The 69,600-nt window shown below is 33.2% G+C and overlaps 2 protein-coding genes and 4 pseudogenes across 3 annotated transcripts; 4 read left to right on the top strand and 2 right to left on the bottom strand.

The window, feature by feature from the left end:
* The first annotated feature begins 13,651 nt into the window (after positions 1-13,651).
* LOC120129332 lies at positions 13,652-16,053 on the top strand (annotated as a pseudogene).
* Positions 16,054-17,448: 1,395 nt separating this feature from the next.
* LOC120129336 lies at positions 17,449-20,831 on the bottom strand (annotated as a pseudogene).
* Positions 20,832-22,293: 1,462 nt separating this feature from the next.
* Positions 22,294-24,445, bottom strand: LOC120129331 (annotated as a pseudogene).
* A 15,551-nt stretch (positions 24,446-39,996) lies between these two features.
* Positions 39,997-50,311, top strand: LOC120129360 (serine/threonine-protein kinase STY46-like). Of its 2 annotated transcripts, none has more exons than XM_039146879.1 (16): positions 39,997-40,208; positions 40,678-40,792; positions 42,098-42,198; positions 42,279-42,398; positions 42,807-42,861; positions 43,622-43,732; positions 44,076-44,126; positions 45,155-45,336; positions 45,492-45,599; positions 45,724-45,797; positions 45,942-46,117; positions 46,529-46,624; positions 47,742-47,822; positions 47,921-47,974; positions 48,245-48,379; positions 50,078-50,311. In XM_039146879.1, exons 1-16 carry the CDS (start codon positions 40,012-40,014, stop codon positions 50,168-50,170), a joined length of 1,749 nt encoding a protein of 582 aa, XP_039002810.1. In that variant the 5' UTR covers positions 39,997-40,011; the 3' UTR covers positions 50,171-50,311. The 2 variants fall into 2 exon arrangements, with proteins under 2 accessions (XP_039002810.1, XP_039002809.1); XM_039146878.1 differs by having other exon boundaries at positions 50,075-50,311.
* Positions 50,312-55,928: 5,617 nt separating this feature from the next.
* On the top strand, positions 55,929-59,795 carry LOC120129362 (DDB1- and CUL4-associated factor 8-like). The gene is made up of 5 exons (XM_039146880.1): positions 55,929-56,124; positions 56,856-57,107; positions 57,511-57,651; positions 58,028-58,762; positions 59,489-59,795. Exons 1-5 carry the CDS (start codon positions 56,008-56,010, stop codon positions 59,714-59,716), a joined length of 1,473 nt encoding a protein of 490 aa, XP_039002811.1. The 5' UTR covers positions 55,929-56,007; the 3' UTR covers positions 59,717-59,795.
* Positions 59,796-61,560: 1,765 nt separating this feature from the next.
* On the top strand, positions 61,561-67,797 carry LOC120129359 (annotated as a pseudogene).
* The last annotated feature ends 1,803 nt before the right edge of the window (positions 67,798-69,600 follow it).

The raw sequence follows: 69,600 nt of genomic DNA, 5'->3' as shown, positions 1-69,600 counted from the left end.
TAGCGGGGAAGGAATCGAGTGGATCCATATAAAGCAACTAATGAAAAACCACCCTGATGAGTGGAAGACTATAGACCTGTTTGCACTGGGTCTGTACGGTTTGATCATATTTTCGAAGGCTTTGGGGTGCATTGACGCTGCCGTGGTGGAACTATTTGAGCAACTTTCTAAACGAGTTAACCCAGCACCAGCCATCTTGGCTGAGACCTTTCGATCGCTCAATCATTGCCGAAGAACTGGCGGAGGAAGATTCACCGGGTGCATTCAGCTCCTTCAGGTCTGGATTCACAGCCACTTCTGGAAGACTGACGGGGTTGCCTACCGCCGTTTCAGCACCACCTATTCACCTCTAGGTGAATTTATTACCTTAAAATGGCATGAAGGCGCTTCAAAAGAAAAATGGATGAAGGTCTTTACGCATCTTCAAGACCGAGATATTGTCTGGAGAGCCCCTTGGTTATTCCTCAGTGATGTTCTTTTTCGATGTGGTGACTCCGACACTGTGACCTTACTTGGACTTTGGGGAGCAGTCGGGTATGCTCCGCTATTAGCACTTAGACAATATGGAGCACGTCAGTTTGTCCCAGCAACATGCGGGTTGGCTAGGTCAGAGTTTGAGTATCACGGCGACAGCTATAAAAAGATGATCAAAGAAGCAGCCGATTCGTGGAGGAAAGTATTCCGGATGGATGTTGTAGCTGCCAGAAGCATGCTCACTCCGGATTATGTGGAGTGGCGAAGATTAAGAAAGAATGACAACATCCCTGTGCCAGACTGTGATGACACCCGGACCATGGAAGAACATCTCAGGCATGTCCCTTCTGAACTCGAGATAGCCAAGACCGAGTTTGAAGCAGTGAATAATGAGCTGAAGCAAAGGATAAAGGAACTTGAAGCTGAACGTTATCAGTGGAAGCTTGATGCTGACTCTCAGAAAGATCGGGCAGAAAAATTGGAAAAAGAACAAAAAGAGTCCGTTTTGAGCTCGAAGACTTGAGAAAGGGGTATCAAGATAAGGTCAAGGATAACTCCAAGTTGAAGGTAACCTCTGAATACTGGAAAGACGAAGCTCATAGCCTGAAAAGGAAGTTTGAGGGGCCTGATGAGAAAGCTTGGAAAGAACAAATGAAGACTGCCCAAAGACGCTTGGCAGATAGTCAATATCAGAACCAGCGCTTGAGAGTTCGGATAGCTGACTTAGAAAAAAGACAGGAGAAAGATGACAAGACAATAGCTGAGTTAGAAGCTATTGTAGATGGGTTCAAGAGGCAAGCAAACGAGCTTCAGATAGTGCCTTTCGACGGAGGATTACAATGGCGTTTCCGTTGGGAACAAGCACAGCGAAGAGTGAGGGCCCGAGACGCAACCATCCGAGATTTCCTGGATCGAGTGCAAAAAGCAGCCCGTCATCTTCACGGCCTAGCAAGGGAAGCTGGTGTGGTTCGACAAGGCATCCTACCAGTGACAGAGGAAGGCAGAAGACTTGTCAACCTACTGGAAGCTGTTCGGGGTCTAGAGGACTTAGTCCGAATGTACCTTTAATCTGTTTTTATGTCTCTTAAAAGATAAGACATTTTTGTCTGAACAAGGGTTATTTATAATAATGAACACTTTTCTGGATCAATGTCTCCAATTGCATACATCATGCATTGCATTTCTTGCATTTTATATTTCATGTCTGTTTATTTTATGTTTTTCCATGTTTTTACATTCGTATTAACTAACAGAACATGTCTCAGACACCGAGCTTACCACCACAAGCATCAGATACACATCACCCGCACAATACTCGAGCAAAAAAGAGACAAATGGAAGCCAGAATGGAGAAGATCGAAGAGCACATGGCAAGACTTCAAAAGGAACTAGAAGATAAGATGGCTCAGAACAGTGAAAGTACTCTTGAGTCCATCAAGAAAAATCAAGAGTCCTTGGTCGACCAAATCGTAGCCAAGTTGTCGGGTTTACAGCAAGCTAGTGCATCATGGGGCATTTCTTCCGAGGGAGTGGCCATACCACCAACCCCGCAAGTGGTTATCTCACCTGGAATACTACCTGGGGACTCATTCGTTACTAAAGCGAAAGTTACACCTGCTGCGAAGATGCAAACTTCTACAATCGTCCCTGATGATCATCCGGATGATTATCATGTCCCAGACTTTGACGAGGAAGATAAAGCTAAAAAAATGGAAGAAAAGATAAAAATATTAGAAGATCAAATAAAGATGGTCCAGGGAGACCATGATTATTATGGAGTGGATGCAATAGAGCTGAGCCTAGTTCCAGACTTGGTGCTTCCACCAAAGTTTAAAGTTCCTGAGTTTGAGAAGTTCGACGGGAACAGTTGCCCTTCAGCCCATATTACTATGTTCTGTCGAAAGATGACAGGATATGGCGGGAATGACCAACTCCTGATCCATTGTTTTCAAGAGAGCCTGTCCGGTTCAGCTATTCGGTGGTACAACCAGCTTAGTCGAACTCATATCAAGACGTGGAAAGACTTAGCCAAGTCTTTCTTGGAGCAGTATAAGCATATCAACGATATGAGACCAGACCGGGTCATGCTACAAAGCCTAGAGAAGAAACACAATGAGAGTTTCCGACAGTACGCACAAAGATGGAGGGATTTATCTGTGCAAGTTCATCCACCCTTGGATGAAAAGGAAACAAGAAAGCTATTTGTACAGACCTTGAAGGCACCTTACTTCGGGCATTTGGTAGCAATCACGTCAGGGAGTTTTTCAGATTTAGTCATGGCCGGTGAAATGATCGAGTTGGCCATTAAACAAGGGAAGATTGAGGGAGGAGACTCCAGTAAAAAGCCTCCCATGAAAAACAAGGAGCGAGAGATCAACAATGTGAACGCCTACAATGTCAGCAAAGGGGTTACGATCTCAAGCTCAAATTCCACAGCAGCTGTACCATCCGGTACTTCTAGACAGAACCAGAGAGAACCAAGAAGAGAAAGGGAAAGGGAACAGTTTGACCCCATTCCCATGACGTATAAAGAATTATACCAACAGCTCTTCGACACTCATGCAGTGTCGCCTTATCCTATGAATCCAATAAATCCCCCTTACCCGAAATGGTATGACGAGAGCGCCCACTGCGAATACCATGGCGGTGTGCAGGGGCATTCGATTGAAAGTTGTCTCGCATTCAAGAGACTTGTGCAACGAATGCGTAACAAGAATTGGATCACTTTTAACTCCGGAGCACCAAACGTCACCCAGAATCCCTTGCCCAATCATCAGGAGACAGGAATCAATGCTGTTACTACCGAAGGGGGCAAGAAGGTTAAATCGAGTGTTTCAGAGATCAAATCTCCTTTGGCTTGGGTATGGAGCCAAATGGTGAAGGCAGGGCTTCTTGCACCATATCCAGATACGACAGAAAATGAAGATGGTAACCATTGTTGTTACCACAACAAAGAAGGGCATAAAGTGCAAGATTGCCCGGAGTTCAGATTGTTAGTCCAGCTCATGATGGATCGAAAGGAGCTGGAGTTTTACGAAGAAATTCAAGATTCTTTGGAAGCAGATGTTTGTGCCACCGGAGAATCATCAGATAGAAAATTTGGTAGGGGTAGTCCTTTGATAATTACCCCTAAGGCAAGCATGACAGTGACAACACCAGCCAAGGTGGTAATCTCCGCACCGCGGCCTTTTCAATATAAGGACAATCGGCAAGTGCCATGGAAGTACGAATGTCAGGTGAGTACTTCCGGAGGAGGTAATAGTAAAGTGGGGCAAAGACCACTGGAGCCATTCAAAGAAGATGTGCTAGTCGTCAATGAACCTATAAAGGAGGAAGAAGCTAAAGAGTTCCTCAAGATCTTGAAGCACAGCGAGTACAACATTGTAGAACAGCTCCACAACTTACCTACACGTACTTCAATGCTAGCACTATTTTTAAGCTCGGAAGCACACCGAGAAGCGTTGTTGAATGTCCTTAATCAAACGTTCGTGCCACAAGACATACCAGTCAACAAGATGGATCGACTGGTGAACAATATTCAAGCTGATAATCTCATCTCGTTTTCAGATGATGAGATTCCATCCGGAGGAAGAGGCCGAAAAAAGGCGTTACATATTACTACCTACTGTAAGGGGCACGCTTTACCAAGTGTCTTAATCGATAATGGTTCAGCCCTGAACGTGATGCATTCGATTACATTGAAGAGGCTACCGATCGATACCTCTCATATGAGAGCTTGTCAGAATGTGGTCCGAGCATTTGATGGGACCAAAAGAGAGGTAATCGGAAAGATCGAGATATCATTGACCATTGGACCAGCCACCTATGATGTTGAGTTCCTTGTGATGGATATCATGCCGTCCTATAGCTGTCTTTTGGGAAGGCCGTGGATTCATCAAGCAGGTGCAATACCCTCCACGTTGCACCAGAAAGTTAAATTTGTCATTGATGGGGCCTTAGTAATTGTCAACGCTGAGGAAGATATCGTGGCAAGCGTGACCACGGAGGCTCCATACATCGAAGTAGACGAGGAAGCGGTAGAATGTTCGTTCCGCTCCTTGGAATTTGTGAATGCCACATTTGTGGCGGAAGGAAAGAGAATCCCAAGACCTCGACTCTCCAAATGTACAAGGATGGAGGTCAAGCAAACCCTAGGCCGAGGTGCCAGAACGGGAGAGGTTTTGGGAAATATTTGCAAGGAATGATCAATCATGCCCTTCCTATCTCAAAATTAGACCAATTTGGGCTCGGTTTTCAGCCCAGTTATCATGAAAAGAGAAAGGAGATCCAAAAGAACCGGGAGAGAAGATTGGCCAGATTGACTGGAAACGAATTTCAATGGAAGCCCATGACATTCCCGCCGCTTTTCAGAACATTCAAGTCAGGTGGTTATGTGTTTGAGACCACCATATCCAAGTTAGAAACGGCTCTGGAAGATCTGAACGTTAATGCCGTGACCACAGAAGATGTTGACAACGGAGATAGATCCGGGATATGCCTTCTGCCACATGGGTTCGTGCCTAGCAGTTGGTCGGTGGAAGAACTACTTGTGGTTTACAAGAATCTTTCAGAGTAATATTCGAACTATCCCTATTTGCCTATACCCGGGGCAATAGGTTATCTTTTGTAAGGGTGAATAAATGTTTTGTTTAAGTTTAATAAAGGATGCATTTTTCTTTTCCATGGCAAACAAATTTTTCTTTTATTCATTATCTATCTCCTTCATTCCAGTACTTCATTTCCAGTTACTCTCAAAGTTAGTTCTTGACCATTCCGTGTGGGATATTATCCTCTCACACATACACATCTTCCTCCTTTCAGGTTCCCAGATAACGATAATGTGGGCACTAATGACCCTGATCCGGAGGTGGATTTTGAATCAACCATTTGTCTTGGGGAATTTGAAGAATGCGATAATGAAGAAGAGTACAACTTGCCTACCGAATTGTTGAGAATGATAGAAAAAGAAGAAAAGCAAATATTGCCACATGAGGAGGCGATCGAAATCTTAAATTTGGGCACTGAGGAAGATCGAAAGGAGGTTAAAATCGGCACAACTCTTTCGACTGAAGCAAGAAAAAACCTGATAGCCTTACTTCAGGAGTATGAAGATGTGTTTGCTTGGTCGTATCAAGACATGCCGGGACTAGACACAGATATGGTAGTTCACAAACTACCAATCAAACCAGAATTCAAGCTGTGCAGCAAAAACTGAGAAGAATGCGACCAGAAATGCTCCTTAAGATCAAGGAAGAAGTCAAGAAGCAATTTGATGCCGGTTTTCTCCAAGTGGCCAAATACCCTAAGTGGGTGGCCAACATAGTGCCTGTGCCGAAGAAGGACGGGAAAGTACGCATGTGTGTCGATTACCGGGACCTTAATAAGGCCAGTCCCAAGGACAACTTTCCTCTGCCACACATAGACACTCTGGTGGACAATACGGCCGGGAACGCCTACTTTTCATTCATGGATGGATTTCGGGGTACAATCAGATCAAGATGCATCCCGAAGACATGGAAAAGACCACTTTCGTCACAATGTGGGGAACTTTCTGTTACAAAGTGATGCCTTTCGGATTAAAGAATGCTGGGGCAATATATCAGAGAGCTATGGTGACCCTGTTCCACGATATGATGCACAAAGAAATCGAGGTTTATGTCGACGACATGATTGTCAAGGCACAGACCGAGAGTGAACATGTCAAGAATCTAAGGAAGCTCTTCCAGAGATTGAGAAAGTTCCAACTGAGACTAAACCCTAGCAAGTGTACCTTCGGGGTAACATCTGGAAAACTACTAGGCTTTATAGTCAGCAGGAGAGGCATACAGGTCGATCCTGATAAGGTTAAGGCTATCCAGAATCTACCTCCACCACGAACCCAAAAAGAAGTCCGAGGTTTTCTGGGCAGACTAAACTACATAGCTCGGTTCATCTCTCAGTTAACCGACAAATGTGACCCCATCTTTCGTCTCCTCCGAAAGAATAGCCCTGGAGCATGGGATAAAAACTGTCAGATTGCATTTGAGAAGGTAAAAGAGTACTTGTCTCACACTCCTGTCCTGATGTCCCCTATCCCAGGAAAACCTCTGTTTTGTATCTCTCCATATTCGAGAACTCCATGGGGTGTGTTCTGGGTCAACACGACGAGTCTGGGAAGAAGGAAAGAGCCATCTACTACTTAAGCAAGAAGTTCACCGATTGCGAGGTCCGATATCCTCCTATTGAGAAGGTTTGTTGTGCCCTGGTATGGGCTACAAAAAGACTTCGACAATACATGTTGTATCACACCACTTGGCTGATTTCCAAGTTAGACCCACTAAAATACATGATGGGTGTACCTGCTCTATCCGGAAGGTTAGCTCGATGGCAGATGCTTTTGTCTGAATTTGACATCGAATACGTGAGCCAAAAAGCCGTAAAAGGCAGTGCCATATCCGATTTTTTGGCAAGCAGAACTGATGAGAGCTATGAGCCGCTGGACTTTGATTTCTCAGACGAAGACTTAATGGCCATATCTTTAGAAGAAGCAAGCATTTCAGCGAACAGTTTCTGGAGAATGCACTTCGATGGAGCATCAAATGCACTAGGACATGGCATCGGGGCAATCCTAGTCTCCCCAGAAGGGAATCACTACCCATTTACCAGCAGACTGAACTTTGATTGCACCAATAACATGGCAGAATATGAAGCCTGTGTCTTGGGAATTCGGGCTGCACTGGGGCAAAATATAAAGACTTTGCGGGTATATGGAGACTCGGCCTTAGTAATCTATCAGCTCCGAGGAGAGTGGGAAACCAAGGATATAAAGTTGTTAGAATACCGAAAACTAGTGTTGGATCTGCTCGAAGAGTTCGACGAAGTCACCTTCCACTACGTGCCTAGAGAAGAAAATCAAATGGCTGACGCTTTAGCTACCTTGGCAGCCACATTCAAGGCTGGCGGGGAGTCTGAAATGATGCCAATTAACATGCAGTCGTATGAGTACCCAGCTCATTGTTACCAAATTGAAGGAGTGAAAGACACTAAGCCTTGGTACTACGACATTCTGCAGTATATCAAGCATCGGAGTTATCCAGAAAAAACCACTGAAATCGAGAAGAGAACCCTTAGAAGGTTGGCAGCTAGATACGTCCTTGACAGAGAGGTTTTATACAAAAAAAGCCATAACCAAGTTCTGCTAAGGTGCGTCGATGCTGAAGAGGCAAAAATGATAGTGGAAGAAGTACATGATGGAGTTTGTGGAGCACATGCAAATGGGCATATGATGTCAAGACAAATAATGAGATGCGGATATTTTTGGTCCACACTGGAAAGCGATTGCATCAACTATGCTAGGAGATGTCATAAATGTCAGATTTATGGAGACAAGATAAATGTTCCACCCCATCCGCTTCATGTAATGACGTCACCATGGCCTTTCTCTGTGTGGGGCATGGACGTTATCGGGCAAATCCATCCGAAGGCTTCGAATGGTCACCGTTTCATTCTCGTAGCAATTGACTATTTCACGAAATGGGTAGAGGATGCGTCGTACGCCAGTGTCACTCAATCCACTATTTGCAAGTTTCTGAAGAAAGAAATTATATGTCGGTATGGTCTACCTGAAAGGATTATCACCGATAACGCAACAAACTTGAACAACAAGATGATGAGTGCTGCTTGCGAACAGTTCAACATAAAACATCACAATTCCACTGCTTACAGACCAAAGATGAACGGAGCAGTAGAAGCAGCAAACAAAAATATTAAGAAGATAGTGGAGAAAACAACTGAAACTTACAAAGACTGACATGAGAAGTTGCCTTTTGCTTTGTTCGCTTATCGAACCTCGGTACGAACTTCGACTGGGGCAACTCCATTTTCACTAGCCTATGGAATGGAAGCAGTGCTACCCATTGAAGTCGAGATTCCGTCTCTCAGGGTCTTGTCAGAAGTCAAACTGGATGATGCAGAGTGGGCACAATCCAGATATGATCAGCTTAATCTGATAGATGAAAAAAGACTGAAAGTCATTCATCATGGTCAAATCTATCAGAAACGAATGATCCGAGCACATGACAAAAAGGTGCGCCCGAGAATATTCCGCGAAGGGGATCTAGTGCTAAAAAGAATTTGGCCAGTCCAGAAAGATTTCCGAGGAAAATGGACGCCAAATTGGGAAGGACCTTATGTCGTGAAAAAGGCTTTCTCCGGAGGAGCCCTCGTCCTGGCTGAAATGGACGGACCTGAACTGCACATCCATCAACTCGGACGCAGTCAAGAAATACTTTGCTTAGGATGAAAACCCGAGAGGGCGTCCTAAGTTAAAAAAAAACAAAAAAACAAAAAAAAACAAAAAAAAACAAAAAAAAACAAAAAGAGAAGAACGTTTAGGGTGAAAACCCGAAAGGGCGCCCTAAATTGAGAAAAGAAAAAAGAAAAAGAGGAAAAGAGAATAAAAGAATAGAAAATAAGGTGGGTTCAAGATGAAAACCCGCAAAGGGCGTCTTGCAACCAAGGATGGATACAAGTTGAAAACCCGGAAAGGGCGATTTGGATATTAACAGTGGAAACATCCCGGCACATGAATCTTCTACGAACTCAACAAATCAGAGAAATGTTGCACTCTCCCAAACGTTATCGCATTCTCAAAGATCTTTTGGCAAAGGCGGCATTCAAAGTCATCAAATGGCTTTTCAGCTCAGAAGTGCCCACATTATCGAGATCTAAGACATTCATTTACACATCACCGTGTATTCATTTTCTAAGAATGTTTGCCATGTATTGTTTGTTCTTCTCCTCCCTTATGAATAAAGACCATATTTCCTCTAATTCCTTTTGAGTATCTTGAATTAGATTTAAACCTAATGATTTATTTATTTTTTATGAAAGATAATCGCATATTACTGTACAAAGATTCATTGAAAAGTACAGGTACCCAAAAGCCGATCAAGGCTCATGCGCATGCTTGAGATAGTTGAGAAGCATCTTCAAAAAAAAAATCATCAAACATTTGAAGAATTCAAGATCAGAGATCGGAACTTCAAGCTCAAGAGTCAACAACGACAGGCCACCGGAGATCGAGATTACTCTCCAGAGCTCAGAATAACATATGTTGCATATGCATTTTAGGCATACCTAAGAGCATGACATCCATAACATCACATATATGCATATCTTTGCAGGTTTTACCCAGAGCCAATTTCAACTTCACAACGAAGGATATTGGACTCCAGACAACGCAAGTTCAACTTCACGATGAAGGGACCGCTGGTTGTCAACGAACATTTCTCAAATTCAGAGCCAATTTCAACTTCACGACGAAGGATATTGGACTCCAGACAACGCAAGTTCAACTTCACGACGAAGGGACCGCTGGTTGTCAACAAACACTTCTCAAATTCAGAGCCAATTTCAACTTCACAACGAAGGATATTGGACTCCCGACAACGCAAGTTCAACTTCACGACGAAGGGACCGCTGGTTGTCAACGAACATTTCTCAAATTCAGAGCCAATTTCAACTTAACGACGAAGGATATTGGACTCCAGACAACGCAAGTTCAACTTCACGACGAAGGGACCGCTGGTTGTCAACAAACACTTCTCAAATTCAGAGCCAATTTCAACTTCACAACGAAGGATATTGGACTCCCGACAACGCAAGTTCAACTTCACGACGAAGGGACCGCTGGTTGTCAACAAACACTTCTCAAATTCAGAGCCAATTTCAACTTCACAACGAAGGATATTGGACTCCCGACAACGCAAGTTCAACTTCACGACGAAGGGACCGCTGGTTGTCAACAAAACACTTCTCAAATTCAGAGCCAATTTCAACTTCACAACGAAGGATATTGGACTCCAGACAATGCAAGTTCAACTTCACGACGAAGGGACCGCTGGTTGTCAACGAACATTTCTCAAATTCAGAGCCAATTTCAACTTCACGACGAAGGATATTGGACTCCAGACAATGCAAGTTCAACTTCACGACGAAGGGACCGCTGGTTGTCAACAAATAACTTCTCAATTTCAGAGCCAATTTCAACTTCACAGCGAAGGATATTGGACTCCAGACAACGTATGTTCAACTTCACGACGAAGGGACCGCTGGTTGTCAACAAACAAATTCTCAATTTCAGAGCCAATTTCAACTTCACAGCGAAAGATATTGGACTCCAGACAACGCAAGTTCAACTTCACGACGAAGGGACCGCTGGTTGTCAATAAATAACTTCCCAACTTCAGAGCCAATTTCAACTTCACAACGAAGAATATTGGACTCAAGACAGTATAAGTTCAACTTCACGACGAATGAGCTATATACAATACCAACTTCACAAATAGATTGATCCAACTGCGCGACGAAGGAGTCATCTGTAAACACCACAACGCCATAGTCTTCAGATCAAGGGCACTTGTCTTCAACTTCGCAACGAAGGATTTCGTGCTCAGAATCTTCCAGTTTTGACTCAACCCCACGACAAGGGAGTCATTTCTTGATCAAATTTCAACTCTGTGACAGAGGATAGTTGATATGGACGAAATTTGTGTCTTTTAATCTTTGCTCTATTGTCGTTACACGATAATGAGCAAAGAGGGGCAGCTGAAGACACTGAATTTCGATCGATTAATATTATATTTTATAATATTGTTTTTATTATTATAAATTTATATTTTCATTCATTCATTATTTATGCTACATTTTACAGGTGGCCCAAAAACCCAGATGGTCCAACAGAAGACTCGTTTGGTAATCAAACCAAACCCTAACGCCGCATCCCTTATTTCCAGCCGCGCAAAGACCCCATGCCTCACGAGTCTTCACTATTCACGCCTCTCCCCCGTACTTCTCGGCAGTAAACCACCTTCGTGGATATATGGGACTCCAACCCCGAAACGTGCGACGAACGATACAATCATCATCAACAAACAACAACGCATTAGAGTTATATTTTAAATAGGAGTCTAAAAAATAGTTAGTTTTTCAGTATAAATAGATCCATTTGTAACACTACGGAGGAGGTTTTTTTTTTCCCAGAAGATAATACCAGAGAGCCTTAGACACAAAATACTCAAAAATCCACGAAGCAAACCAGAGTTCTTGTAATCGTTTCGAAAGGAAATAAAAAGGTAGCAGTGTTTTTTTACCTTTGTCCATCCGTTTTTGTTGCCTTTGCATGTTGATTTCTAGGCCTTGTACTGCGTTTTGATTCGAAAGACGACCCAGAAAAAAGAAAAAAAACGTTTTCAGCCGATGAACGAGGAGAGAGTTTCAAAACTTTGAAGCTAGATCTACTCCCTGAGGCTCGTTATTTGTTGGATTTTTTTTATTTTGAGAAGTGTGGGTAAAGGGCTTTCGAACTGTAAAAAAATAAATTTTTTTTGCCGCGATGAACGGCGGCGGCGAGGCGGCGCTCAGAGGCCAAAGGCGGATTCTGGAAAACTTGGCCCATGTTCTTCATGGCTGAAGAACAATGGCGATAGAGAAATGAGAGAAGGAGACGAGGGCTTTTTGATTTCTGAAGGAAGGAATGAAACTAAAATTGTTTGTTGAGTCATATATTAAGCCCATTCGACCCACGTGGACCGTGACCGGATTCACGTTTTTTCACGCAAAATAGGAGCAATCTCAGTTTAGTCCTTTTATTTTAACTCCTTCCATTTCATCCCCAAATGAATTAAACCATCAGCGTGTTTCTATCTAAATAGGGTAAACTACCCTTTTGATCCATGTTACCTCGAAAAGAGCCGTTTTCCCCCTCAAATCGAAATTAACCTTAATATTGCTTTGGAATTTTGACCTCTAGCCTGCAGTTCTTTCATTTAATCCTTTCTCTGGATTTTAATTTAATTATCTTTTTATTACATTATAATTATATATTTATATTTATTAGTTTTTTTTATACACTCGTATATATTATTAGTAGTATTTTATATGTTTATATATATATATATGTGTATACATTTGTATTTATCTTATTATTTCTTACTTTTTTTTCTATTATATTATCTTCATATTTAGTTTTTCTATTACTATATATAGATTTTTTCCTCTCATATTTAGTTATTATATATATATGGTATTAATATTATATGTTTATTAACTTATTATTTACCTTATACGCTATATTTACATTTTTTATATACATATGGACATTTTATTAATTCTTATCACTTTACATTTGTATGTTATTTATTTCACCATTGTTTTATTTATTTATTTATTCCTTTTTTATTTTATTTGTACATATTTGATTATAGTTATTTATTTATTTAGTTTTTTAGTTTTTTTATTTATTACTATTATATATATCTTTTTATTTTTTTTATATCTTTTTATTTTACCATCATTTATATTCTATATTTTCTCATCTTATTGTTTTCCATTTTACTTAGGTGTTTTATTGCATTCCTTATCTATATGTCTTGATCTTTTAAGGGTACATTTAAGCAATCTAAGGTAAGTAATTTGGATCGTCATTTTACATTTTAATTTAAATTTACAACTTTCTTAATTAAAGACAACTGGAAATTACATAGTACCGAAAGGGCAGTTCAAGGGTGCTAATCCTTCCTTAGCTGTAACCGACTCCCGAATCCGACATATCTTTGGTAAGACGCAGATCAGGTAAGATATAAGGTATCCGATTAATCTATTTATTTTTAAATAAATAATCGGTGGCGACTTCAATCCATTTTTCAAGTCGAAGCCCAATTCCGGGGCCCAAACCGAAAGACGGTTACGACAGTACTAAAAATAATCAAAACTAATAGTTTAGTTACTAAACACTTTAAGTTTTTAATAGTGGAATACTAAAATGAAATGAAAACTAAATATTAGGTATGAATTTGAAAAATATAAAAGTTTAGATACTAAAACATATTAAAACTAATAGTTTAAGTACTAAATATGTATTCTACCCTAAATTTAAAGTACTAAAAATTTATTTTTTATGGACTTTTGTGATGTGGAAAGATTAATTATTTATTTTTTATTCATTCTTTGATAAAGAAATCATTTTAATTTTGTTGTTGACAGTAAATTTTAAAGGGTAAACTACTTCAAATGTCATTGATCTTTAAGTGGACTAAAAGATGTCACTAATATTTTAATTTAATTAAAGTTAGTATTAACGTTTATGTTTAAATCCAATTAAATTATTTTACCGTTAATCTATTAACGGAAAACTGACATGACATCTGTTTCGCTCTCGTTGCCGGCCACCAAGATTCGCCGTCTCGACGTCTATTTGCCCCTGATTATCGAGGAGGACTCCTTCCCTCAAAATCACGAAAAAGCCATCGTTCTCTTTAACCCGAACCCACTCCTTGATCCTAATGAACCGCCCTTGTGTTATTCTCCTCCTTCTACCCTCTTTTTCTCTCTCCATTCGACTTCATCTCCGGCTTCAAGAGTACATTTCCTCATCATTTCGTTTCCCTTTTTTAGCTGTTTACGGTTTTTTTCCTGATTTGATTTGGGCTTAGAATTGTCGCAGACCAATTCCTATGGGCAGCCGTCACGAAATCAACTAAAATCGAAGAGAGCAAGAAGGAAAACGAAGGATGTTTAACTATGGTTCCACGGGTTCCTTCACAGATTCCTTCAGTGGAAAGCAGAGATTTGGAGCAGGTCGATGGAAACGGATGAAATGGGTAGGAGAGAATTGTAGTGACAAAGAAAGCATGCAAGAAGTTCAGGGATACAATTCGAAGGGTTGAAGCCAAGAGAGGCGTTCCAGCACTAGACGCAACTGCAACAATTTTGTTCGTCTGAAGAGTTTTGCAGATTCATTCACAAAAAAATTTTGGTCGCAGAATTTTTCTTCCATATTGTTTTTGCAGTGAAAATCAAATGCAGGAGATTTTTAGTCAAGTAAGATTCATTCACAAAGAAATTTACGTTTGTCGTCTGAAAGAGTTTTGGGGTTTGAGCGGGAAGGGTTTAATTTGTTTTGGGAATAATGATAGATTAATGAATTACTTGATTGATTTTGGGAATAATAAAATTCGTTTACAAAACTATGCCGTTTTGAGTCTTTATAAAACTGTATTTTTAAATAAGTCATCCATGCACACTTATATACAGGTCAGCTGATTATCTTCCATGGGGGATTTTCACTTGCAGACAAATATCTCAGTCGATTTTCGGAACTCATGGTTCATAAGCCTGGTGAAGGGTTTCTCCTTGGTCTCTTGGCTACAACTCTTGCACAGCTGGTGAGCTACTCGTATCCGATCCGACACTTACACTCTAATCCGAATAACATCGATTTCTGTAAAGGGTGTTTCTTTTTTGACAGAGGTAGCAAATTCGAAATTTGAGAGTGACAAAAAGGAAATTCGTTGGCAAAACATGGCATGGTCCCAACGCATAGCTTCCTCAATGAAATCAGTTCATGCTTGATCTCGACTGTTCCGGCGGAATTCTACGACAAAGTCGAAGAGGGAGAACTCAAATTGAAAAAGGCCCCGAGCTTCAGTTTCTGCGACAACGGAGTTTTGGTTGAAGGTGACAATGTACCAATTGAAGCTGACCTAGTCATCTTGGCCACCGGATTCAAAAGTGAACAAAAGCTCGAAGACATTTTCATTTCCCAAATCTTCAAAGACTACATTACCGGATCCCCTGATGCAGCCCTTCCACTCTACAGGTCAGTTGGCCACAATAACATGTTGATACAGGCTACAATTAAGAGTAAGCAAAATTCGAGCCGAAAGAATTTCAAATAAAATTTGAGTGACAAATTCGACTGAAAAAATTTCAAATAAATTTTGAATCATAAAATTCGATGTCAACTCGAATAACTTGTATTTTAGACTCGACTCGATCGAATGTTCTTCCCTAACTGCAATATAAAACACTTTAAACACACGATTATAAAAGATTATATGACGTGGTGTTGTTTGATCAGGGAGTGCATTCAGCAAGGATACCACATCTAGCCGTACTGGGATTCTCGGAGAGTATTTCGAATATACTTTCGTAGGAGATGAGATGCAGATGGATAGCAGAACTTCTGGACGGGACATTCAAGCTATCAAGCATTAAAGAGATGGAGAAAGATATAAACTATGGGATGAATACTTGAAACAATACTCGGTGGATACTGTCGTAGAAAGTGCATTGATGCTTTGATATGGTATAATGATCAACTCTGCAAAGATATGGGGTGGAAACCAAGGAGAAAGAAAGGGTTTTTTGCTGAACTTTTTGAACCCTAGGCCTCCTGGATTATGCCTCTAAACTGGCTTTTACCCATCCTTTTTTTTCAATGAATTTCGTTTTTGTTTGTCACTTAATTTTTAATAAAGTTTTGGGTTTTGCTTAAATATAAATATAAATGTATTGTTGCATAATAAAAATATAAATATCATATGAACCCATCAAATAACTTTAATGGTTAAAATAATTTTATTTTCTAAATCCTAAATTTGAGTAACTATGTTTGTAAAGTGTGTGAATTGTCAATAACTATCTTGTAATCAACTCACTATTCAAATATATATATATCAGCATGAGTTGACTCGTTTTTATCAATCACAGTTTCACTTGCTTTTTATTTTTTCAAACTAATATTTTTTTCAGGATTAGTGCATTCTTCATCCTTACTGACTAATGTTTATTTTGTGATATATTTTATGCTTAAATGTTTATTGTTTATTCATATTTATTGTTGATTTGGGCGTTTTTACATAATTTGAGCGTTTTTACATGATTTATGTGTGCATGGCAATGACTTTTGAAAAATATGCTTAAAAGAATTGGAAATTACACTTTTTGTTCTGGAATCAAGGCTAAGACAATGTACATGAATTTGAGCATGAAATGTTGATGTGGCAGTGAGTCAACAGCTTCCAAAAGGTTCAGTCAGCAGTTTTTAGAAGGTTCAGTCAGTAGTTTCTAGAAGGTTCAGTCAGCAGCGTCCAATCAACAAATTCTAGAAGATGGATGGACGACTAAAACATTTCAAGCATTTTAAATTCAAGTTTAGGAATTATCTTTTTAAGATTTATCTTTTTCTATTTTCTTAGGATTACTTTTAACATTTATAGGGTTTTTTAAGGCTATAAATATCCTCCTAAGGTGAGCCTAAACAATCATCATTGGAATCTTGAAGTTCTTCATTTATGTTTTTATAGAACTTCTTCCTTTTTCTTTTGCTCGCATTTTTTAATTTTTACTTTAAAGCTATTATTTTAATGTTAAGTACTCAAATATTTTTACTTTTGTCATGCTTAACTAATTTTCTTTTAAACCGAGGGCTAAAACGATGATTCAATTCTAATGTGATAATTGAAAAAGCACCCAAATGTCTTTATAAATCTCTCTCAATTTTGTTTGTGCTTATTTTCAAAATCAAAATAATTTTTCAAAATCAAATATTGATTATGGTCAGGATGTTGTTGCGATTAACCGTGTGGGACGAAGGATTAGCTTATTGAAAGCACATTCGACTTCCTGGGAACACAACTAGCAAATCGATTGCTAAAAAAGAATTGAGATCGAAATTAATAGTTATTGAAACAATAATCTGAGTCGGTCTTCATAAACTTAATCAGCATGATCTACAACAATTGTTGTTGATTAGATCAATTTTCGAAACCAAAATCAAAGGTTGTACTTCGATATTCGATATACAAAGCATAGTCATAAGGATTGATCCGTTTACACAATTAACCAATGTTAGTCCTGAAAAGTAGATTTATTTCGATGATCCAAGAAAATTGAATCAAAACGAAAACCTAAGACTGACTTCTAGAATCCTCTTTTAAACCTTCTTTTAATTTTCTTCTCTTTATTTCCTTACTTTTATTTTACTCGTTTCATCTACAAACCCTCCCACCATTACTCAATTTACTTCATCTACTTCCTGGCTCAGATATTAAATCAAGCATGAATTATTTTGACGCGAAAAAAAGCGACACTAACAGGGAAAGAGCAAGATCTGTAATAACTTTGATTAATCATCGTTTTATTTGTGCCATCAACAATTTAAACCAAAAATGGAGGGAAAAAAAGCCACAACTACAAAGGACCAACAAGATGTTCTGAACCAGAGACCAGAAGTTATCCGTACATAAACTGGAAAAAATGTACATTACGGTATCACTTTTCTTCCAGTTGCCGAAGAACGGATTCGGCAAAGGTTTGTTGTCTGCAAAGTGCAACAATAACCCATTTAGAAAAACATTCATAGGATCTACAGACGTAAAAGTAAATAATGAACAGCATGCCACATGCAGAAAATATGTCGAGAATTTTTGGTATAGAATAATGACAACTAATAACCAATTGACTAGTGTGTTTTAAGTTGTCTGCAAAGTGCAACAATAACCCATTTAGAAAAACACATTCATAGGATCTACAGACGTAAAAGTAAATAATGAACAGCATGCCACATGCAGAAAATATGTCGAGAATTTTGGTATAGAATAATTGACAACTAATAAATTTGACTAGTGTTTTAAGGTTAGATTAATGGGGACAAGGATTTGAGTTTCAAGCAAGCGGATGAATTGTTACATGGTCATTTGTTGATGCATTGAAAAATAAACTACGGAGAATGAACGCATAGTTGCAGCTATTATTTAAGATCTCGAAAGATATAAGATTTATGGCGACCAGGAAAGAAGGGAAGGAATAAAAGAGGTTTCGTCTTACTTTCGCTCTCTATGCTTGGGGCTTGGGCGGATACTCAGATATCCATCCCATGGAACCTTTTTAAGACCGGCACGAACGTATTATGTCTCTGACCCTGTATAGAAAGGACATCAGCTGACTCGAAGGTATTGCAACTTAGGGAAGAATTGAATCGTGTTTATCAGTGACCTCAATTCCCGATTTCCATTAATAAAGAATAGAACTAACCTTTCCGCAAACTCGATCGGTGTTTCTCCGGGCCTTAGATTCTGGGGCTCTAGGTACCAAACATCACAAACAACAGCCCAGGATGTCATAAGCTGCAACAGATGCATTGTGAAGGACTGCCTGTAGGAAATGGAATATTGGTATGATTTCAAGGGTATCATAAACTACAAAATGTAAAAAGACATTTTGTATGTGTGCGGGACAGTTGAAGACTCAGGGATCGATTCCTTACTTTCGGCTATTCCAGAAAGCGTCAACAAAAATTTTATGTACTTAATTGCGATCGGGCAAATTGTGCAACAAGTTCAAACGCCCCCTAAACATCATAAAAAAAACCAAGATGTCAAAGAATATAGGAAGCACGGGAAAGGGACAACTTAAGCAGTTCTCCCCATAATCAAACAGCTATACCTTCTTGAACATAACGCTGTATTGATTGTTTACACACGTCCCTTCGGGAAATATGAGAGGGGGTTTATTGTCAACCCCCTGACTATGATCCCTTAACCTGAAATTCATAAATTTATACACCATGAGACGAAAATAATATTGTTTATAAACATTTTCCCTACTCTGATTGTACTTACTTCTTTGCTACAATTTCACGATCTTTGGCCTCTGAACGGTTAACCAAATACAACCGACACTCTCTAAAATAGTGCTTTGTAGCAGTCCTACAAATGGAAATAATATTAAAGGTTTATAAGATATCAATAGGAAATCTTGAGGCTTGTATCAAACAAAAACAACAGAAAAGGGAGAATTTCGCAGACACATAAGTATATTTCATAATATATACTCAGAAGAGCCTGCGACAAAAGTAATCAACAAACTAAATAATCCCCTCCAACATTAAAATCCATATGCAACAGAATAATCAGCTAATTAACAATCGCCTACACATTAAAATCTCTATGCTACAGACGTAATCAGCTAACGAATAATCACAACATTAAGATATATATGCATCATTCCCAAGTATGTAAGTTCTCACTACTACTTACCAACCCATCCAGGATGCTTCTGCATAATGACAGCAAATGCAGTCATCTGTTCTAATATGATGAAATCGATCATAGAAGTATGATTGGCGACAAACACCTGTTAAATCCACGGAGAAAGCTCAAATAATCTAAATTCCAGAGAGAGGCAGCATAAAGGGTACTAACGATAAAAAGGCAGACAGATAACCTTGATGAAACTAAATCAAAAAACAAAACCTTAGTTATATAAAGGGTAGAATGAAGAGTAAGATAAACCTGCTTGGGTCGCATGCTAGGCCGTGGTCCATGGTACTTAACCACTCCAGTCCAGGAAGCAACAAAAAAGCTGCAGATTAGCTCCACTAAAACCCTCTGAAAAGCAAATATGGCAAACTAAGTTTGACTATAATAATTTTAATGGAAAGCGCTAGGATAAAGGTAAGTAGGTAACTAACAAGTTTGCTAGAAAAGTACAGGAAATCTCCAAAGAGAGAACGATAAAAGCTCCCAGTTCAGAACTTTAAACCTTTTCTTCCACACCAGCACACATGCAAACAATATACCTAGATACAAAGAGAAATAAAGCTGGACGAACTAGAAATGAATAAAAGTTCACACCTCCAACTTTTTCCGCAACGCATCATTCCCTTTGAGAAGAAAGTGCACAGGAATGAAGCATGAAAGAAATATTATCCATCCTATTGTCAAAACTAGAGCCCTGTGGATCAAACGGCATAACGGAAACTCAGATACAAACCAAGCATTTCAACATACCATACACTGAAACTAAGACAAGCAAACTTCAGTCAACAAATACCATCATGCATTAAACAATTCGAAGATGTAAAAGGCTAACCTCACAGGGAACAAAATCAAGTTCCGAAATACCACACCAAAACACCAGAAGGAAAAATCACATTCCAGTTCCACGGTTCCGAGAATTCGACTTAAAACACCGCTAAATGAATCCTGCACGTTGACAACACAGCTATAATCAGTTAAATCTTGAGAAGAAGAAAAACCACCATACTTCTCAGTTATCAAGATCAAACTTTACGAAAACCCATATAAATAACCATTAAGTACTTGAATTTGCTATCATTCCGGAGAAACATGCAGAACTCTTACAAGGAACTAGGGATAGAGAAGAGCTTACATCAACAATGCACCAGTAGCTTCAGTTAAAATGGGAGAAATGTCGAGCAAATCACATCTGAAGCAATTTCAATAAATTTATAACGAACGAACCAATAATCAAATAATTACTGATTTTCAAGAGAAAAGAGGGGAAGTGAAAATTACAGGCGAAGCTTGCCGTGGGGTTCCTGAATGGAGGCTCCAGAAGGGAGATAATCTTCGATGTTGGGTCGATACAAGTCCAATTCGGAGCTTGATGGGTTTTAGCTTCCTTGACTGCTGCTCATGCTTCTCCCTCTTGTTTTGCTGCCGATGCGGTCTGGATTTTTTGGCTGTTGATTATTTCGGCTCCCCTTTCACTGTGATTTTTTTATTCTTTCCTCTATGTTACGCTATGGATTTAGTCATCCACTTATTCCAGTTTTAATTTAATCATCAAACTATTTTTTTAAATTATGCTTAATTCTACATTTGATCACATAATGTTAAAAAATAAATAAAATTATGATATAGTATTTTTTAATTCGTTATCACTTTATATTATATAATTACTCAAGCGATATTATTGTGAGCAAAATCAACTATCATGATAATCCTGCATTGATGACCAACCGCTTACTACAACCAAATTTATTTGGACTTTATTGGTGTTTGTTACTAAAAATAACCCCTTTTAGAGGTGTTGTGGAAGAGGCGGAGAACATGTTCGTTGAAATCAAGAATTGTTTTTTTTTTGAATTTGAGTATCTCATCGAATTTGATTATTTTATTTCGAAATCTTTGTACTTTCAGAATTCGTATTAAGGTGAAGAATTTGACTCAAATTCAAAGTAGCACAAATTAATATTTAAATTTGAGAAAGTAAGAATCCTAGTTCAATCAAAATAGAGAACCAATAAATTAGATTTTACTCTATTTAGATACTAATGATACTAAGGTAAGGGTTGGATATCAAGTTTTTCTTTCACAAATCCTCTTGTATTTTCTTTATTCATATTAGTAAAATTTTGGTGTTGTTTGTTTTTGTTTTTCGATTGTGTTTATTTATTTGTCGATAACCGTTTCAATACTATAACACTACATATAGCATGTTAAGATATGTTGACGGAGTTACTTTCATGGTGCTCCAATCAGTTCTTTCCTATATAACCGCGTCAATGCTTGAATCATAATCGATCAGCTGGTCTTCGATGTCAAAGTCGATGCAGTCGAAGCGCGTAACATGCGAGGGACGAGCTTTGGTGACCAACGAATTCTCGAGAGTGAATACAATTTTATGCAGTTTTATTGGATCTAAGACCGAGACTGAGAATCCACAGAATGAGTTGCAAAAACTGGAGTCAAGCATCGAAGATGCGTAAGAAGTAGTAAGCAGGAAGGAGTAGAATGCCTGATTTGGGTTTTGATTAAAACTAGAGTTTCTATTCTCAACATCCTCGGCAATTAACTGCTTGATTTTATAGCAGATGGCAACTCAAAAGGGGGAAAAACCCCCACAATTTTGATGTAAATTCCTTGTATATGGTTCAAAAGTACATGTATACTTCATGTGGTCCTAAATGAATTCAATTTTGTTGAGCATATCTATATCTTTCTTGTTTTAATTTGGGTTTGGGTTGTGTTATTTGCGGACAAAACTAGCAGTTTAAAACTAGATCGACTGTTGCCCATCCAACTCGGTTTATATAGGCATCGACAAGGTTAAACTCAATTGATCCAACCGAAGGTCTGGCATCACCTTGATAGAAAATGTTGCTTGCATTTGAATCAAACCGAGATATCTGAAGTTTATTGAAATGAAAAAAGGGAAGAGAGGAAAGAAATGGAATCAGAAGCAAGTTGATTATCCCACGTCCATGCTGGAATAAGTTACTAAAGGTTCCTCGTAGCCAAAAGATAGAGATGGTAAAGATACATGATATATAGGAATAGGCATCTTGACCGGAAGATTGGGCAATGGTGACTCCAAATGAAAAACTTGAATTGCTTGCCTGATTGATGGTCTCGAATTAAAATCTGGGCGAGCACACCACAGTCATTAAACATTCCACTGGCTTTTCATCAAAATCCTTGCCCAACATGCCGTCAACAGCCAAAAGTAGCTCCCCTTTACCATAAAGACCCCAAATCCACTCAACCAATCCCATATCAGATTTGCCTCTAGGATCAACAGATTTCCTTCCTGTTGCAATCTCTAAGAGGACCACTCCAAAGCTATAAACATCCGACTCCTTACAAGCTCTGCCTGTACTTATGTACTCTGGAGCCAAGTAGCCTATGGTTCCAGCCAATCCAGTTGTTTTGAGACCTAGCTCATGGTTCATGAGTTTAGCCAACCCCAAGTCACCAAGCTTGACATTGAAACTGGAATCGAGCATTGTATTGCTCGAATTTATGTCTAGATGCACCACATACTGCTCCCACTCTTCCTGTAGGTAGAGAAGTGCAGATGCCAATCCAAGCGATATATGGTACCTTACCGGCCAAGTAAGTGGACTTCTTCTATCTTTCAAAAAAGAAAATGCGGAATTCCTCTACCAAAAAGGTGGAAATCAAGGCTACCATTTGGCATGAATTCATAGACGAGTATGAAATCATTTCGATCGTGGCAGCAACCGATTAGTTGCACCAGATTCCTGTGTCTCAACTGGCTAATCACCTTCACTTCAGTTACATACTCCTTTTCCCCTTGTCTGGATCCACTTGAAATGCTTTTAACAGTAACCTTCATATACAAATCATTCAGTTAAGGTAACCCCTGTAAACTGCACCAAATCCTCCTTCACCCAACTTTCGATGTTATGAGAAGTTATCCATAGCTGAGGCGAGATCAGTATAAGAAAATCTTCTTGGTCCAGCTCCTCTTTGAAGATCAACATTCATTGATGTCAAGTTTGTCGTCTCTAGAATTCTTCTTTTCACATGCTTCTTCCTCCTCCAAAATAAAGCTATAACAGTCCCTGCTATCACAACACCCACAGGAACCACGATACCAATAAGTATTCTGACATTTCTTGCTGTATTGCCGCTTGTTTCCTCTTCCACCGTTAAACTTGAATTGAATTCCCAAGAATGGAGTGTATGCGACTCTACATATTGACCTGTAGCAACTGAAAGTCCAACCATGATCCACTCACGCAAAACCTTAATCAGATCAAATAGGTACGAAAGACTACAATTTTCTCGAGGATTATTGGTCGTCTGATAGCTCCAAGAGACAACTAAGTTGTTAGTAGTAGCGTTGTAGTCGATGACTACATCTGCCTTATCTCCATTATGAAAGCTAGCATTCCATCAAGTGTAATTTGCTGACCAAATCGAGTTCTCGTTGATCCCGACATGGCTACCAACACCAGCTGGATCCCATTCAGGATTTTCAAACTTGTCGAACTCACCAGCTGAGTTCAGTGGGCCTTGAAAGCCAACAGGGGCAAGAAAGAAGGTAATACCATGACCATAAGATGAACTTTGCATGGAAATATCAAAGGAGAAGCAGGTTTGAAATCGGCGAGCCGTATTGTTCTTGATTCCCATAGTGGCATCTTGTCGAAATATGTTGCCCATCCAACTCGGTTTATATAGTTATCAAGGTTGAACTCAATGGCTCTAACCGCTGGTTTCTCTTTCGCATTACCTTGATAGAAAATGTCGCTTGCATTTGAATCAAACCGTGATATCTGGAAGTTTATTGAAATGGCAAAGGGGAGAGTAGAAAGAAATGGAATCAGAAGCAAGTTGATTATCGCAATGTCCATGGAAAAGGAGAGATATTGCAGCCAGGCAGCTGATAAAAGACTAGTCCTACCAATAAAATCAGAAAATGAAGCAATTAATAGTTAACTTGAGCATCAAGTTATATATAGAAAAAGTTGAATTTGTGAACCTATTAGAAACAATGGCATATAAATAAACCAATTATCGACAGTTCTCTCTTCCAAAGGAAAAGAATAAAGAATGGAGATTTCAGCACGAGGGGCACTGGAATCTTGTCCCATATATCTCCTACCTGCCTACATACATGCAAGTGAAATTAATAAAAGTTCAGCACGAGGGGCACTGGAATCTTGTCCCATAAGACGTGTTTCTTAGGTGTCCTGCCACCTTAGAAAATGCGATCTCTTAGGACGCGTTTTCTCGCTAAATGTGCGAAGCGCGTTACCCAAATGTATTTTTTTATCTCAATTTTAGAAAAGTTGTTAGTTTAATTCATATTGAAAAATGATGTTAGAATAGTATTGGTATTTTTTTAAGGTGATATTTAGATAAAATTACCATACATGAACACTATTTTTATCATCTTTGTTAGATGGATTGGCTAAACTGTGAAATAATTAATTTGATGTTGATTTCAAAAAGTATAATAAAATATTATTTTGAAAATACTTTTTAATAATTAAGAATATTAAAAGCAGAGTTAATTGTATAATAGATCTCTAATATATGGCTAACGTTTTAAATTAATCCTCATACTTTTGAACACTTTATTTATATCCTTAAACTATGATCTTCGTTCTAAATTGGTCCCTAAATTTTTTTAAATTTTATCCTAAATTATATGTATATGCTAATCACATCTATTGTTAATAAAACCATTATGCCAAGTTATTTTATATGTTTGAAAAAAAAAATTAGGTTAAACTATTGTTGAAATGGATTACATATTTGGAAGAATTTTGGGATTAAATTGGAATATCTAAAAGTTTAGGGACCAATTTAGAATGAGATTCATAGTTTGGGGATGAAATTAGAATGTTTAAAGATTTAAGAGCTAATCTAGAATGATAGTTTGAGAATAAAATTAAAATATTTAAAACTTAAGAATTAATTTAAAATAATAATCTTAGTGTGGGAATATATGAGGTAATTAACTCTTACAAATATGAAATGTTCAAATATATATATATATATATAAGTTTCTTGCCGAAGACAAGGGCAATGGAATATGGGACTTTCCATCCCACACCTAAATGGTAAATTTCATCTTTAGTTTCTTAGGTTTTAAAGTTAAAATAATTGTAAAATTATCTTTTAGCTTTAAAAATAATTGATTTCAATTTAGTTACGTTATAATATATTTTATTTGCACGAACTAATCAACTTCAATATTTAAAATATTTGTTTTTATCTCTTGAAGTTACAAATTTGAACCTGTATATATAGTGGTATGAGTATTTATTATCAAAAAATTAAGAGTTTTTTAACATATATTACCTAATATTCACTTCAGATTTATCAAAAAATACCTTATTTAAATTAAAAAATAATTAAATATATTTTAAAATTTTCAAAATTTTATTTAATTTAAAAACATAAATTAAAGTGAAATTTAATTTATGTCATAATTCTAACATCTTATACGTTAATTTTGTATTTATTTTTATCAAAACTAATTAATAATATATATATATATATATATATAAATCTATTCCTGTAAAAAAAATTAACCCAACCAAATTTTAGATTTCATAAAAATCTTGACTTGATTATATCATATTAAATTAAAATTTGTCAACGAATTATATAAGAAATTTGAAGTAAATTTCTTCGATTATAATATTAAATTTTGATGTTGATTTTAATTATATAATTTAATCATTAATTTTAACGATAAAATGATATCAACATATATTTTCATCATTATGATGACAGAGACAAAATGATTGATGTGGTTATTGATGTATATAACAAAATTGTTTTAAGATTAAACTTTATAAATGTATCGATTTTGTCAATAAATTCTAAAAAAGACCAATTATTTTTTTTCTAAACTTTTCATATTGTCTTTAGCAATTAATCATTGTTTATCATGAGTTGTCTTTCGTAATAAGATCAATATCAAAACGTACACATTTCACTCCTCTTTTTTTCTCTAGCATTGGTTTTTACAAAACTCATTCAAAATCGACGAAAACCTATTTAAAGATTCGACGTGCTAATACTGTGATATCCTCCAATAACCGTCTAATGAGACTAGTTTTAAGGTACACTATCCGTCTTCTCGAAATAATGCTTCTTATTGTTCGGATTTTTTTTATCAAACCCCCAATCTAAAAAAGCCACTAAATCCCTAAAAATGGTAGATTTTTTATTTACCTTTTCAATTTCGGGTGAGTTTTATGAAAAGGAAATCATAAGAAAAGAAATAAGAGTAAAATACAAACGTTTTGGTATCAATATCGTCATGAAAGACGACAACGACGAGCAGTGATTGGTTACTAACAACAATTGAAAAAGTGTAGTCTCAAAAAGTGAAACATTTAACATTTTAGCGACAAAATCGATCTATCCCTAAAATTCAGTAACTAAAACAACATAGTTTTAGCTATCGATAGACGTATCAAATTGATTTTTGTCCACGTCACTTTGTTTGGGCTTTAAAGGTCCAATTACATAATTGAAATCAAAATTAAAATTTAGTGTTATAATCCGAAAAATCGGTAATTTAATTATAAATGATACGTCATCTAAAGTTTAGTGGTATTTGATATAATTTACAACAAAATTTAGTTTATATTATTTTTTTACATTTTCTGTCTGACTGACAGCTTCTTGCTCTGGGTAAACTAAGGTCCAAAAGGTTCATGGACTCACATCTGATTTGGTCTGATAGAGATTGGATAGATTTGTTTGCTCGTCGAAAACGATCAATGGGCCATTTTCTTGAAAACTTTTGCTAGAAAATGGGCTTTTACTTGGAAATCGTATTCCAAAATCCATTCTTCATTTATATAAATGAATTTATATAAAAATATATTTATTTTTATTTGTTTATCATTTTCCTGGTCATGTTTAATATTTATGATAGTTTTTAATAATGTTGCTTTTAAAATTAAAATATATATTTTACCGTAAAAGTATATTAATCTTATATTTAGATAAAATTTGATTATATTTAATAACTTGATATAATTCTATATATTTTTTTATCATTTTAATATAATTTATTAAAATTTACTTCAATATTATATAATTTTATTTCCGTCTCTGAAAATGATGTGTAAATGTTTAGCCAAAATTATACAGCTGTCAATGGCCATGTAATTGGATGGATTCCTTTCTCTAATGCCCTCCATACTTATCTGCAGCTAGTTTTATCTGACAACTCATTCAGGGTATGCTTCTGCGTGAGAAAGGGTGATAAGATTAATTATTTACGAGTGTTGCATTAAATTATTAATTTATTCATTCGTATTTTGGTATGTTTAGTTTTATTTATGTTGATTATTTATTTATTTATCTATACTTTATTAATAATAATTATAGTCGTAATTAAATAAAATATATTAATTTTTTATTTATCTAGGATAAATACAAGACATTATTTGTTCAAAAATAACTCTCAACCTTTTGATATTGAACACAATTATTGTATTCATGGTGCTTAAATTTAGATTCTCAAGAAATAACAATAATTTTTTTACCACAATGCCACTTGTTTCGTGCTAAGTATAATCATATTTGTGATGTTTTTTTAATTGTTTAAGACGATTAAAAATAATATATTTAATATTTTGTAAATTTATAGATAATGTACACACACCACAAACGTAACTGTTCGGACTTAGAACCTTTAAAAAAGATAATATTTTCTTTTATCATTATGATCATTAGATGTACTTGTATTTATGATATTATTTAATGTATATATTGATTAAGTATGATTATAAATCATGTAAATTTTTTATGTGTAGTTATAATTATAACTTGAGATTCATATATCTGCCGAAATCATATTTAAAAAAAAAAAATAGTTTTTAAAATGAATGTTTCCTAGAAAACCGTTTTCATAAATATTTTTTTAGTTTTTTTTAAATAAAGAGCTGAAGCTAAACTAAAACAGTTTTATTATAAATAATTTTCTAGTTTTTGGATGATATTATATACATAATTTTATGATATTTTATAAAAAAAATTAAAAAATGATTCATTATAAATATTAAATATAATAAATAACTTTTTATTAGTCGAAGAACTGGAATAATATTTTTTTAATCTAAAAATCACAATGAATATTGAAAATTTCTAAAAGTTCTTATACCATTAAACTTAAATCATATTCCTCAAAATTCTCCATCTCCAAGGTCTTTAATAAAAACAAAAGTAAAACAATAAAATCCGATAAGCCTGTTAATAGGATAATATTTATTATTACGACTTAGACCCAAAACAATTGAACATGTTTTCTTTTGGGCGCCCCGTTGTATAATTGTATTGTTTTATGTTGACAAAAAACCGGGTACATTCCAGCGTCGACCACTCGCCGCTTCGCTGGCAATGTTCCTGCGCCCCTTACCTCGTTAATCTCACCCGACCTTTGGTGACCCTCAAAAGGCCATTTGCCACGTCATCTATTTCCCCTCCGACTCATCCACCAAAAACACGGTTTATTCCTTCCCCAGATTCGGATCCTCTCAGGTCAAGTCGCCATCTTCTTCTGTGTTCTCGCCACGTGTGTTTACGAACTCGTGTCGTCCCTTCCCACGCCACGTGATATTTTATCCCCTACTTAATTAATAATTAAGAAATTAACCCCGCAACTAATTTCCTTACCCCTAGTTGATACTGAACATTTATTTCCACATCGAAGGGACTAGGCAAAAGCTTCATTATATAAATTATTTAAGATTATTTCTTAATTATATTGTTATACAGTCTTCAACTAACTCTTATAAACTCATACTTTTAGTCAACTATAATATAAAGATAAAATCTCTCATAGATCTATTCACCTATACAATGTATGGTAACAAAATTTAAAGTCTAACTATTAAGTCGATTGATCTATCGATTTACATATAATAATAATAATAACCTTACAATTGACATGCTTATTAAAGATAATTATAAATATCCTTCAACACGACTACAAGAGGTATCGCCTATTTTTACAAACACACTCATCTTTCTTCTTCTATAATGAATCGATCATAACCGATTGACTCTTCTTTCTTATGATAATATTTTTCTTTCTCCTTTAATCATCGGCCTATGATTATCATTCTCTTACCAAATGGATTCTTTACCTAAATAAAAAAATGAACGGTTAATGATTGACAAATTCATTTTTATTCCAACATATATTAATCAAGTGTTTTTAAAGTATTTTTCCTGTATTATTACCCTTAACATGCATGCTTAATTTATGCTTTGTAACCAGTTGCCCGACTGCATGCAAACGTATTATTATTTTTATTATTATTATTTCTGTTTAAAGTTGTTTTTTTAATTAAAAATATTTATATTTAAGGTTATTTATTTTTTTGGATAATAAAGAGAGCTTTCCGGAATCAAAGGTGACCCTACAGAGTGTGCGATGCTCCAAACACTGAGGAGCCATAATCAACCTCCCGGTTGAGGAAAAAAAAGTGAGGGTAGGGTTTTATTTAGGGTTAATATATTATTTTTTACTTAAATTTTTTTTTAATATTCAATTTGATGCTTAATTTTTTTTTGTTCAGATTAAATGCCTATGCTTGGTTTCTGTTAAACAAATGGATATAAAGCGGCACAATTAATATTGGCATGAGTGTTCCAAAAAATAAATTAAAGGATGGTTTTAATTTGGGTAATTGGGTTAATAACCATTTTGGTACTTGAATATGGCTTTAATGCGCCATTTAATACAATGCATATTGTCTCAATTAAGTATTTATGTTGAATACTTAATTGGTGAAAAAAGCTAAATTAAACACTGAAATATAATTTAAATAACAAATGATATTCTTTAATTTATGAATTAAATTACTATTTCAATATAATTTAAATCAAAATGAATAAAAAATTATATTTTTATCAAATTATTTTAATAAATATTAAATTCGATTGGACGTTTATATATTATTGTAAAGTCAATTTAAATGTAACATTAAGAAAGCGCCTATCACAAAATAATAGTAAGGTGGGGGATAAAAATGTCTTTTTCGGGTCCAGATCTTATCCAATCAGTGGGACACCAAGAATATAAGATTGTCTCAAGAAAGGCGGGTTAATATACGGCTAATATACGGCAGTACCAGATACATTAAAATTTATTTAATAAATTCGGTTTAGCGGTACCTATTATGTTGACAACTAATAATATTTTAGGTAGAAAATATGAAAAACTATAAAAAAATTTGGTAACCGGTAAACTTTGGTTATCGGTAAGTATCTATCATTTTTATAAAAGTGTCCATACTTTTAACATATCAAGTAAATTTGACCGGTTTTGTCATAATGAATCTGGTTTTGTCATATTTTTACCTGTTATATTGTAAAGTATCTATCCTTTTTATAAAAGTGTCCATACTTATTTCACTGTGAAAATATATTTATTATTATCTTTGGTTAATATTGTTAAATTTAAATTCTAAATAATATTTTATAAAATATCAAAAAATCAAATAATTTTGTGTGTAAATGAAATTATTAAATTAATATTGTAGGTGGAAAACATAAAACACTATTAAAAAAAATTGAAACGTAAATTACATAACTTTAAAAAAATTATATATCATTTTTATAAAAGTGTCCATACTTATTTCACTGTGGAAAACATATTTATTATTATTTTTGGTTAATATTGTTAAATTTAAATTCTAAATAATATTTTATAAAATATCAAATAATCAAATAATTTTTTGTGTAAATGAAATTATTAAATTAATATTGTAGGTGGAAAACATGAAACACTTATTAAAAAAATTGAAACATAAATTACATAACTTTAAAAAAAAGTATATATCATTTTTATAAAAGTGTACATACTTATTTCACTGTGGAAAACATATTTATTATTATATTTGGTTAATATTGTTAAATTTAAATTCTAAATAATATTTTATAAAATATCAAATAATTTTTTGTGTAAATGAAATTATTAAATTAATATTGTAGGTGGAAAACATGAAATACTATTAAAAAAATTGAAACATAAATTACATAACTTTAAAAAAAAATATATATCATTTTTATAAAAGTGTACATACTTATTTCACTGTGGAAAACATATTTATTATTATATTTGGTTAATATTGTTAAATTTAAATTCTAAATAATATTTTATAAAATATCAAATAATCAAATAATTTTTTGTGTAAATGAAATTATTAAATTAATATTGTAGGTGGAAAACATGAAACACTATTAAAAAAATTGAAACATAAATTACATAACTTTAAAAAAAGTATATATCATTTTTATAAAAGTGTCCATACGTATAAAAGTAGGTCTAAGTCATGAAGAAATATTAAAACGATATACCAGGTAAAAATATGATAAAACCGGTAACAAAATGATAAAACCGGTAAAACGTTACCAGATATATTGAAAGTGTCGATACTTTATATAAGGATCGACACTTTGTGAATTTAAAAGAGAAGCAGTTTTAGCGCTTATAATGTGTCGATACTTTAAAAAAAAATATCGATCCACAACGATATAACAGGTAAAAATATGATAAAATCGGTATCAAAATGATAAAACCGGTAAAATGATACCGGATATATTGAAAGTGTCGATACTTTCGTAAGTACGTGTAATAAATTATCGACACTTTCAAAGAAATAGGTAATTATCCTTTCGAAAGTATCGACACATGACATAAAAGTATCGACACTTTTGTATTTGTATCGATTAAATATAAATAACATATCCGATCAAAATATAAGCTAAATCTCCTCTGAAAATAGATAGAACATACGAGTTTTTGAAAGCGAAGCGTAATTGTTGCTGCATTTCAGAAGGTGTTTCTAAAGCGAAGTTTGTTTGTTTGTTGCTGTAGTCTAATCGAAAAGTATGTTGTCGAAACCCTAATTTTTTATTATTACAGTAATCGCGATAGGGTTTTTATGTGTTGTTTGGGGTTTTGGAGTAAAGAAGCATTTGGGAACGATTGCAGGTAGAAAGTGATATTCAAGGAAAAATATAAATGTCGATACTTTTATTAAATATTATAGGTAGAAAATGATATTATAGGTTGTATAAATGTGCCGACACATTTTGGTGTGGCCATTCAAATTCTTTTGAAGAAAACCGTTTTACCACAAGAGTAGTTATCTATATTTGTATATTGAATAAAGTGTATGTAACAAAATAATTTGATTTGCGTAAACTGATATATGAAGGAAAAATGGAGTCAATGGGTTGGAAATATAATGTTGACATTCATCTGATAAGGACTTAATCTCTGCCTCAATCCGGTACAATGTCTCCCGTATAAGTTCATCTTGGAACACACGAAAAGATTCGCGGGTAAAAATCGCAGCGGCATGGCTTTCAAGGTCGACCAGTTTTGTGATCTGGAAGGGCTTCGTATGAGAACTTAAGTAATCCGCTTTCAACTCGTTCATACGCATTCTACTAATTCCATCTTCAATTGCACGAACAACATCTAAATATGTCTTCTTATGTTTCAGTGCAATAGCTAGTGAAGCATTCATAGACTCGCACCTTTGTGTTGAGCGAATATTGGCAAAGAAATGACCGGTTAGATATGCTTGTGCCCATAAGTGTCGTGTATTTCCCTTCTCAATCACCCATGGATGCTTTTGGACGTTGAATTCTGAAACAATCGAACGCCATTGAATATCAAATTCCTTGGTTGTCCACCAGGAAACCATGCATTTTGAGAATGCTGCTGTAAACTTTGGGTCACCAATGTTAGCTTGTGCATTGTGTCGAACGCAATTACATCACCGAAGCATGTGTAATCCGATCTCGATGTAGAATCCGACCAAATAAGATTATACAATGCCCCCGATTCGTCTACCGAGTATGTCATAAAAAACCCGGGATCATCATGTTTCTTATAATCAAAGTAGGCAATAAGCGCATTCACATCCCCATCGACGATTTCCTTTGCTTTACCTCTTTGAAATGCATTGTAGAGGTCTTTATGTGTAAATCCAACATTATGATAGCCCTCTGCCTGCTGCGTTAAATAGTTCATTACTTGTGACGTGCCAACACCGACCTCTTTCAATGTTGTTGCCTCATCGATATCAGCCTTACTTACAGCTCTATTAGAACGCATAAATGGTGTCATAGCAGATGTGCACAATGCATGATTATGTTTCTGATCAGACTTACTTATAACCCACTGATCGTTTGTATTTGTTGCTGTAACTACAACTCTAGCCTTATATCCTGTTCTTGTGACTGGCGTATGAGCACGTTGACGATCAACAGTATTGACTTTTGATACTCGAAACCCTTCTTTGGAACAACAAAATTCTTGTGTCTTCACATTCCCTTCCACGTCAAGCCGTGTTGTTCCCTTACGTGCACTAAACCCATGTTCCCGTGCGAATCCCTTGTAAAAGTGCCAAGCTTGATCACGTGAACAGAAGAGCTGACCAACCAATCTGTCAGATTCATCAACATTATGTACTTCATGGCATTCCTCGGTTGGCTTAACATTGTCTACATCAGTATTATCCATGGCAAAAATTTTGTTGTGCAAGTTCAGTGCTCCAGGAGTTGATGGAGATGTAAGCAAAGGTTCATTTTGAACATGTTTCAGTCGTGCTGCTTTCAATAGGATGTGGCATTGGTAGTGGTAGTTAAAGGGTGGGTACAACATTAAATTCACAGTACATATTTAGGTATGTACAATAACTACAAGTATATATTATCATTAAATTTAGGTATGTACAATAACTACATATTTAGGTATGTTTGTTAACTACATATTTAGGTATATACATCTTTTGAGTGAGTTTTAAGATATTAATTTAGTAATTATAGGCGTCTAATGATTTATTTTTTACGTTACGGTATATATTATTATTAAATTAAAAACAATAAATATATATATTACATATTTATTATTATCTGGTTAATGTTGTTAAATTTAAATTATAAATATTATTTTATAAAATATCAAATAATCAAATAATTTTTTGTGTAAATGAAATTATTAAATTAATATTGTAGGTGGAAAACATGAAACACTGTTAAAAAAATTGAAACATAAATTACATAACTTTTAAAAAAAGTATCGATCCTTTTTATAAAAAGTATGGACACTTTCAATATAATAGGTAAACATATGATGTAATAGGTAGCGCTTATATAATGTAATAGGTATCGTTTATATAATGTAATAGGTAGTGGTTATATTGTAAAGTATCTATCCTTTTTATAAAAGTGTCCATACTTTTTTCACTGTGGAAAACATTAATTTAAGGTTATATTTTGAGTGAGTTTTAAGATATTAATTTAGTAATTATAGGCGTCTAATGATTTATTTTTTACGTTACGATATATATTATTATTAAATTAAAAATTCTAAATAATATTTTATAAAATATCAAAACAATCAAATAATTTTTTGTGCAAATAAAATTATTAAATCAAATTACTTTATTCCAACCATGTGACAAGTGTGACAACTCCATCAACTCACAACTCAGCTTTGAACTCAATCAATATTGTCCTTTAGCTTGATGGTTCATAAAGCATGTTACTTGAACACTATGAATCAATTATGCAATTTTCATGTTCAATTTAACACTGCATTTCAAATTCATTTCATATGTAATTGGAGTTTGAATTTAAATTTTAATTTGAGTTTGAATTTCAATATATATTTCGGCTCCACTATAAATATTAGCCCAAGCCAATATGCATGTTATCATTGATTATTCCTAATTTCCATTGTTTTTTTTCCAACGTTTAAACGCGAGGGAAATCCCGACCATTGTATTTTTTGGTCAACTTTAAAGCGTCAGAAACGTTTCGGGCGTATGATCTGGGTGGTAAACAAATAGCAACTAAAATCATAAGTCCGAAATGCTTCTGAGTACCACCAAAATCATAAGTCCGAAATACTTCCGATGCTCATCAAAATCCAAAGCTCATATGGTGCCAAGCAAAAGGAAATCAAAATTCAAATCTCATATGATGCCAAGCAAAAGAAAATCAAAATCTACAACTTGAGTTTGAACATTGATATGATATGTACAGTTGTTATCATGTTGGGATTTTCTCGTTTTTGATTGCTTGGATAGTTGTTCTCTTGCTTCTTCAAGTGTCCTTAGCTTGTAATTTATAGCTTGGAATGTGTTTGATGTTGTATATATTATTATTAAATTAAAAACAATAAACATATATATTACATATTTATTATTATCTTTGGTTATTGTTGTTAAATTAAAAATTCTAAATAATATTTTATAAAATATCAAATAATCAAATAATTTTTTGTGCAAATGAAATTATTAAATTAATATTGTAGGTGGAAAACATAAAACACTATTAAAAAAAATTGAAACATAAATTACATAACTTTAAAAGAAGTATCGATCTTTTTTATAAAAAGTATGGACACTTTCAATATAATAGGTAAAAATATGATGTAATAGGTAGCGCTTATATAATGTAATAGGTATCGTTTAAATAATGTAATAGGTAGTGGTTATATTGTAAAGCGTCTATCCTTTTTATAAAAGTGTCCATACTTTTTTCACTGTGGAAAACATTAATTTAAGGTTATTTTTTGAGTGAGTTTTAAGATATTAATTTAGTAATTATAGGCGTCTAATGATTTATTTTTACGTTACGATATATTATTATTAAATTAAAATTCTAAATAATATTTTATAAAATATCAAAAAATCAAATAATTTTTTGTGCAAATGAAATTATTAAATTAATATTGTAGGTGGAAAACATGAAACACTATTAAAAAAATTGAAACATAAATTACATAACTTTAAAAGAAGTATCGATCATTTTTATAAAAAGTATGGACACTTTCAATATAATAGGTAAAAATATGATGTAATAGGTAGCGCTTATATAATGTAATAGGTATCGTTTATATAATGTAATAGGTAGTGGTTATATTGTAAAGTGTCTATCCTTTTTATAAAAGTGTCAATATTTTTTTCACTGTGGAAAACATTAATTTAAGGTTATCTTTTGAGTGAGTTTTAAGATATTAATTTAGTAATTATAGGCGTCTAATGATTTATTTTTTACGTTACGATATATATTATTATTAAATTAAAAATTCTAAATAATATTTTATAAAATATCAAATAATCAAATAATTTTTTGTGCAAATGAAATTATTAAATTAATATTGTAGGTGGAAAACATGAAACACTATTAAAAAAAATTGAAACATAAATTACATAACTTTAAAAGAAGTATCGATCCTTTTTATAAAAAGTATGGACACTTTCAATATAATAGGTAAAACTATGATGTAATAGGTAGCGCTTATATAATGTAATAGGTATCGTTTATATAATGTAATAGGTAGTGGTTATATTGTAAAGTGTCTATCCTTTTTATAAAAGTGTCAATACTTTTTTCACTGTGGAAAACATTAATTTAAGGTTATCTTTTGAGTGAGTTTTAAGATATTAATTTAGTAATTATAGGCGTCTAATGATTTATTTTTTACGTTACGATATATATTATTATTAAATTAAAAATTCTAAATAATATTTTATAAAATATCAAATAATCAAATAATTTTTTGTGAAAATGAAATTATTAAATTAATATTGTAGGTGGAAAACATGAAACAGTATTAAAAAAAATTGAAACATAAATTACATAACTTTAAAAGAAGTATCGATCATTTTTATAAAAAGTATGGACACTTTCAATATAATAGGTAAAAATATGATGTAATAGGTAGCGCTTATATAATGTAATAGGTATCGTTTATATAATGTAATAGGTAGTGGTTATATTGTAAAGTGTCTATCCTTTTTATAAAAGTGTCCATACTTTTTTCACTGTGGAAAACATTAATTTAAGGTTATCTTTTGAGTGAGTTTTAAGATATTAATTTAGTAATTATAGGCGTCTAATGATTTATTTTTTACGTTACGATATATATTATTATTAAATTAAAAATTCTAAATAATATTTTATAAAATATCAAATAATCAAATAATTTTTTGTGCAAATGAAATTATTAAATTAATATTATAGGTGGAAAACATGAAACACTATTAAAAAATTGAAACATAAATTACATAACTTTAACAGAAGTATCGATCATTTTTATAAAAAGTATTGACACTTTCAATATAATAGGTAAAAATATGATGTAATAGGTAGCGCTTATATAATGTAATAGGTATCGTTTATATAATGTAATAGGTAGTGGTTATATTGTAAAGTGTCTATCCTTTTTATAAAAGTGTCCATACTTTTTTCACTGTGGAAAACATTAATTTAAGGTTATATTTTGAGTGAGTTTTAAGATATTAATTTAGTAATTATAGGCATCTAATGATTTATTTTTTACGTTACGATATATATTATTATTAAATTAAAAATTCTAAATAATATTTTATAAAATATCAAAACAATCAAATAATTTTTTGTGCAAATGAAATTATTAAATTAATATTGTTGGTGGAAAACATGAAACACTATTAAAAAAAAATTGAAACATAAATTACATAACTTTAAAAGAAGTATGGATCCTTTTTTATAAAAAGTATGGACACTTTTAATATAATATAATGTAATAGGTAAATTTGCAATACTATCGGTATAAATATACCAGTTTACTTATAAAATAGGTAAATATAAGCGCTACCTATTACATTATATAAGCGCTACCTAGTATGTTATTGTACTTTATAATATTTCCGGTTAAATAATATAACATAACCGGTATAAATTTTAACCGGTCACTTGTTTAACCGGTCACGCCGTATATTAGCCGTTTTTTAGGCGCCGCACCGCAGAACTACCCCAAGAATATGCCGGAGCTTCTTTTGATTAATTGGGATTAACTATTTAATAAATTATTATAATATTAGATATTTATATTGAATATCATGTAGGCATGTAAATGAATCGAACGTTTAGCGAATCGTTCGACGAGAAGTTTATTTATGTTCGTTTATTTATTAAACGAACGAACATGAACATTAATTTGTGTTCATTTAATTAAATGAATGTTCATGAACAGAGGCTCATTCGTTCATTTCGTTTGTGAGTGTTAGGTAATATATTTGTTCACTTATGTTTGTTTATATTAGTTTGTTTATGTGCGTTTATTATGTTTTTAACTTATGCAATAACTACTTTAATTAACTTATTTTAATGAAAGATTTAGAAAGATTTTGATGTGAAGTTAAACTTTTTATAGATATTTTTCCATTTACAAAAATTGAACTAGAAAATTTATTTAAAAGATTAAATTTAAGACATTATTTAAAATATATTAAATCGTATCACTTACTCTAGGGGGTGTTTGGTTCAAGGATTGTGGGATTCTCATGGGATGTGAATCCCACATTCCCATGTTTGGTTGGCCGGGAATCTCATTCCCGGTAATGTTTTATTACCAATAGTAGATTTTTTGGGGTATATTATCGGGAATGTCATTACCTCCATTCCCTTAGGTATTGTAACATTATCGGCATTTTGGACTAAAATGCCCGTAAATTTTTATTTTTAATTTTCAAAAATATCCTTCTTCTGTCATTGAATAATAAAAATTCTATGAAGATTAAATTACAAATTTATCCTTAAATTATTTTAGATTTACAAAAAAAATATATAATTAAAATTTTATATGAAGTTCAGGGGTTAAAAATTTTTGTTACCCTTTCATTAAACCTTTTTTATATTTTTAATTTTGTAAAAAAATTATATAAATATTATGAATTTAATTTTTAAAGAAAATATATAAATATTTTACAATTTGTAATATTATACAAATATATAATGAGGACAATTTGGTCAAATATACATTCTAATAATCTTTTATTCCTTTAACCAAATACGATAATCTTATATTCATGCTAAACCAACCAAACACAAAATACAACATTCCCAGTAATCTTATTCCTTGGTAATCTTTTATTCCCACTGATAATCTTACATTCCGTGAACCAAACGCATCCTAATAAGCTTTACTATATTCATGGATAAAATAATTATATGTCATTTAGTTATTAATAAGATTATAAATAGATCAATAAATTTTAAAAAGTTACAGACATTCCACTCAATTAATTTATTATTATAAACAGGCCAATTCATCATTAAGTATATAACAAGCATTAATTTTGGTTACAATTGAGTTTATGATTGCAACAATCGATAGATTAAGTGATCTAATTGTTATAATTGATAAATCAAATAATATGATTATAATTTAAAAAGTCAACGTCCATTTTACTTTTGACGATGTAATAATATGTTTATAATAATTGATTACTTGAGTGATTATAATTAAAAGGTTAACGTCCATTTTACTTTTAACGGTATAGTGACCTGTTTGTAGCAGTCGAGTACTTAAAGATTTGTTTTCAATTTTTAAAAATGTAATGACTTATTTATAATGTTAACAATAATTAAATGACATATGGTAGAATTTACCCTATATTTAACGAGATTTACTTTCATATAAATAATCCGATTGAGTGGTGCGGTGCGCACACTATAATTAAACTATTAAATATTCGTTCGATCCAAACATGATAAAATTTGCAGAAAATTAATTATTGTAAATGTTAAATCTGCGAATCTTATATAAACTCAACGTAAACGAAAAGCAAAGATATCATCACATTCACGCCTTTCCTTTTTTTTTTCAATGGTGATCGAAGTAAACGACAGTTGCGGGAGCAAAGCGAAGGACACATCGCCATTTCAGAGCCGCCGCCAACAGCAACAGAAACTCGAAGTGTACAACGAAGTACTGCAGCGGCTTCGAGAATCCGGCAAAGACGAGGCTATTCGGCCCGGTTTCGAAGACGAGCTTTGGACTCACTTCATGCGTCTCCCTACTCGGTATGATCCGTTTTTCATTTCTTGCTTTCCTTCTAAATTTACTACGTGCAAAGAATACAAATTCAAAAGAAGAAGAAAAAACTACCAACATTTCACATAATTTTTGTTATATATCTATATCTGTTGAGGTACTGAATCTCAGCTACTATTTTTGCTTTTTAATGTTTGGATTTTGTGCATCGACGAATATAAAGCATTTTGAGTTGAAGGAATTGTTTGGCTTAATATCACGGTTAAATCAGTAGCGCTTAATATGCAATTTTATCTCTTAAGTTTTTGTTAAAAATTTTAATTAGTGGATTAATATCTCGATATTACTTTTTTTATGCTTGGCTTGCTGCCGATAAGATCCGAAACAAGTAGAGTGAACCAGATTTGATAGTTTCCTTTTTTACATTTTTCTTTTAATTTCTGTATAAATTGAATATTATGATATTTGTTAATTGATCGTGTGTGAACATATTTTCAGCTATGCATCGGATGTGAATGTGCAAAGAGCAGAAGATGTTCTGATGCACAAGAGATTGCTGTATTTGGCTCATGATCCCGCCAACAGACCAGCCATGGAAGTTCGACTCGTGCAGGTGATTAGCTTTCTTTTTCTTTTGGGTTACATTTCATGAATAGACATTGTGATTTGCTTCAAACTTTTAGTATAAGCAAAAAATTGTTACTGCTAAACATTAATTTCTTCGTCATTCTTAGAATGATGTGTATTTTTGAAAAATCAGAACTTGTCATATCCGACTTCTTAGTATCTCACTTTTTTTAGATTATTAGAAATATTCATTGTATATGACATTGCATACAAGGATGACTAATATATATGCGAAAAAAATTGGAAGTTGAAATATTATTTTGGTCTTTTAAGGTTCTAGTCATGTGGTGTGCTGCAAAATAAAAGTTTTGCTTTGCAAAGGACTATTCATCTGAATTCTTTATCTTTGACGTTTGGAAAAACTAGTGCAGAAGTGCATGCATCAATTTTCATTAATTATTAGTGTTAGGTTTATGGTTCTGGACTCTGAAAGATTTGCCCCAAATCTTGGTAGGCTAGTATAAGGTCTTTTGGTCTTGACCTTGTCTCGAATTAGTTGGCTGAAGATGATTTATTCTTTTAGCTTGTGCCTGTCTATTTCATCTTCGCATCATGGAGGTCAATTTTCATGCTTTTCTGTTGTATTCATACTATGAATTTCATAGTAATGGTGGAAAGATACGGAGATATAATGGTGAAACTTGGAATGTTTTTTCACAAACATAATGATATTTGATTGCTTATTGGAATTGGTAGATGTGTTTTGGCTGTTTATCTAAGTTATAGGTTGGCCCTTTTAAATCTTTCTAAAATGAATGTTAGCATTGAATTGTAGCTGTCAATAAACACATCAATTATCTAGTAGACAATTGCAGTTTTTTTCCTGAATAGAGACAATTGCAGTTGCTACTACTGAATAGGGATATAAATTATGAAGTTATGAAAGCTAACGGTTACGGACCTTGCAATGTTATATTTGATATAATATGCATACTCAACACTATTAGAAGTTATAATGTTTTCCAAACACATTTTCCCCTTCCTTTTCTCACTATGTTCAACCCAACCATGTGATATCATATGCACTTCATTGTTACTTTTAAAAGTGCATTTGCGTTTCTCATTCTCATTGGACAACTTCACGTATGTTTCATCTATTTGTTATTGCTTTTATACCCATCTCTGGATCATGTGAGCATCTGCGGGTTTCTTCTAAGCATTCAAGTTCTGTATTTGAAATAATGTGTTGTCCAAATGTCATAACCTATTGGTCCAAGCTCTTAATTGTTCTGCACTTTTTTTGAACTTTGTTTGCAGTCAAATGTATAATGAGGGTTATCTACTTGTGTAGGTCCAATCTATTTCTGATGAGAGTTTGGCTGATTCATCCCTTTCAAACCTCCCATGTGAGGAGTCTGCTCAAAATTCTCCAAGACACTCTAGCAGACAGAGGTTTGCTTTTATTTTTCACTTCGCACATTGATTTTGTCGTTAATGATGCTGACAATTCTAGCTGGCTTTTCAATTGCTAGCATACATCCACCACCTGCCTTTGGCTCATCGCCTAATCTTGAAGCCCTTGCACTTGAAGCAAATAAGTCTAAGGATCAAGATGGAAATAGCTCTCTACCTGCCAATTCACATCTTTCCCGGTATTTAGCTATTTATTTACGCCTTAAAATGTCCTTAGGCAAGGGCTGATTGTTTCTACTAAAACTTTGGTTAAGTTAGTAGCAGTTTGGTTTTTTTGGACTTATCATCTTATAGTTTTTTTAATATTATGTATGGATCATTTTAATAATTAGGAGTGCATGAATTAATATGGTCTTGTAAAGTTCAACCCTCTTTACCCGAGAGCAATGCTTCCTCACCCACCATCTTGTGTTGACTTCAATTTTAGGTGTGTTTTCACCGTTATGTGCTGACATCTAGTCATTTTTAGCTTTCATCTGCCTGACTTACCGTTCACATATTGATACTTGTGTCATTTTTGGTGAAGATTATAAATACGTTATAACCATTTTGGATGGTGAAATTTACATTCTTTGATGCTGATGCAGGCCCATGCATGAAGTTACATTTTCAACAGAAGACAAACCGAAACTTCTTAGTCAGGTATATGATAGGTTTGTTTGTGTTTTTATATATGTGTGTATATAAATATATATATATATATACACACACAAATTTTTGGAAGGGGTTTTTGAACTTCTAGGAGCTGTGTACAAGATAAAAAAATGGCCAGTGAAAATTATACATTCTCATAAGCCGTGAGAATCAAAACTTACCTCCAAAATGTGGCACAGAAAGGGGTATATCATATGTACTCCCATGATTACAAGTAATTTATTACATTATATGCAGACCTGTTTCCTCATCTGAAACAGACCTTCAGAGGAATTCTTCCCTTCCCTTTTATAATCCATTGGCCGTAATCTCTCTAGCTTTTGTAGCACCAGCTAGTGAAGTCTGTTCATCGACTTTTTTTTTTTTTTGCAGTGGAAGTTTGGAATGATGAGTCTGAGATTTACCCTTTGATTTTATGGCTATAGGTGTAATTTTTTTATCATCTGTTATCTTGAAGTTGCTTTTAGAACTCGGATGGTTGCACTCTTAGATTCTTTTGGAATAAAATAACAAAAAACAATGCTCCTTAGGTTACATATGAGCTCTTGGTTCAATCAACTGCCCGCACATATTGTTCTCTGATTGGTCATATTGCATGTAAAAACAAGTATATATTTTGTTGTTATCAAAACTTGAATTAATCCGGTAGAGAGTTCTTGAGCTTATATGAGAAATGTATATCTTTTAAATATTTGACCATGCCGTATTGATTCTCTTTCCGTTGATTGTGCCTATGCAATGTTTGCAGTTCAGCGCATTGCTTGCTGAGATTGGGCTGAACATCCAGGAAGCGCATGTATTTTCCACAATTGATGGTTACTCATTGGATGTTTTTGTTGTTGATGGTTGGCCTTATGAGGTACTTTTTATTTTAATATCTTCTATAGCTATAGCCTATATACATAATTGTTTTCTACAATGACTATTTAACTAAAACTAAAAAATAACAATTCTCATGGTTTGTTTTTATATGTTATGTTTATATGTCAAATTATATAAGGCACTTTTCCCCTCAAGTTATGGATTCTTTCATTTGTTACTTTAGAGGGTAATTATTTTTGTTTTCCGTGTATTCATATTAAAATTCCATTTAGACAACTAGATGTGTGCATGCTGCTGTACGGAATGGTTTAAGGTTTGGTATTACAGGCTTATAATTGTTTTACGATTCGCTTGACGGACTTTTGTTATGAAATTGTCAGGAAACCGAGCTGCTTAAAGTTGCTTTGGAAAAGAAAATCTCAAAAATTGAGGTAATTCTCTATTGACAAAACACGATTCGGTACAAATAAGAATTTAAATATGACAAATACATAAACTTGTCAAAATTTATATAACGTGAATTATTAACATATTCAAATTTATATTGATATATGACAAGTTATATATATATGCCACTATGTCATGAAAAATAATACAAACACGAGACATCAGACATCATGAATACACATTGCTAGGTCTAGTTTTATCACCCTCTACTGATTAATATGGAATGTTGTTGTGTTCCAGCTCTGAGCGTGCTTATCATTTTCACCTTACCTGTCATGTTCACATACTGGATTTTTGAGACTTGAGAGTCTAATTTAACAAAAAAAAATCTGCTGACAGTTTTCCTTTGGCTTTCTCGAACTTTTCCAAGTGAAGCACTGCATGATAAATTTACAAAATTGATCAGCTGTAAATAGGGCTTTCTGTTGCTTGAAATGTTTCGAATTTACAATATCATTATACTAGTGTTGATCTCCATGCATTATTAGCCGTTGCATTGATTTCAAGAAGGTTTATATGAGGGGAATGGAAACTAATTCACTAATGGCAGGCTTGATAGCATAAAATAATTTATACTACAACCTTACCATTATGAAACTAAGCTCATCTTGAACTTGGCCTCCCCTTTGGGTGAGCACAATCAATAAAATAGATAACTAACAGAAGAAAATTCAGATTTTAGGGTGGGAACTTGCCTACCCTGAATAAAGGGTGCATCCGCCTATCTCTCCCCAACCCACCCATCTCCTCCAAGGTTAATGATCAATGGGCTTCGACTCCTAATTGATCAATATTTATCTTTTGGTCTGCAAAAAGTCTTCGGACGTGTACAGTGCTCTTTTCTTTCTGATGTTTTGTTGATATGTGATTGGTTAATTCTAGGTAAAGTGTGTATGCTGAAATGCACAATGTTAATGGAGACAGAAGATTTTAATGTAGTAATTTATTAATTAAAAGTTTTTGAGCCACTCAAATCATACTTTTCTTGTATGCCTTTTTTTTTCTTGTATAGAAGCAATATTGGCTGAAGCAACACTCCTTTTCTCCTTCGAGGGACCATGAAGAAATGGGAAACATAAACAATGATGACCAGAATTATGTGGCAATTCCTAATGACGGGATTGATGTTTGGGAAATTGACCCTAGACACTTGAAGTTCGAGAACAAAGTTGCATCTGGGTCATATGGTGATCTGTAAGTGAAAAAAACAACTTTCTGATCGAGTTTATATATATATATATTGAGCTTTGAGATAAAACAAAGGTCCTTTGGTGAGTGAAGAGGTAACTTTCTGACCGAGTTCTTTTTGTTTTGAGCCTTGACATATGGTCCTTTTAAACCTTTTTTAGGTATAAAGGTACTTACCGTAGTCAGGAAGTGGCTATTAAAGTCCTCAAGCCAGAGAGTATAAATACCGATTTGCAGAGAGAGTTCGCCCAGGAGATTTTCATCATGAGGTTTTTAGCGAAAATATTGAATTTTAAATACTTTATGAAAACACGATTCTTTCTTTTTGGATGACTGCATTAGTTTTAGGAAATATCTGTTCCTTTAATTGACTATTTCCTTCAAAACTCGCAGGAAAGTTAGGCACAAGAACGTTGTACAATTGATTGGTGCGTGTACCAAGCCGCCGAACTTGTATATTGTAACAGGTAGCCTGCCGATTCTTTATTTGTTGATATTAACATGTTGAAAGTGAGTTTTAAGATTATCATTCCTTTCTAAATGAAAAAAATGAGTATTAATATTAGCTTTCTTTCATTCTTTTTTGCCTTCTCCTTGTTGTCTCTCTGCAGAATTTATGTCAGGTGGAAGTGTATATGATTACCTTCATAAGCAAAAAGGCGTTTTCAAGCTTCCATCCTTGCTTAAAGTTGCAATAGATGTTTCCAAAGGAATGAACTACATGCACCAAAATAATATAATCCATCGGGATTTGAAGGCTCCCAATCTTCTTATGGATGAAAATGAAGTAAGATGCTTAAACTTGGTGATTTTATAATGATATAATTATGAATCTCATCCTTATACTTGACAGAAATTGAGAGGTTAATCTGTTTACTTAAATTTGTCAGATCTCGGTTCATGTGCTTTAGAAAAAGCCGAGTAGTCCATTAGTCCAATTGAGTATTGTTGTTAAACCTTGACATTGAAATCATTGGCCTAGAAATAAGCAGTTCAACAATTTATATGCAATGAATTAGAAAAAAACCAGTAACTGAATTTCATGCATTTGTCATAACCGTACTAACTTCTCAGTTTTCGTAAAATATTGGACCGAATTCTGACAAAGAAAATAAATTAACTAATTTTTTAGTTTAATTTACAGCTTTCATGCAGTGTTCACATCATAATAAAGGTTTGTTACGTGATTTTCATACAGGTGGTTAAGGTTGCTGATTTTGGTGTTGCTAGAGTGAAAGCTCAATCTGGAGTTATGACGGCTGAAACAGGAACGTATAGATGGATGGCTCCTGAGGTGAGTTCTCGGTTGAATATATATGGTATCAGATGCAATGTGTCCTTTTATGTTGTTCCGTTAATGTGATTTAATAATAATTCTTTTCCGAGGAGATATTAAATTCGAGAAGGCAAATACTAATTTGTCTGAAGTAACATTCAAGAATTTTTATGCTTGCCTCTTTGTTATCTTCTCTTTATGTTTATTCATTATCATTAGAAAGGAAATAGGTTTGTAGCTGATCGGTTCGCGCCCCGTAGTGACTTTTAGTTTCAATACATTCTTTAGATAGATTGGTGGTGTTAGAGTTTGTGGCCTGAATATCGTTTAGCTCGGCCTGAATATCGTTTAGCTCGGCCTGAAAAGTTGGCGATGCAACTCACTTGGTAAACAAATAAAATTGGAGGAAAAATGGAGCATGTGATTGATGTGGAGGCTCTCGGGCCAGAAAAATTGGCAGAAAAGTTCGCAGTGCGACCCACACATCCAATTCATACATGACGACCATACTTTTTCTTTTACTTTTCAATTGAAAATAGAAAATACGTATTGAAGAAACCTCTAATCTAAGAAATACCTATTGAAGAAACCTCCTTTTCTTCTAAGATTTCTTTATCATCGAGTAATTAACCTTAAAATAAATAATAGAAATTATGGTTATAGATTAAGATTGAGAAGCTAAAAAACTTCTAGTCATAAACCTCTTATAATTATAGTTATAGTGAAATTCACTTTCTTTCTTTTTTTTATAAAGTGAAATTCACTTTCGATTATAGAGATCAGGGATTAAGGTTTTCACGTAAATCTGTCTCATTTTATTGTGCGATTGTTTGTTTATTGTTATGCTTTGTGTAACTGGGAACAGGTGCCAATAGGGATGGATCGAGGGAGGGCGGGTAGGAGCACTCGACCCCTTGAAAATTTAAAATTATTATATATTTTAGATTTTTTCTATGTATGTTCTTTTAAAAATCTATTTTTGTCCTCTGAAATTTTAAAAGTTCAAGTTCGTCCCCCAATATAAAATCGTGCGTCCGTCCTTTGGTGACAACATATTAATCCATGATATTATTATTCCTATTGTAATCGGCTGTTCATCTTATCGTTTTCTTACGACAGTTATTTTACATTGAAGGTTATTGAACACAAGCCATACGATCACAAGGCCGACGTATTCAGTTTCGGAATTGTATTATGGGAGTTGTTAACTGGAAAGGTTCTTATTTTAACATGTTCGGATTGTTTTCATGAAGTCGTTTGCTTGCTTCTTATGGTTAGTTCTCATGGTAACTTGCTTGTATTTCTTATTGTCAGCTTCCATATGAATGTTTAACCCCATTACAAGCTGCTGTCGGAGTCGTTCAAAAGGTATTTCATCAGTTAAATCTCAATTTAATTTCAATTAAATGTCATCATTGAATTCCCATATATTTTATGTATTTTTTATTAACAATTTAATTCCGTACCTCTAAAATTTCGGAATTTTACATTCTAAAATTTCTAATATAAATTCTTAAGGTTACATCCTTTAACATAAAATTATTTGTTTGTCTCAGCATGAAAAGATTATTTCATGGAGCTTGGGACTTTATTACCACATTGAAGTAATCATTTCTTCGTTTGACATGTTGATTTTAGGGTCTTCGTCCAACAATTCCAAAGAACAATAACCCGAAGCTTGCTGAACTGCTTGATAGATGCTGGCAACAAGATCCAACATCAAGGCCTGATTTTTCTGAAATTATAGAGATTTTACAACAAATTGCCAAGGAGGTTCGTTTTTCTTCTCTACCCCCTTAACTTGTTCTTTTGTTTCGCAGAGACTAAGTCAGAAAACTTTTTGGGACATGGTTGAATTAAAAGTTTTTGAGGGGTCTAAAATACGGTTTTATCGTTGTATTGATTTATAATTTTATAATTTTGAAGAGATTAAACCATAAAATTATCATTTTGGAGACCAAAATGTAATTTTACTATTCTACTAATTTAAATTTTTACATTTTCTAAAGGGATTAAACAGAAATTTTACCATTTTAGATAGTCTCTTTCTTGTGTGAATTGAGTTGGGATTATTAGGAGTGTAAATGAGATGAATTTAGGTAGAGCTCAACTCGAATCGAACCATTTAAAGTGACTCAATTCAATTTGAAAGCTTAAATTTATCAAGCTTGATTCTAATTTGAAATTAAAAAGAGTTTGACTTGAGCTCGAAAACCAAATGGAGATTTGTTACTTCTATTTGTTCAAATCTTGTTTATTTTTTTAATTTAATTTTTAGGTTGAAGTACACAAATGATCCCTCAATTATAGGTTGTTGTTTCGTTGAGTATCTTAACTATTAAAAGTTACAAAATAGTCTCTCAACTATAGGATATTGATTTGTTGAGTTCATCGACTATTAAAAGTTATAAATTGGTCCAAATTTGTCATTTTTCGTTAAAAATTAGTAGTCGTTTGAGCTGGACGTTAACATGTTGACTGACATATGATATTCTTTTAAATTTCTGGGATCATGTTTTATTATACCTCAGTCAATAGGTTAACGTCCAACTCAGACTGCAGTCAATTTTTAACGTAAAAGGATGAACTTAGAACATATAAATAGTCGAGTGATCATTTTGTAACTTTTAATAGTAAGAAGACTCAACAAAATAATACCTTATAATTAGATATCATTTTATAATTTTTAATAATAAAGTGATTCAACAAAACAACATATTATAATTACAGACGATTTGTGTACTTTATTTTTTCTAAAAAAAATTAATCTATTGAAATAAAAAATTTGCAGTGGCAGTTGTATTATGGGTATTGAGAATCTCAATTATCATGTCGCATTGCTATTTTTTTAAAAAAAAAATATTAAATAATTTTTAAGATTTTAATAATTTAATTTAAAATGTAAAAATTTTAATAAATTACTTTCTTAAGTTTCTTGTAGAGCTTTTTGAATCGGATATTAAGTAGTTTGTCTTGTCTCGTTAAAACTCAAACTAAGTTCAAATTTGAGTCGGACTCTCTCAAGTGATAATTAAATTTTAATCGAGTTTAATTTTTTAAAAGAAAATAAATTTAATCTTAATCTTATCTAAAGAGGAGGGGTAGAGGAGACTCTAGAAGAAGGAATGCGATTACTTCCAATGAATTTAAAACAAACTACCTAAAAAATATGAGAAAACAAATATAAACAGTTTGACTACTCAAATGTATATGTACAATCGATTTTTTTTAACCAAATCGAATTTAAATATCTTACTATTTGTTTTGTTTTATTCCTAAATTGCGTTGGCTAGACTCCCAACATCGGTTTAATAAATTAAATTTTCTATTATATGAATCTGTCTCATCAAGTTATACATTGTTAATTTCATGCATTCTCTTCCCTTCTTTTATGTTCCCGGTTTATAAACACAGATAGTTAAAAGGGGATACATCTATCAAATTCTAACACCGGATGAGTTCGTAAAACAGGTCGGAGGCGAAGGCGAGAACCGCCGTAAAGAGAAATCTTCGGGAAGATTTCTGTCCGTCCTTAGAAGAGGAGGCGGCAGCCACCAAGGTTAGACAGTATTATTATGCAGGGATGTTCATAGTCTGATCATTAGCCATTGTCTATTAACTATGTTGCCCACTCCCACCATTTTCACCGGCACTGTACAGTAATTTATTCGCCGATCGAGTTATCTGATCGGATTTTTGTTTCGATTTCCTCGTTCCTCTCGTCATAGCTTAACCGGCCATCCCTTTTGTTCTTTTGGCTTTGGTTTATCAATCTGCAACCAGGAATGGTGGCCATGAATGAGCTTTGTAACTTGTTATTTCCACCGCGGCCTTATTATTATATATACTTTTATTTAACAATAAATTGATTTTAATGATTTATTTGATACAAATCTATACCTTATATTTAATAATATATACTCTTTATTTAATATATATATATATTTATATTTTAAATATTCTGTTAACTTTTTAAAAAAATCAATTTTAAATGATACATTTAAAGATTAGTTCCACACGTTAACATATTTCTAAAAGATTCGTATAAATAATATAAGTTTATAATACATGAATAAATAATTATCTTAAAACTAGATTTTATCTTATATGTAGAAGTAAAAAGAATGTATATTGTCTACCATTATTTGTAGAATGGAAACTATCTGCCCCTTATTTGCAAGGGTATTCAAACGGGTAATTCGGTTCCGAATTATCCAAATTTTATTAAGAAAATTTTTTCTCCATTAATCGTTAATTGAACCGAACTAAGTTCGGTTAATTGATCGGTTAATCGAATTAATGAAATTTATAAATAATATATAAATAATATATATCATATATTAAATATTTAATATTTTTTTTATTTATTCGGTTAATTTGGTCTATTAATTTGGCAAAAACCGAGTTCAAACACCGCTAAAGCTAAATAATATATATATATATATATAATTAAATATTTAATAATTTCGATTAATTTGATTAATTAACCGATTTCAAACTGAATTAATCGAAATCGAAATAAAAAAAAACTATTAACCATTAACCGACCGATCAACCAATAGAAATTTCTGTTCAGTCGGTTGTAATCCTTCATGCCCCTTGCACCTTCACACGCCTATTTATTGATCTTACATTTATGTTTTGACTTCCTTTTATATAATTCGTTTATTTATTGGTTTATTAATTTAAAATAGGGGTGTTCAATCTATCAGTTGAGTTAATCGATCAAACTAAATTACTAAAAATCGTAAACTGTTTTTTTTTCTCTTTTAATCGTTAATCGAATCAAAATTTTTCAAAAACTTTTAATTGAACCGAATAAAGTTGGGTTAATAGAATTAACCAATATTTATAAATAATATATATTATATATTTAATATTTTCATTTTATTCAATTAATTCATTCGGTTAATTCGATTAAAACCGATATTTAAACACTCCAAAGGCTAAACAATATATAAAAATATATAATATATTAAAAATTCGATTAATTTGGTTAATTAACCAATTTCAAATCGAATTAACCAATAACCAATGTTTGAAAAAAAATTCTTAAACGTTAACCGAGTGAACAAAAAATTAACAGACCGATTAATCTAAAAAAGCTTCTGTTTGGTCATTTAATTCGGTTAGAATTGAACTTTGAACACCCTTAATTAAAATTAAATTATATTTAATAATATCTTTTAATTATTCATATGTTTATATTGTATATATTATTATAATAATTCGGTTTTAACAAAATATCATCTACGTAAAGTAGGGATGACAGTATGACCCGAACCCGATGGGGAAACCCGAAATCCGGTCAAGTTCGGGTCGGGTCGAGTTGAATGATATTGGGTCGGGTATCGGGGATTTTTTCGGGTCGGGTTCGGGGCAAGGTATCCCCGACCCGCCCCGATTATATATATATATTATATATTTATATTAATTATATATATAATATTTTATATATTTTATATTAATTATATATAAAATATTTTCAGGTTCATATTTGGGTATAATATTTCGGGTCGGGTTCGGGGACGAGACAAAAAAATCCCCGACGGGACGTCTCGATAAAAAATCCGTCGGGGATCAGATCAAGGTCGGGGTCGATAATTCATTTCGGGTTCGAGGACGTGACGAACAAAACCCGCCCGTGTCCTAATGTAAGGTAGTTGAATATAAACATATTGGCAAAAGGGTACTTTAGGCAAAAAAAAACTAATGTGGGCCTTGACAGTTTTTTACATTAAATGTGACTCTAGAACTAATAAAAAGAATTAAATTTGATCATTTAACCAATGATTTTTGTCGTTGACCATTATGATGATAACGTGACACTTTATTGTATTGATGTAACGATCCACAATGTTGATGTGATAGTTTATAGAGGTTGGTGAAGTGACATATGTACTAAATTAATTTTTCTTTCAAATTCGAGGGTCAAATTTTAAAGTTTAAGGGCTTATTTAATTTTCTTAAATAAAATAAAAATATTTGAAATTCAAAATATAAAAATATTCAAAAACTTAAATATAATAATATCAAAAATAAAAATTAAATTACTAAAAAAATTAAAAATATATATTATTTTATTTTAAAAATAAAATAAAATATAATTCATATAGAATTCGCCTCTTAATTCTATTGTTATATTCAATTAAAATATTTCTCTTAATTGGATAACTATTTTTTATTTTTTTAATTATATAGTTTCATGATAATTTATAAACAAATTTTAATTTCATAATTTTTAAATTTTACTTTTTATAAGACTTTATAATATTTATTTAATTCACTTTTATAAAAAATTAGTGAAATAGAACTAAATAAACTCTTAGAATTTAAAGATAAGTAGATGTAAATATATAAAATAAAATTTGTGCAGGAAGAACAAATTTAAATTTATATAAATAATAGTCAAGTTAAATTCAAGGTAGAAAAGTAACAATTTTTTTTTATTTTTTAATAATTTAATTTTTATTTTTCTTATTATTATATTTAAGTTTTTGAATAGTTTTATATTTTGAATTTAAAAAATTTTATTTTAAAAAAAAATCAAATAAGCCCTTAAACTGTTAAAAAATAAATTTGGCCTCAAACTTGAAAAAAAAACAATTTAGTTCATCTACCACTTTACCAGCTATCGTTGACTGTCACGTTAGCACTGTGGATCGTCACTTCAGCACCGTAAAGTGTTATGTTAATATCGTTATTGTAAACGACGGAAAACATTGATCAAATGATCACATTATAATCTTTTTATAAGTTCGAGGGTCACATTAATTTTTTTTGACAAATACAAACCGTTACCCTTTTGCCAAAAATATTTTAATAAAGTATTAAAGTTATTTAATTTAGATATAATTTATTTTATTTTATTTTTTATTTTTATTAAATCATTTTAATAAATTTAAAGGATTAAAATTAATGTTATCACTATCATATCAGTTGATGCATTTTCCTGATACTGATACATATTGATATTTATGTACATTGATCTTTCATTTTAAAAATATATTTTATATATTATATAGCATAAATATTCTTTAACTAAATATATAAAAAATAATTTTAATTAAGTTTAAAAATTAATTTAAATAATTATATTTTATTTTGAAATATAATTTTGTGAGAATAATTTAAAATATTAAAATAATTGAATATATCTCTAATAAATAATTTATAAAATTAATAATACTTCAATCTTTTAGACGTTTGTAATTTTAATATGAAATAAAATTTTAATTTAATTAAAATTTATACTTTTATTTACGTAATTAAGATATATACGTGTTATGTAATATATCAAATTTATTTATTTTAAATGGTAAACCTGAAAGAAATGAAAGATGGATGTATATTAATATCAACATGTATCAGTATTAGAAAAAAATATATCTATTGATAGTATTAATTTTAATCTGTTAAAATTAATAACATGATTTAATAAAATAATAAAATAATTTATATATAAATTAAATATTTTTATTACGTTACTAATATATTTTTATATTCTAATGTCTTAGGTAAATGATATTTTGTTAAAATTGAATTATTATAATAATATATATAATTAAATATATGTATAATTAAAATATGATATTTAATATAAATCAATTTGAATTAATATTTACCATTAAATAAATAAATTATATAATTAAATAAATGAAATATATAAAAAGAAGCTAAAACATAAATATGAAATCAATACCAACAACCAGTTGGTCTAGTAAGATGAAACATTAGATCCCTTAAGTAAGGTCAGGGGTCCGAATCCTGGCGTTTGCGAATGGAGCAAACTGGATTGGAATGCTCACCCTCCCCTCTATAGTACCCGATCTAGATTAATCGGTTAATAGATCAGATACCAGTGATTAATTCAAAAAAAAATATGAAATCAATAATTATTATAGCTACGTGGCGTGTAATGGTGCAAAGGGCATGAAGGGGAGCACATTAAGGGGCAGACGATGTCCATTCGGGCTCTTAATTTTAGTTAATACTTAACAGTAGAAGTTTATTTTAATATTCTTATAGATTTAAATTTTAAATTCCTAACTAATTATACTCACTCAAGCTGAAATTAGTCTTAACAAAGTTACATCACATAATAAAGTTATTTGATTCATTTTGTTAAACAAAATTAATAATTCTTTATAGGGTAAAGTACACAAATGATCCCTTGACTATATGATATTGTTTTATTAAGTCTACCGACTATTAAAAGTTACAAAAAGATCATTTAACTATTAATATGTTTCAAATTTTTCTTTTTTTTTGTTAAAAAAATTGACGATTATCTAACCTAGATGTTAACATGATGATTGAGATATGATAGTCATTTGAGATTCTGAGATCATATTTTATCATATCTCAGTTAGCAAGTTAATCTCTAACTCAGATTGTCTTCAATTTTTTAAAGAAAAATGATGAGTTTGAGACATATGAATAGTTAGATGATCATTTTGTAACTTTTAATAGCCGATAGAATCAACAAAACAACATCCTATAGTCGAGAGATCATTTTGTAACTTTTAATAATCGATGACTTAATAACACAATATCCAATTATCGGGGACTGTTTGTGTACTTTACCCTTATATATATTTGATAATTTTTATACGTTATTTGTAAATTTAGGACACTTCACCAAAATTGATTATTAATAAAATATAAATTTAAATTCACTTATAGTTTATCAAAATATAAATTTAATTATTATAAGATAAACTCTATTATTAATAACCAATCTATTATCTTTTTTTCTTCATATTTTGATCATTGAATATTTTTTAAAGGAAAACCATTAACGTTATATTTTTACTTCAAATAAGGTGGTGAAGACAAAAATAACATGAAAAATAAAAGATAAAAACAAATCATATCAATATCTTTATTAATTTTTAAGGATCAATTATCAAAATAAAGAATATAACATTAATGAAAATTGTTTAAAAATGATTGACCAAAATAAGAAAGTAATAATAAATGGATGACTAATGGTGTAGTTTACCCATTATCATATCACTTGGCACGTTCAGCCATTGCACGTTAAAACCACTAGAATGCTTCTTTCTAGCAAAACTGTTGATAATGACACGTGTCATTCCGTCAGTGAACAACCCTTCACACAATAAAACGCTACCGTTTGGCTTTCGATTTCGACGTACGTGCAATGCAGTCGCGTGCATTAACGCGCAAAAATTTACACACAGAAAACTCGTATAAAATCAGCAAAGAAGAAGATGCTTTAGCGGCATTTCAATCTTTTCCAGGAAAGAGAGAGAGAGAAAATAATAATAAATTAATAAAAAATATAAACTTGTTTGGGTTTCAATTGAGAATCAATGTTCGATTGAATCCTTCATATATATATATATTTCTTCAAGAATCACTTTTGATTTTAATTGATGATGAAGAATAAAAGGGCAAGGACGAGTGTGGACAAGGCGGTGGTTGATGTTTGGCAACGGGAAGTCGGAGCACTCTCGACTAGGAATTTCGCCCACCGGCTTGCAGCTTCTGAGGTCTAACTCTATTCTTATCCTGGATAACCTTATCCCCGTTTTCTGTCTTTCTCTCTCTCTTTTGTTCCTTCACTTATTCTCATTGGGTGAGTTTATTAGTGATCTTTTGATAATGAAACCGATACCGAGCTTAGTACATTTATTTGTTTGTTTTCTGATTGATGGTATTTTAGCTGGTTTATTTGATTTTCAACTTCAATTTATCTGGGATTCACAAAATAAACAAGGGGTCTCAAATACTGATAGGAAAAGCAGTGATCAAAATGTCTTTTTTTTACAGAGATTTATCAGGAATTTTTTTGATCCTTTTCTTTCAATTTTTTCTTCAGAGTATAAATATCCATATTTTTTTTTATAATAACTGTAATAGTCATGTAAGAAATTCCAATGTTAGCACTTTCCTTTGAACTGCTATAATTGTTGTTAGTCTTATGGACTGCCGTTCGATGTAATTCCGGCTTCAGGTAGCAATATTCGACTCGAATCTTAACCCAAAATGGGGGAATAGCATTTTGCCATTTGATGTAATTGTTGTTAATTAGCTTTGGTTCCTTGTGTGTTAATGTTTTGAATGAATGGATGTGACTATGATATTATTTTTTATTGCTAATATGATTATAATATAAGTTTGAGACAGCTGAGAGCAAATGCCTTGAAGGTGAAAATATGAACTTTTAATCTTTTTGTTTGGGAACAAGTTTTTATTGGTTGATTTATTTTATGTTTCCCAGGATCTTGTGCTCCGACTCGAAATTTACAAGAAACTCGAAAAGCACCGAGGTTGTGTGAACACTGTGAGCTTTAACGCTGATGGTAACATTTTAGTCACAGGCTCCGATGATAGGAGGGTTATACTATGGGATTGGGAAAGGGGGCATGCCAAGCTTACTTTTCAGTCAGGCCATGTCAACAATGTTTTCCAAGCAAAAATCATGCCTTACTCAGATGATCGCACCCTGGTTACTTGTGCTGCTGATGGGCAGGTGAATTTTTATCTAAGCATGCCGTTTTAAAAAAAACGAGGATCAATTTAGAAAGTTCCTCGAGTCTAGTGATCAATTTTCAACATGTATTTTGTCCCCTTTTAGTGCAAATGTGAATGGTTTTAGTGTATCATGAAAATGCATTTTTTCTAACAATTGCAACCTTGGATATATGAGCCTTGGAGGGGTTAATGGAACTGCAAAACTTTTATCTTCCACCATTATGAGCATCATTGCATTGCATCTACTTGTAAATTTTTCATTTTAGAATAAAAGTGAGGCTTTCATGGAAGTGGTGTGCTAAGCAGCCAACCTTTAGCATGCACGGTAGCAAAGAGTTGTGTATACTGAATACTATGGGATTTGTTTTTAATCCCAATTGATAATTGTTTCATAATTGTAGGTCCGACAAGCTCAAATTTTGGAACGAGGTGTCGAAACTAAGCTGCTGGCCAAACATCAGGGACGAGCTCATAAATTGGCTATTGAACCAGGGAGCCCTCATATATTTTACACTTGTGGTGAAGATGGATTAGTGCAGCATGTATGTTGTTGTATTGTTGTGTTTAACTGCAAAGTCATCATTATTTCTTTTAAATTCTTTTAGTTGGTAATTTATGGAAGTTTGTAGGATTGAAGAAGCAGAAACAGTTGGTTAAAGAAAACATTTACTAAGTCGACACATCCCGAGTTGGAAAAACCTTTTAAGGAGTTCAATTTCAGTACCAGATTGTCTGCAATTAATAATTTTCTTTCCATCTTATGTTTTCTCTACTTTTTTTTCTTATCTATTGACTCTTTGCCAAAAAAAGAAGTGGTGTCTTATTTATTTTGTATGATAACCTTTTCTCTAATAATCTGAGGTTTTTTTTTTTACTGAATTTTATGTAGCTGACTTAGCACTTGCACTTGCATTTCAGATTGATCTTAGAACTGCAGCGTCTACGGAACTTTTCACATGCCGGCCAATTGATGATAGCAGGGCTTCCATGGCATTTATCCATCTCAATGCTATTGCAATCGATCCAAGGAATCCAAATCTCTTTGCAGTTGCAGGATCGGATGAATATACTCGCCTTTATGATATTCGCAAATATAAGTGGGATGGCTCAACTGATTTTGGTCAACCGGCGGATTATTTTTGCCCCCCTCATTTGATCGGTGATGATCAAGTTGGAATAACTGGCTTGGCTTTTTCAGATCAGAGTGAGCTTCTTGTCTCCTACAATGATGAGTTCATCTACCTCTTTACATGGGATATGGGGCTGGGGCCCAATCCGGTCCCGTCATCTCCGTTATCTGCAATTAATGAAGCAAGTGAATTGGGATTTGATCACTCAGCTATGGATTCCAATGACAAGGTTGTTCCTCAAGTTTATAAGGGGCATAGAAATTGTGACACTGTGAAAGGTGTGAGCTTCTTTGGACCTAAATCTGACTATGTGGTTAGCGGATCCGACTGTGGCCGTATATTTATTTGGAAGAAGAAAGTCGGAGAGCTCATTCGTGTTATGGAAGCGGATAAGGATGTGGTAAATTGTATCGAGTCTCATCCTCATACCACAGTTCTTGCTAGCAGCGGAATCGAGTCTGACATCAAGATATGGACTCCAAAGGGTATTGATAAACCTACTCTTCCCATAAATGTTGAACAGGTATGGTCTTGTCCTTCTAATCTCCCATAGAAAAAAATATATCAAGAAGAAAATAACACCGTATTACAATTTGGGTTATCGACAAGGTAGCTTATGACACCAAATGCATTTTGCTTCATAAACATGTTGACTCGGGGAAAATGATGGAGACATCAGACACCCATCTTTACTTCTGATCTCTCCTAGAGACATTTATGATTTGGTTCTAGACATAGAGGTACCTGTTACAATAAGGTTTTGCTGTAGGTATTTTAGTTCTTAAATGAGCCATTGTGAGTGTAGGGGCGAGGGTTTCGGATTTCGACTTGGGACTTAGTAGTTAAGGTCCAATGGCTTTTAGTAGGGTTTGCTTCTTTAGTTTTACTTTAAGAAATACTTCGTAATCTCTCTCAGTTGACCCATCATGGCATTGAATTCTGCAAATAGTGTGAAATCCAACATGTATTTGTCGACGCTGAGGTAACCAATTGGTTCTGAAACAAGCTCCAAAGATGACATGATGATGTATGACAAGCCGAGGAGTCAATCTCTCAGCCATTACTTTGCGAATGGTTCCTAAACAGCTCTTTCCTTTCTTGTCTTTTATAAATTTTTTCGATGTTGATGATTATGACTATGAGTCGGGAAGATGACATGATTTAAAAAGTTTCTCGGTAGTTATAATGAATGCTTATCGTTAACGATGATCGCGATGATTGTAATTTTGCACTTTTTTCTCGTGTCCAGTTCAAACCGAAACCTAGGGCTTGGATGCACCGTTTTGCTTCACCTCAGGACCTGATGTTGCACTTGTTTTCGATGCGAAGGTGGGATAGTAGCCCAGAGCGTAATGGAGAGAACTCGTCGTCAGCGGCGAGCCAGGAACTTCTACAGCTTATATGGACATTCAATGCCAATAGTGATGCTTCGGATGACGGTGGGAATGCCTCCGGTCCGGAGGACTTGTTTTGTTGAATGATGATGCATGCACACATGCAGGCAACCATGCTTTAGTATATTGTACATAACATAGGGCTTTCAACCACATTCAGTGGGTTTCACAATTTCTTTTATTTATTTCCATTTTTTTTATTAAGTTTGTTTAAGTTCTCTCTTTTGTTCTTAAGACGTTTCCTCATGGAACACATTCATTATGGCTTCATGTATTTTCCATTAATGGGTTGATGTCTCACCTGTCTTGAATTCACTTCGAATTTTAAGATTAAAGTTCGTTCGATTTACCATGACACCATTAATTTTTTTTAGGAGAAAATTAAAAAAAAATGTTTATAATAATTATTCTTAAATACATATAGAAGGGTATTACAGTAATTAGAATGTTTTGATTTTTGCTTTAACTCATTTTTCTCCCTACCAAATTTGTTTAACTAAAAATTGATTCGTTAAAAAATTAACATAATAAGAATAAAATCAATTTGAACATGTATCTTTTCAACTAAATATATTGATTTATTTTCTATATTAAAAATTAGAACAGTAAACTTTAAGTAAATTACATCCATAGCCACTTAATCACAGAAGATTTTAATCTGATTTTATATTTTTAATTTTATCAATTAGACCACTTAATTTCACCCCTTTATCCGTTTAACTTTAATAATATTATATTTTAATCTTTGAATTTTTACCACTTTACCATTTCCTACTTAAAGAGATTTAGTTAATATGAGATTAGCCTTTTTAATAGTATGATATAATTATAAAATAATATTTGTTCAGAATTTTCTTAATCAATTAACAACGCATACGCATCCTACAAATACAAATGCTCGAACCTAGGATCTCTATAAAGACAACATTTCCTTTTACTACTAAGGTCACTTGATGGATTCTAATATGAGACTAACTTTATAATATTAGAATTATTAAAATTTTGACACATAAATTCTTTCAAATTAAAATTTTAGACGTTACGTAAACTTTATTTGGACAGTCAATTAATGGTTAATATTTTTTTAGAAGTTACATGACACGTCATTTTACTACATTATTATTAACTCATAATATTGATTATGTATTTATTTTATGTTACATGTTACATAAAAAATAATTTTAGAAATATAAATATAAATTAATTTTTAAATTTTAATCATTAATATATCAAAATATTAAGAAAAGTATAAATATATTTATAAGTTATATTCAATTAATGTTCATTTAACCTGATAGCTCAATCAAAATCTCTATATATAACATAAATATTAAAAATACCTAAATTGATTATGCATTTTAAAGTTTTCCCTTACAATCTTTCCTTAAAAAAATCTCCAAACTTTACATATTATTATTTTTGAGATAAATAATGAAAATTTATGAAAAATATAAAATAAAAACATGTATTTTGATTTTTTATAATTATACACATAAAACTTTTATTTTAATTACATGATGTATATAAAACTTTAATTTTAACTTAGTTACATCAAAGTTATACACATAAAAAGATGCTATATCAATAAGTAAAATAATAATTTTTAAATATTAAATCAAATTAATAATTAATCTATGTAATTAAAAAAATTAAAATTATGTATATCATTATACATTTAATAAAGATTTATGTATATATTTGATATTTACTCGTAGAAGAAAAAAACTATTTATAAAAATTATCAAATCTAACGGCCCATATGAAATTCAACATTGTTGGATCCCTATTGGCCCAAAACATCCAAGGAGTCAACAAGAAAGAGTTAATTACAAATCTGTCCCTACACACCTCTTCAAGAGCTCTTAAGCTTTTTCAAATTATCAGCGTTTATTAACATTTTCCTTTTCCTTTTCCTTTTCGATACAAAATCAACTTCACATTTTTTTTACAATAACCACAGCTCTTCAGAGGTTCAATCTCGCTCTCTCGCTCTCTATTCAGATAAATCGCCGATTTTCATCAGGTATAATTAGATTTCAGATCGTCTTTTTGATAATCTGCCGATTAATTTACCGATGAAAGCTGAGCTTGTTTTCCATATCGTCCTTTTTTTCTACGATTTTTTTTTATCGGAATGAGGTGATATAGTGATGATATGATCTGCCTGCTCTTTTTATTTTTTATTTACATTTTAGTTATTTGTTGTTTCGATTGATTTTTTAGCTTTCTCTGGAAATTTCTTAAAAATCATTCTTAGAATATATGAATAAAGTTTTTTTGTTTGTTTTTTAGTATTTGCTTTTGTTTTGACATTTCTTTTTTTCATTTCTATTGAATAGGATATGGTTGTTTCTGGAATATTTCATAGTACTGTTTTTGTGTTTCCAATCGGATGTTAAATGGTCACATGCGAGTTTAGGTGAAATTATGAATTTGATATAAAATCCAATGATTAACTTTTGAGAAAGAGCTGAATGTTAGTTTGAAGTGTATGGTATTACCTAAGGAGTTTGTACTTTACTAAATATTTTACGAGGAACGGGTTTAAGAGTGTTGCCGTATTTTATTCGCCAATTGCAACAAGCGATCGTGAAAAAATTGTTTTTAATATCTTTACTTTATATTAAGGTAGGTAGGTTGTTTTGTTGGTAACAGGTTTAACAGAAAAAAAAGGGGGGGAGTATTGCAAAAAAGAATAGGTTATTTGTTGAGCATAAGGGTTGGAAATAAGAATGAAATGCCTGATAGGCTAAAACTTGCTTTGCTGAATTGTACTGAATTATAGTTCTATGATGTTCATATGTATTCTCAGATGGAGACGACGCTACAATTATCAGCTTTTGAGACTAATGAATCTACCACTGCAAGTTTGCATGAAGGTAACACTTTGATTAAGAGTGATTCTACAACAAATGGGCCTGTCAGTGATCAAAATGTAAATGACCCAACAATTGTTGGAGCTAGTAAACAAGATGAGGCTTCCAGTAAATCACATAGCTTTCCTTATATTTATCGACAAGACGTTGTCAAGAGTAATACAAGTGGTTCAAATGGGATTGTGAGTGAAGTTGCTGGTGACTCAGATTCAGATGGAAGCATAACTGATGATGAAGAGGACGAAGATGAAGATAATGAGGATGTTGATGCCAACAGCAATGCTAATGGGAGTGGTGACGGGAACAAAGGTGACCGTGAGTATAAGTGTGGTGATCTTCAAGCTGATCAGATTCGGGTACCATGGATGGATGATACTGAACCAGTTCAAAATATCAATATTGATTGGGGTTTCTTACATGGTGATTATGTAGCTGCTGCTTCAGACTCAACTGGGCAGGTGGGTGTTGTGGTGGATGCCAATATCTCTGTTGATCTGTTGGCTCCTAATGGATCTATTATAAAAGATATATCCCCTAGAGACTTGCAACGTGTGAGGGATTTTGCTGTGGGTGATTATGTGGTCCTTGGTCCTTGGCTAGGTAGAATAGATGATGCTTTAGATAATGTCAACGTGTTCTTTGATGATGGCTCTGAGTGCAAAGTTATGAGGGCTGAACCATTGAGTCTCAAACCAACTACTAGGAATACCCTTGAAGATGATAGTAGTTTCCCATATTATCCTGGCCAGCATGTGAAGGCAAACTCTTCATCTGTTTTCAAGAATTCTAGGTGGTTATGTGGCTTATGGAAGCCTAACCGGTTAGAAGGTACAGTAACTAAAGTTACAGCTGGATCGTGTTTATTTATTGGATAGCATCTGCTGGCTATGGGCCTGATTCTTCCACTGCCCCAGGTGAAGAGCAGAATCCAAAGAATCTAAAATTGTTGTCCTGTTTTGCCCATGCGAATTGGCAAGTGGGTGATTGGTGTCTTCTTCCAACTTCATCACAATCCATTCCTTTGGACAAGGGTTTTTCTAAACTGCACCTTGGTGTTTCCATGAGAAATGGGAGAAATCATGAATGTGATTCAGAAGAGATGGATGAATCAAATGATAAATCCGAATCCATGGATCTTGATGTAATGCCTACACCTGATGAAAACAACGTCATTGTTGAAACTAAAGAGAATGGCACTATTGACAATAAAGTCTCACCTGAATCTAGCTCTTGTAGCAGTGTATTATCAGTTTCAAAGGAGACTGTCCATGAGCATTGGCCCCTTCGCCTCAAGAAGGTCCGTAAAATTGTGATTAGGAAAGACAAGAAAGCAAAAAAGAGGGGATAATTTTGAAAGGGCACTTTTAATTGTCAATAGTAGAACAAGAGTTGATGTTGCATGGCAGGATGGAATAGTGGAACGTGGAGTGGATGCAACAAAATTGATCCCAATTGAAACTCCTGGTGATCATGAATTTGTTGCACAGCAGTATGTGGTGGAGAAAACCTCTGATGACGGTGATGATACATATGAACCGAGGCTGGTTGGGGTGGTCAAAAGTATTAATGCAAAGGAACGGACAGCTTATGTAAAGTGGTTAAAGCCAGTTGCCAGGGCAGAGGACCCTCGTGAGTTTGACAAGGAGGAAATTGTAAGTGTGTATGAGCTGGAAGGACATCCAGATTATGATTACTGTTATGGTGATGTAGTAGTTCGATTACCCCTAGCTTCTTTCCCCGTGCAATCTGTTTCTGAAGAAGGTTCCCTTGAGGAACCAAAGCAGGAAGATGAAACAAAGGAGGTGAAACGAGACTTAAAAAATAACTCAAGAAACAATAAAGTAGAAGGTGCATCACTTGGGTTGGGAACATAACTGGCCTGAAAAATGGTGATATTGAGGTTACGTGGGCTGATGGGATGGTCTCAACGGTAAACTTGATTCCTTATTCTGTGAACTATTATTTTCTTTTCTTTGAACTTAGAGTTGTCTTTAACTTCTGAATTTTAAACCTTGCGTCTTGTTTTAGTTGGTTTTCTTATTTTTATTACAGTGGTAATCTCTCTTCCCTAATGAGGCTAAATATAAGCATTATAAACTTAGAGAAGGCCTCTGATGACATTTTTAGCTCATCATAATCAATAAACTTATCTTTCTTTGCTTATAAACTGTTTATATCTGCTTATTTTAGGAATATCTTAATTACTTGTATGTTCCATTGTGTGATGATTACTGAATTATTTCATACTGTGCCTTTGTTACCCTTTGGGGGAGCATGGTTATTGTTTTGATAAATTGATCTTATGGTTTATTTAGGTTGGACCTCAAGCAATTTATGTTGTTGGTTGAGATGATGATGAGTCAATTGCTGCTGGGAGTGAAGTAAGTGATGGTGCTGCTAGTTGGGAAACTGTTAATGATGATGAGATGGATGCTCTTGAGAATGCTCAAAAGGTTTGTTTCTGTTTGAGACAATAATATGGTTGTCCATAAATTTAAATCAGTTAACACATCAACATATCAATTACATGCAAGTAGGTTTTCAAAAAACTGGTTTGGAAGTTGTTGATCTTGGCACTTTATTTTGAAACACATTTTTATGAGCCAGAATATGTTTGGAAAAAATATATACTTTGCCTTATAGCACAGGTAGGACCATAAGATGGTTGAGAAAAGATATCTAGGTGCCTTTTGCGCATACATGACCACTGAACCTTTTATGAACTCTGCTATTAAAACTATCAGTATATTATCATGTAATCTTGATTTCTAATAATTCGTTTATTATTCTCATTTGAGTGGTATATCTCTTATTAAAAAAAAGTGATATATCTTGTTCAGGATTCGGAGCCTCAAAAAGCCAGTGGAATTGTTTCTGAAACAGAGGATGGTATGGAAAATAATTCTGGAAGGAATGCAATATTATCTATTCCCTTAGCTGTATTTGATTTTGTCACCAGAGTAGCAAGTGGATTCTTTTCAGGAAGACAGAAAAATGTTGATCCATCTGGTTTGGATTCCGAAGAAGAAAATGAACATGAGCCTGATGGAAGAGATTCCAGCTATGAGTCTAGCTCACAGAAGTCTAATGTTATTAATAATTCCAGTGAGAAAAAATTCAGTGGAAAAGGTCTGGAACATGCGAGGTAGAGGCCCAGAAACATTCACTTCCAGGGGAAGATTTATGCAACTTGAGGATTGAAGACTCGGATCCTAACACAGTTGATGAGGACGATGCTTGCAGTTTCAAGCGGTTTGATACGGCTAAAGATCCTCTAGATCAATATTTTATTGGTGCAAATGGACAGGTATATGACCTTTATATATCAGAACCAACAACTAATAGCTTGCTTTGCTGACTCAAATTAGAACATTAAGAACATGAAATATAATCTTTGGATGTGGATCATGGATATATTTTGTTGTCACAGTATGGTTAGGATCGTCCATTAATTTGATTCTGCAATTTAAAACGATCTGACATATTGCAGTGCAAGTTGGGAAGTCTATATCGATTTGTTGCTTGAGGAGATTCTGATATATTGATTTCTTCATTTCTTGTTAAATTTCTGTTGGTACTACACCTTCGTAGTTATGTCTTTTAGATCTTGAGTCCTTCCACATTAATTATGCTTGCAGAATAATACTGGAAGGAAGTGGCTAAAGAAGGTTCAGCAAGATTGGAACATCCTTCAAAACAACCTACCAGGTAAGGATTTTGTTGTCTATGCATATTAAAAAGTTTCTAGTCCTTGGCTATAGCAACCTTGTTTTAAGCACTTGAAACTATGTAACAGATGGAATCTATGTACGAGTATATGAGGATCGGATGGACCTTCTGAGGGCTGTAATAGTTGGGGCATACGGGACACCTTATCAAGATGGTCTTTTCTTCTTTGATTTTCACCTTCCTCCCGAGTATCCTGATGTGCCACCGGTATGATCCCAAATTTGATACTCAAAGCTTGAAGTTTGTTTTCCTATATCTTTTAAATGTTCATAGAATTTGGGTTCTGAACTTCTTGAATTCTCTTTAACGTGTCCTAGGACAAGTGAATCATGTTACTGGTTTTCTGACTTTGGGTTCGATTCTGCAGTCAGCATACTATCATTCAGGTGGTTGGAGGCTAAATCCTAATCTATACGAGGAAGGCAAGGTGTGCCTTAGCCTTCTAAACACATGGACTGGCAGGGGAAACGAAGTTTGGGATTCATCGTCTTCAAGCATCCTTCAAGTCCTAGTTTCATTGCAAGGGTTAGTGCTAAATGCTAGGCCATATTTCAATGAAGCTGGGTACGATAAGCAGGTTGGGACAGCTGAAGGAGAGAAAAATTCGTTAGCATACAATGAGAATACTTTCTTACTGAACTGCAAGTCAATGATGCATCTAATGCGGAAGCCCCCGAAGGTGATTATTCCATTTCACTTGTACATTCTCGTTATTGAGTTGCTCTTGCATGGTGCATAGGTAGTTATCCACCTAAGATTTTAAAAGGGTAGGAGGTTTTTAAGCATTGAACATATTTATTTTCTAGAAGTGATATCTGAAGTTATCAATGTTCCTGTGTGCCGATTTATTGACGCCTTGCATGGTAGTTTTTTAATATGTAATAATTGTCTAGCATATGCACCATGCAAGAGGTAGTAGCCCATGTGGTAAAGTTCCGTTCTCGCTGGACTTTTCACTGAATTCCGTATCATGAACTACCGACAAAATTTACCGGGGCATAATTAACAGTGTAACCCCCCTATTTATTCTCATAAGTAGTGTTTAATATTATATCTTATAGGTAGTAGGGATTCCCGTGCTTTTTTTTTTAATCTTTTCCAGATATAAATGGTTAACTTCATAATTAACTCTAGGACTTCGAAGAACTTGTCAAAGACCATTTCAGACGACGTGGTTATTACATCCTTAAAGCCTGTGATGCATACATGAAAGGCTACTTAATCGGCTCTCTAACAAAGGACGCCTCCATTAGTGACGCGAAAAATGCAGACTCCAATTCAGTCGGTTTCAAGTTGATGTTAGGCAAGATTGTGCCGAAGCTTTTATCGGCTCTCAACGATGTCGGAGCTGATTGTCAAGAATTCAAGCATCAGCAGTCATCATAATGGTTGGGTCTTCTAAAGACCAAAAAAGACTCAATATTGCCATCAATGCAACAAAGGTCAGTGCTCCGGTATTTTGCTATGTAAATGTATTACTCGGTGAAACATTCTTCCGACTTATTTCTAACAAGCCGTTAAAACATTAGTAGCTGCACTTCCTTGTAGCAAAAAATTACAGGGTTTCTTGTTTTTTCTTATTTTTGTCATTTTGAAATTCCTTTTAACCTAGAGTGAATTTTCCTCCTTTTTTACTTGATTCTTTTTGAGTAAGTTTTGGTTTTAACTCTTCTTTTTCACTGATTTCTTTTAGAACCCTAGGAAATAGGATTGGGGAGGCAGTCAGGATTTTGAATTGATTGTTGAATTCAAATAAGAAATAGATTTAAATTTGAAGGAAAAAGAGAGTATCCCATGTCTCGAGTTTCAATTGTATGTTCATGTAACTCTGTTATGAATGTTACAATGGTTCATCTCATTTGATTTCCTTTTACCCGTATGATCTTTATTAGATATTATCGCATTTATGATAGATATTATAACAAATCGCCGTTAATTCTAATCATCCATCTTTTTTCAACTTTATTTTAAGTACTGCATCTTTTTTTTAAATACTCATTTTTTTGGGGTAAAGTAATATTGTTTTATTAAGTCATTCGATTGTTAAATGCTATAAAATTGTCATTTAACTATAGTGTTATTTTGCTGAGTCTATCGACTATTAAATGTTACAAAATGGGCATTCGACTATTTTTTTTTTGATAGGAATGTAGGCCTCGTTAAAAACCCTCTTCATGATTAATGGAACACTAAGTGTTTCTCAATCAGCGGAAGGAGGAAAAGAGTGTCTTAGGATTCATTATATTCTAAACTTGTCATCTTTTGTTTAATTGGTGGTCGCCTGAGTTTGACGTTAATATGATGATTGAAATATTATAATTGTTTAATATTTTAAGATCATGTTTTATCATATAGCAGTCAGTCGGTTAACATTTAGTTCAAAATGTCATGATCCTTTTAACGAAAAATGACGAGTTTAAAATATAATTAATAATCAGATGATAATTTTATAACTTTTAATAGTCGAGAGATTTAAAAAAGCAACACTCTATAATTAAAAGATCTTTTTGTAACTTTTAATAGTAGATAACTTGATAAAGTAATACCTTATAATTAAGGGATCATTTGTATTTGCCCTTTATTTATTTTTATAAGAACGTAACTTTTTTCTAATAAAGGTTTAATGCATCTTCTAGTATTTGGGTTTTGACACTTTTTCCCTGTACAATACGTGTCTTTTTGGTTCAATTTGGTATATGAATTTAACAAATGTTACACATTTGTAACTTGACTAACACTTTTATAATATGCACTCAATTAAGTAATTTGATTTATATATTAAAGAATTTTATGGTTTAAAAAATTCACAATTATAATTGTAAATTTTTTTTTATAAATTTGAAATAAATTAGATTTTCTTCATTATTTTCAACATTCAAATAAGCTTATTTACCAACTTATCGACACCATTGGTTCTTACTAGAGGTGCACAAAAAATCTGAATATCCGATTTTATGTAAAAAATATCCGAAATCGGATTTGGGAAAAACCGGTTTTTTAAACCGGATCAGATATTTTAAAACCGGATAATATAACCGGTTTGGGAAAAAATTGGGCGATCGGATTTTTTACCGGATTAAAAACCGGTTTAAAAAAAACCGGATAAAAAACTTATTTTTTATCCCGAAAAAAATCCGGTCTGGGGTTTAAAAAATTGGATGACCGGATTTTTTCAAACCTAAACCGGTTACACCGATTACATCATCCGGCCCTCCAAACCGATTATGATCCGAACCGGTTTTTTATAAACCGGTTTTTTGGCTTGGTGAAAAAACCGGATCTGTTTTTATCCGATCCGGATCAAATTTAAATCCGGCTATGTGCATCTCTAGTTCTTACTACCTATCATCATGCAAACTTAC

The sequence above is a fragment of the Hibiscus syriacus genome, unplaced genomic scaffold (assembly GCF_006381635.1).
Source record: "Hibiscus syriacus cultivar Baekdansim isolate YM2019G1 unplaced genomic scaffold, ASM638163v2 tig00110485_pilon, whole genome shotgun sequence".
Taxonomy (NCBI): Eukaryota; Viridiplantae; Streptophyta; class Magnoliopsida; order Malvales; family Malvaceae; genus Hibiscus; species Hibiscus syriacus.
Note: the sequence above shows the minus strand (reverse complement) of the source record. Positions and strands in the feature narration are given on the sequence as shown.

Coding starts and splice junctions, on each gene's coding strand:
- LOC120129360 (XM_039146878.1), top strand. CDS start 40,012: ATGGTGATCGAAGTAAACGACAGTTGCGGGAGCAAAGCGAAGGACACA. Junction 45,600..45,723: donor CAGGAGATTTTCATCATGAG/GTTTTTAGCGAA, acceptor CAAAACTCGCAG/GAAAGTTAGGCACAAGAACG. Junction 48,380..50,074: donor TACAACAAATTGCCAAGGAG/GTTCGTTTTTCT, acceptor GAGTTCGTAAAA/CAGGTCGGAGGCGAAGGCGA.
- LOC120129362 (XM_039146880.1), top strand. CDS start 56,008: ATGATGAAGAATAAAAGGGCAAGGACGAGTGTGGACAAGGCGGTGGTT. Junction 57,108..57,510: donor CTTGTGCTGCTGATGGGCAG/GTGAATTTTTAT, acceptor TCATAATTGTAG/GTCCGACAAGCTCAAATTTT. Junction 58,763..59,488: donor TTCCCATAAATGTTGAACAG/GTATGGTCTTGT, acceptor TCTCGTGTCCAG/TTCAAACCGAAACCTAGGGC.